The sequence below is a fragment of the Phyllobates terribilis genome, unplaced genomic scaffold, assembly GCF_046119375.1.
Source record: "Phyllobates terribilis strain yellow unplaced genomic scaffold, ASM4611937v1 Scaffold_9__5_contigs__length_417890890, whole genome shotgun sequence".
In the NCBI taxonomy this organism is placed as follows: domain Eukaryota; kingdom Metazoa; phylum Chordata; class Amphibia; order Anura; family Dendrobatidae; genus Phyllobates; species Phyllobates terribilis.
In genome coordinates this window covers 122,235,156-122,307,244 of record NW_027362769.1, presented here as the reverse complement: position 1 = coordinate 122,307,244, position 72,089 = coordinate 122,235,156, and positions in this window count along the sequence as shown.

The window sequence follows — 72,089 nt, the reverse complement described above, 5'->3', positions numbered from 1 at the left end:
TATCATGAATCCCCCCAGTGCATGCACTGTGCACTGCGGGGATTCGCCGGTTTCTGAGCTGGGACAGGAGGGTATGGATGCGTTATGCACACTCCCAGCCAGAGCCCGACTAGTGGACAACCACGTCACTAGACAGGGAGCAGCCTCGCTCCATACAAGTGTATACATAACCATACGTACCCGCCTGTCTCGGCAAAGAAATTGGCGAATCCTCACTATGCACAGTGATTGCACTGGGGGGATTCATAAGTCTGCAGTCACACAGAATGACTGCAGACTTATCGATTTAGGCCGGACAATGCCATCAGTGGGCTTAATTTAAGAAGAATGCATAAAAAGAAGGAGAAAATTGGTTGTTCTGCGCTACAATGAAAGAGTGGAGGATGCCAATCCAGTAGTAAGAGGTTTATTAGTCTAAGGATTAATTAGGACCCATAAACCACTTACTACTGGATTGGCATCCTCCATTCTTCACGGCATCGCATACAAACACGGTGACTGATGGCTGCCAACATATATATTTTTCATGTCAAAGAGCAGAGTAATAACACACTGCAGAAGCAAGGAGACGCAAGTACTAATGACATACACGGTGGCCACCATTTCAAAAGACTGGGGGCCTTTGACCCGTTAAAAGGAGTTTGTCACCCCAAAAATCAAAATTAAACAATTAAGTAGGAGACTTAGCCATTATAAAAATCATATGAGGAGTGTATATTTCATTGCTGTAATTACTTTTAAAACTCGTTTTACACCATAAGCAAATGAGGGGGATTGACTGGACCCTTTCAGTGGCCAAGAGCTCACTTTTACACCCCTCAATTTCCATTTTGAGCAGTTCCCCTGACTCTGATTGGCATCACTCGCCTGCCCATAGAGAACGCTGCCTGAACCCCCACATCAGTGCTGTGTGTGCACACAGACTATGCAGGAGTCAGCGGAGGGCACACAGCAGCTACCACTCCATACACTGATGCACCCAGAAGTGTAGACAGCGGCTTCAGAGAGGAGGAGAGGGTCAGTTACGTGCTCCTCCTCCTGTCTTCAGTGCATCACACAATAGGTCAATGTCAGCGGTGATCCTGACCTATTCTGTGATGCACTGAAGACAGGATCCTCTCCTCCGCTCTGAAGCCGCTCGCTACATTTCTAGGAGTATCAGTGTAATGAGCGGAGGCCGCTATCAGGAGGCAATAATGAAAGGGGGGACCTGAACCTGTACTGGGTGAGTGCCGCTGACTCTTTCATGGGAGCCTCTTTAACTGTTTCTTTTGTGTACCATGATAACCAATGAGTTAATATAACTCTGCAGTCCTATGTAAAAATACCAAGGGACACATTCTTATACTTTAACAAAACAGCTTGTTTTCTGGCACAGCTTATGGCAATACATTTGCATCAGACTAAAAAAAAGAGACTCTCAACCACTTTTTATTGGAGTTATGTTTTACTTAAAAAAAAAATGAATAAAATAAATTAGAATAAAAGTGTCTCTCTATGATGAGTCTATGGGGTGGAAATAACTTCAGGGGAGGCCTTTAAATAATTGCGCTCCATGTTGCCAAGATAATCAAATTACCAGCCAATGAGCTACCAGCATTTAGTGGAAGATACCATATTTTACATCATAGGGGGAGGAGAATGTCTTCTATTTATTTAATTATGTAATATTTTGATGAAGAAACATGTGAAAGTCAATACATTCTTCATCAAATTATACAATATATCATTATTATATGTGACTGCATGCAAAAACAGTATTTAGAAGACAGGGGCACTTTAAATAAGAGGTGAATACGACCCTGCAGCAAGTAGTGGTGACCAGTGAGCGATGGCATCACAAACTGCCTCATGATGCAACAATCCAAACATTCCATCTCTATGGCAACCGGACATTCCGCCAGTAACCGCTTTACTGACACAGTGAAAACGCGACATTTCATATTCGCTTTCTGTGAAGTGAGAACAAAATCGAGATTGTTATCTCCAATTATGACTGAAAGAAGGTCTACCAGAGCAAATAAAGGGGCCAGATACAAGGAATTTGTAGCTGATGGCCTGCTCAACTTTTTCTGGGAAAAGGAAAAACCATGTAAGTGTAAAATGAAGACCTAAAATAGCTGTACAATAAAGTTCCTTTAACAGGAATCCCGGTCATTAGATAAATACTTCCCGAACTATGGGCAGCATGAGTCTGAGCTTGGTGCACGACTGCAGCCAGGTATGTTTTTTTCTGAAATGCTCCAGTGGCTTTTCCCCGCACCACTCTAGTTGATTGATAGGTCTCTCAAGTGTGAATATAGGGAGCGATCGGTCAATCAACAGCAGGGATAACCCAGGATGGTCACTGGACGGTGGCAGGGAGACGGACGACTCCTTAAATTATGTTTTCTCTGAAACACAACAGCATTTTTAGAGAAAAACATACCTGGCTGAAATCGTGTAACCAGGCTCTGATTTATGCTGTCCGTGGATTGGGCAGGATGAATTGAGTCACAGGTCCCCTTTAATATGGTATTAGAGCAGTCTGACAAGTGCTGGATTAACAGATATTTGCTGATATTTATTATCACCAATATCCATAGTAAAATAGATCTAAATTATTGATAAGGGGAGAAAACCTTCAGGAAGGAAGTTCAACGTAAAATTTAACCCCCAAATCGGCTGCTATCATTTCCTAAGGAGATAATTCTCCTAATAATCCCCATTTTCTCCAATAGTAGTTGTTCGTCGTCTTGAAACAGTATACCCAAGAAAGGGAAGAACACTAAAATACATCTTGGAACAGACCGCCGTACTCCCTGAGATCGGAGATCCCGATACAGAAGCAGACGGCAGACTGTACACAACGTAAGTCACCATTTGTATAGTACTGTACCTGCCGTGTCAGAGGGTCATTAACTTTTATGTCCATGTATCAGGGGTAGAAGGGGTCTTGTTTCTTTATACATTAAGTGCAAAATCTCACAGTTCTAAATGCATTCATTGTCTTCTCTAAATAGAGAGGAGATTGACGCATCGCTCGCTCTTGTGGAAATGTCAAGACAATTTGAGGAGAAGAGAATCCCTAACCAGTGAGTTACACTCAGCGATGGCCCCGGCCTCACTCTATAACGTCATCTGAACTTCTTATTTCTTGTCCGTTACACAGACTCACTGAGAAAGGGATAAAATGTAACTTATAATCATCATAGCATTAAACAACCCCAATAAATAACTACAATTAGAGCAGTAAAATATAACTCCTGATTCCCCCATATGTCACTCAGGAGATGACTGAGACATAAATATACAAAATACATACAAATACCCGACGTCTCTTAAGCCTCATAGCTGGTGTACGTCAAAGCAGCAACTCTCTCCCATCAGACCCATGACTGAATGCGACTGGCTGCATCTGAGCCAAATGCACGGCTAACCCTAATGTATTCATTGTCTAATCTAAACAGAGAAGAGATTGTTGCAGCGGTCGCTCTTATGGATTTATCAAGGAATTGGGAGGAGCGCAGAGCAACTGAGCAGTGAGTTACAGCGATGGCCCCGGCCTCACTCTATAACCTCATCTCAAGAGCTTATTTCTTCTCCGTTACACATGTAGAACGTCAGGACCTTATATTCATTTTCAGAGCTAAAAATACAAAAGAGGAAAAGAGCTCAAGGAAAACTCAAGGAAAAGAGCAAAAAACTCAAAACTCAAGGAAAAGAGCTAATAAGACCAGCAAGCCGCCCCCCAAGAAAAGAGCAAAAAAGAATAGTGATGAGGTAAGGCAGAGCGCCGCTGCCTTCATTTCTCTGTGGGGGAAGGGAGAGGAGGACCGAGCGATTGGGAAACACATAAGATAATGACATGCAACATATTGTAACAAAGTCCGACACATCACAGTGGCCAGGAATGGTGAAAAGAACCATAATTATATGTTTGCTGCGAATGAAGATTTCACTAAACTTTGGTTTTCTTTTTGTTTCTTGTTCTAGGTGGTGACTGCATCACCAGCTATGACCACCAGCCACTCCAACCATACAAGAAAAGCTGCCACTAAATGCCAAGATCAACCGCCAGCTGCCACCATCATTTAGGATATTTCTATTATCTATTTTATTTATAGGACTAGTTTTTTCTTATTCATCCATTGATATTTTTAGATTTAATTAATGTTTGAGCATTTATTTTAATAATGATTTTTATATTTTTTATTCTATTTCTATTTTTGTATATTATATTTATTATAAATAAGAGATCTATATTTTTTATACCAAAGTGGCTAACATCCATCTGCCACCAACAACTATGCCTAATTACCACCAGCCAGTACCATCAATGCCGAACTACCACCAGTCAGTACCATCAATGCCTAATTACCACCTGCCAGTACCATCAATGCCTAACTACCACCTGCCAGTATCATCAACGCCTAACTACCACCTGCAAGTACCATCAATGTCTAACTACCACCTGCCAGTACCATCGGCTAACTACCACCTGCCAGTATCATCAACGCCTAACTACCACCTGCAAGTACCATCAATGTCTAACTACCACCTGCCAGTACCATCGGCTAACTACCACCTGCCAGTACCATCAACGCCTAACTACCACCTGCAAGTACCATCAATGTCTAACTACCACCTGCCAGTACCATCGGCTAACTACCACCTGCCAGTACCATCAATGTCTAACTACCACCAGCCTGTACCATTTAAGCCTATCTTGCGCCTGCCAGTACCATCTATGCATCATTTTCACCACCTATTGTTATTTTTACTGAGTTTTATATTTACTTTTATATTTTTACTCTATTGATATATTTTTTTATATTTTGTACATAGTGTAAATATTGTAAATAAGAGATATATATTTTTATACCAAAGCCCTGGTGTCAATTGTGTTCTTTATTCGTCTACAAAAATTCTATGTCCTAAGAGATGATGAATTGATGATCCTTTACTTGCCTAAAACGTGTTCCCATTGTTAACACGACGGCTGACAGGTTAGGCTATTAATGTCGTGTGCCACGATGCATTCCACAATTTGTGCAGTGTGGCCCCATACACCGATAGTGGTTTTCCACAGAAATTAATAATCCTGCCGATCCCTACTGATTCTGATCTCTATTGTTGCTTCCCTGCGCTGCTCTCAACACAACATAACAAAGCTCTTACACTAACTCCGGCAGGAGGAGAGAGCAAGAGAAAAAGGTATCAGAGGGTAAGATGGGGTTGTAGGAAATAACCAGAGGTGACAGGGGGCGATGGGGAATAACAGGGGGGTAATGAGAGATAAGAGATGGGAGTCACATACGGTGGCAAAGAAAAAAAATACGGAGCAGAACCAACGGCTAAGGACCACAGACCCTGGACTATGAATAAAGTGCGACCCTGACCCCCGACAGCCCAGAACATAAATAGTTTTTTTATAATTTTTTTTTGCAAATTACTTTCTACATTTAAAAAAAAAATAAATAGAAATCTTGTAATTTTCACACTGGCAACGAGGCTTAATATTAGACTCATATTTCCTTTCTTTTCAGCAGGAATAGACTGACTGACCCTATTGACCTGTATAGGAAAGCTTTCTATGCATGCTCTGACCTAGGCAAAGGTCATTGCGGAGGGAGGAGGAGTAGGTGAGCTGTAATATCACCTATTTAAATGGTGGGTTCTGAGTTATTTATCTTGCATCAAGGTGACATTTGTCATGTAACCCTGTCTGTGATGATAATGAGACTGCTGTGAAGTATTACAGAACAGAAAGGATGAGTCTGCTTTTAGGTTTAGCGGCCAATGTGAAAATTGAAAGAAGTTTTTTTAAACGTAGAAATTAGCAACATAGAAAATTTGATGGAGGGAAAAAAAATTGCTTTTTTAACACAGAAATAACACAAAATCAGGTTTTTCAGTTTATTGTGGCTCTTGAAAATGACTCTAGCAAAAATAAAAAAAATATATAAGTTGAATTTAAAGGAAAGAGCAGCCAGTATACAGCCGGCCGGTCTGAGCACCGACACCAGAAACAGTGCAGAGCGGTTTCTTCTCTTACCTCGGGAATATTTCCTTCTCTGCACAAGTAATGAATCCCCAACATCCTGATGGCTTCCAGGTTATGGCTGTCCTTGTGTAGTAACCTATGGGAGAAAAAAGACAATGTCAGATTTTTATTCACTATCTGTCTGGGAATAGTTTATATTTTTTTACCATCCATGTACAGAGACAGATATATTAGAAGAACTGTGCATGTGATCAGATGAAAGCAGCGGAGAACAGTAAACAGATCTGTCACCAGATTTCACAATATAAACTGCACACATTATTTAATCTTCGCCTTGATGAGGCTGATGTACTTACTTTGAAAAGCCACATCAGAATGGCTGTATAGTCCTGAGTACAAAATCAGTAGTTTATGAGTCCAGCCACAAAAAGAACTCATGAGTCCAAGTGTTTTCTGTCTCTGCCCACCCACTCAGTCAGCCTGAGAACTGCAGATTGTACTGAGCAGTGTAAGAATTCAGCAGCAGCATGCAGGAGGGACACTGAGGAGCTGTCAATCAGACCAGTTGGGCAGAGATTGAGTTTAGACTTTCAAAAAGTATTGTATACCATTCTGACGATGATTCTCAAAGTAAGTACACCAGCCTCATCGGGTTTAAGATCTATTGAAAAAATGTGTGCAACTTGTACTGTTAAAGCCGGTGACTGATTACATTTTATGTAAAAAAACAAACAAATAAGCAATGTCCTGTCAGCCAATGCTTCACAAATATCTCAGATAACGTGTGATGTAGCTACAGGACAGCTACATCCAACTTACTGTTCGGTGAGGGTCCGACAACTTATACCATCACTGATCAGCAAAACAGGGAATTTTATCCCTAATGGGGCATTTTACCCCCTTTACAAAATGGAGCAGCAGGTCGGACACCCAACTGACGATCAATTTACTCTCTATGGGGTTGGCGGAAAAAGCCGAGCAAAGCGCTTGTCAGCCCCAGAGAGGAGTTAACGGTCCCAGCGGTAGGACCCCATTGATCAATAAGTTATCACCTTACCTATGGATTGATGATCAGGGGTTTCTTGGATGAACATAAGTTAAGATATACAGTGCATTGTGAAAGTATTTGGTCCCCTTGAACTTTTCTACCTTTTGCCACATTTCTGGGTTCAGACATAAAGATATAAAATTCTATTTTTTTGGGGGAAGAATCAACAACAAGTGGGACATAATCGTGAAGTGGAGCGAAATTTATTGGATATTTTAAACTTTTTTAACAAATTAAAAACTGAAAAGTGGGGCGTGCTCTGTGATAGTCTCAGGGGTCTGTTTCAAGTGCAGAGAGCATCATGAAGACCAAGGAACACACCAGGCAGCGCCGAGATGCTGTTGTGGCAAAGTTTAAAGCCGGATTTGGATAGAAAAAGATTTCCCAAGTTTTAAACATCTCAAGGAGCAGTGTGCAAGCGATCATATTGAAATGGAAGGAGTATCAGACCACTGCAAATCTACCAAGACCCGGCCGTCCCTCTAAACTTTCATCTCGAACAAGGAGAAGACTGATCAGAGATGCAGCCAAAAGGCCCATGATCACTCTGGATGAGCTGCAGAGATCTACAGCTGAGGTGGGAGAGTCGGTCCATAGGACAACAATCAGTCATACACTGCACAAATCTGTCCTTTATGGAAGAATGGCATGAAGAAAGCCATTTCTCAAAGATATCCATAAAAAGTCTCATTAGAAGTTTGCCACAAGCCACCTGGGAGACACCAAACATGTGGAATAAGGAGCTCTGGTCAGATGAAACCCAAATCGAACTTTTTGGCCACAATGCAAAACTATATGTTTGGTGTAAAAGCAACACAGCTCATCACCCTCAAAACACCATCCCCACAGTCAAACATGGTGGTGGCAGCATCATGGTTTGGGCCTGCTTTTCTTCAGCAGGGACAGGGAAGATGGTTAAAATTGATGGGAAGATGGACGGAGCCAAATACAGGAGCATTCTGGAAGAAATACTGTTGGAGTCTGCAAAAGACCTGAGACTGGGACGGAGATTTATCTTCCAACAAGACAATGATCTGAAACATAAAGCAAAATCTACAATGGAATGGCTCAAAAATAAATGTATCCAGGTGTTAGAATGGCCAAGTCAAAGTCCAGACCTGAATCCAATCGAGAATCTGTGGAAAGAGCTGAAAACTGCTGTTCACAAACGTCCTCCATCCAACCTCAATGAGCTCGAGCTGTTTTGCAAGGAAGAATTTGCAAGAATTTCAGCCTCTCGATGTGCAAAACTGATAGAGATATACCCCAAGCGACTTGCAGCTGTAATCGCAGCAAAAGGTGGCGCTACAAAGTATTAACTCAAGGGGGCCGAATAATATTGCACGCCCCACTTTTCAGTTTTTAATTTGTTAAAAATATCCAATAAATTTCGCTCCACTTCACGATTGTGTCCCACTTGTTGTCGATTCTTCCCCAAAAAATTAGAATTTTATATCTTTATGTTTGAAGCCAGAAATGTGGCAAAAGGTAGAAAAGTTCAAGGGGGCAAATACTTTCACAATGCACTGTAACTAAAAAAAAATTTCAATAGAATAAAAATTCTGAAAATGTATAATATTACTGTTGGGTGGAAAATGCTTTACGTTACTCCATCTTCCCATGACACATTGCATGAGCATCATAAGAATAAGATGGTCTGGGTCACCCCAACACTGCAACTGTGACCTTCTTCACAGCATAACTGTCCAAATAAAGGAAAGAATGAACCTGATTCCTCCCACAGAGGAATAAAAAATAGCACAGGGTAATTAGATTCACATTGACTCTCAATACTGCCACATCTGTCACAGTGACAGGTAGATCCTATCATTTAATATGGGGTTGTTCTATAGATATTAGCAGGCGGGAGATGAATAGTGACGTTTGCATGTTATCATCCAGGAAGGTATAGAGTGTGCTGCCCATCTCATCCTGTGCACTGTATATACTATGACGCTGGATCTATATATCGCAGTGTCTGCATTGTAGATACGGATGGAGAGGAGACTTAATAGCTGTCTACAAATATGTCAAGGGCTGTCACATTGTAGAAGGATCATCTTTATTCTCATTTGCACAAGGAAAGACTAGAAGCAATGGGATGAAACTAAATGGGAGGAGACACAGATTAGATATTAGAAAAAACTTTTTGACAGTTAGGGTGATTAATGAGTGGAACAGGCTGCCACGAGAGGTGGTGAGTTCCCCTTCAATGGACGCCTTCAAACAGAGGCTGGACAGACATCTGTCTGAGATGATTTAGTGAATCCTGCTTTGAGCAGGGGGTTGGACCAGATGACCCAGGAGGTCCCTTCCAACTCTACCATTCTATGATTCTATGATTCTATGAGTCAACAGAACATAAAGGAGCGGATTTCACCTACAACACTGCCACCCAGTGGACAAGCATTGCCATGCAGCTATCAAAGTAGATCAGATTTCGATATTTTTTCTCTCTGCCGATTGTTTGTGTTGAATTGGGGACGGGATGGTATAAATGTTATGTTTTTCAAATAAATTTTTAATTAATTTTTCCTAGAAAACTTGAATCCGTGAGGAACTACTACAATAATCGACATCATAGGCGCACCAAGATGGAGGCGATAGGTTCCTTGTTAGCCCAGTGGCTACACTGACTACCCAACTGATCATTCAGCTACTAGAGATGAACAGTTGCATCCAAATAGTGAAACAGCAGCGACTGCAGCGTTCTCTGGTCGTTGCTTTAAAAGCAAGTATTTGGCTGAAAAAAACAGTATATGGAGCAGGATCAGCTCCGGAGACCACCCATACAACCTCACCCGCCATAGGACGCCCATACAACCTCACCTGCCATAGGACGCCCATACAACCTCACCCGCCATAGGACGCCCATACAACCTCACCCGCCATAGGACGCCCATACACCCTCACCCGCCATAGGACACCCATACAACCTCACCCGCCATAGGACGCCCATACAACCTCACCTGCCATAGGACGCCCATACAACCTCACCTGCCATAGGACGCCCATACAACCTCACCTGCCATAGGACGCCCATACAACCTCACCTGCCATAGGACGCCCATACAACCTCACCCGCCATAGGACGCCCATACAACCTCACCTGCCATAGGACGCCCATACAACCTCACCTGCCATAGGACGCCCATACAACCTCACCTGCCATAGGACGCCCATACAACCTCACCCGCCATAGGACGCCCATACACCCTCACCCGCCATAGGACGCCCATACAACCTCACCCGCCATAGGACGCCCATACAACCTCACCCGCCATAGGACGCCCATACAACCTCACCCGCCATAGGACGCCCATACAACCTCACCCGCCATAGGACGCCCATACAACCTCACCCGCCATAGGACGCCCATACAACCTCACCCGCCATAGGACGCCCATACAACCTCACCCGCCATAGGACGCCCATACAACCTCACCCGCCATAGGACGCCCATACAACCTCACCTGCCATAGGACGCCCATACAACCTCACCCGCCATAGGACACCCATACAACCTCACCCGCCATAGGACGCCCATACAACCTCACCTGCCATAGGACGCCCATACAACCTCACCTGCCATAGGACGCCCATACAACCTCACCTGCCATAGGACGCCCATACAACCTCACCTGCCATAGGACGCCCATACAACCTCACCCGCCATAGGACGCCCATACAACCTCACCTGCCATAGGACGCCCATACAACCTCACCTGCCATAGGACGCCCATACAACCTCACCTGCCATAGGACGCCCATACAACCTCACCTGCCATAGGACGCCCATACAACCTCACCCGCCATAGGACGCCCATACACCCTCACCCGCCATAGGACGCCCATACAACCTCACCCGCCATAGGACGCCCATACAACCTCACCTGCCATAGGACTCCGATACAACCTCAACTGCCATAGGACGCCGATACAACCTCACCTGATATAGGACGCCCATACAACCTCACCTGCCATAGGACTCCGATACAACCTCAACTGCCATAGGACGCCGATACAAACTCACCTGCTATAGGACGCAGATACAACCTCACCTGATATAGGACGCCCATACAACCTGACCTGACATAGGACGCCCATACAACCTCACCTGCCATAGGACGCCCATACAACCTCACCCGCCATAGGACGCCGATACAACCTCACCCGCCATAGGACGCCCATACAACCTCACCTGCCATAGGACGCCCATACAACCTCACCTGCTATAGGACGCAGATACAACCTCACCTGCTATAGGACGCAGATACAACCTCACCTGCCATAGGACGCCCATACAACCTCACCTGCCATAGGACGCCGATACAACCTCACCTGACACAGGACACCCATACAACCTCACCTGCCATAGGACGCCGATACAACCTCACCTGCCATAGGACGCAGATACAACCTCACCTGCCATAGGATGCCGATACAACCTCACCTGCTATAGGACGCAGATACAACCTCACCTGACATAGGATGCCGATACAACCTCACCTGACATAGGACGCAGAGACAACCTCACCTGACATAGGACGCAGAGACAACCTCACCTGACATAGGACGCAGATACAACCTCACCTGACATAGGATGCCGATACAACCTCACCTGCTATAGGACGCAGATACAACCTCACCTGACATAGGACGCCGATACAACCTCACCTGACATAGGATGCCGATACAACCTCACCTGACATAGGATGCCGATGCAACCTCACCTGACATAGGACGCAGATACAACCTCACCTGCCATAGGACGCTCATACAACCTCACCTGCTATAGGATGCCGATACAACCTCACCTGACACAGGACGCCCATACAACCTCACCTGACACAGGACGCCCATACAACCTCACCTGCCATAGGACGCCCATACAACCTCACCTGCTATAGGATGCCGATACAACCTCACCTGACAAAGGACGCCGATACAACCTTACCTGCCATAGGACGCCCATACAACCTCACCTGCCATAGGACGCCGATACAACCTCACCTGCCATACGACGCCCATACAACCTCACCTGCCATAAGACGCCCATACATCCTCACCTGACACAGGACGCCCATGCAACCTCACCTGCCATAGGACGCCCATACAACCTCACCTGCCACAGGACGCCCATACAACCTCCCCTGCCATAGGACGCCCATACAACCTCACCTGCTATTGGATGCCGATACAACCTCACCTGACATAGGACGCCGATACAACCTTACCTGCCATAGGACACCCATACAACCTCACCTGCCATACGACGCCCATACAACCTCACCTGCCATAAGACGCCCATACATCCCCACCTGACACAGGACGCCCATACAACCTCACCTGCCATAGGACGCCCATACAACCTCACCTGACACAGGACGCCCATACAACCTCACCTGCCATAGGACGCCCATACAACCTCACCTGCTATAAGATGCCGATACAACCTCACCTGACATAGGACGCCGATACAACTTTACCTGCCATAGGACACCCATACAACCTCACCTGCCATAGGACGCCCATACAACCTCACCTGCCATAGGACGCCGATACAACCTCAGCTGCCATAGGACGCCGATACAACCTCACCTGCTATAGGACGCAGATACAACCTCACCTGCCATAGGATGCCGATACAACCTCACCTGCTATAGGACGCAGATACAACCTCACCTGACATAGGATGCCGATGCAACCTCACCTGACATAGGACGCCGATGCAACCTCACCTGCCATAGGACGCAGATACAACCTCACCTGCCATAGGACGCCCATACAACCTCACCTGCTATAGGATGCCGATACAACCTCACCTGACACAGGACGCCCATACAACCTCACCTGACACAGGACGCCCATACAACCTCACCTGACACAGGACGCCCATACAACCTCACCTGCCATAGGACGCCCATACAACCTCACCTGACAGAGGACGCCGATACAACCTTACCTGCCATAGGACGCCCATACAACCTCACCTGACACAGGACGCCCATACATCCTCACCTGCCATAGGACGCCCATACAACCTCACCTGCTATAGGATGCCCATACAACCTCACCTGCCATAGGACGCCGATACAACCTCACCTGCCTCACGACGCCCATACAACCTCACCTGCCATAGGACGCCAATACATCCTCACCTGACACAGGACGCCCATACAACCTCACCTGCCATAGGACGCCCATACAACCTCACCTGCTATAGGATGCCGATACAACCTCACCTGACATAGGACGCCGATACAACCTTACCTGCCATAGGACACCCATACAACCTCACCTGCCATAGGACGCCCATACAACCTCACCTGACATAGGACGCCCATACATCCTCACCTGACACAGGACGCCCATACAACCTCACCTGCCATAGGTCGCCCATACATCCTCACCTGACACAGGACGCCCATACAACCTCACCTGCCATAGGACGCCCATACATCCTCACCTGACACAGGACGCCCATACAACCTCACGTGCCATAGGACGCCGATACAACCTCACCTGCTATAGGACGCAGATACAACCTCACCTGATATAGGACGCCCATACAACCTGACCTGACATAGGACGCCCGTACAACCTCACCTGCCATAGGACGCCCATACAACCTCACCTGACATAGGACGCATATAAAACCTCACCTGCCATAGGATGCCGATACAACCTCACCCGCCATAGGACGCCCATACAACCTCACCTGCCATAGGACGCCCATACAACCTCACCTGCTATAGGACGCAGATACAACCTCACCTGCTATAGGACGCAGATACAACCTCACCTGCCATAGGACGCCCATACAACCTCACCTGCCATAGGACGCCGATACAACCTCACCTGACACAGGACGCCCATACAACCTCACCTGCCATAGGACGCCGATACAACCTCAGCTGCCATAGGACGCCGATACAACCTCACCTGCTATAGGACGCAGATACAACCTCACCTGCCATAGGATGCCGATACAACCTCACCTGCTATAGGACGCAGATACAACCTCACCTGACATAGGATGCCGATGCAACCTCACCTGACATAGGACGCCGATGCAACCTCACCTGCCATAGGACGCCGATGCAACCTCACCTGCCATAGGACGCAGATACAACCTCACCTGCCATAGGACGCCCATACAACCTCACCTGCTATAGGATGCCGATACAACCTCACCTGACACAGGACGCCCATACAACCTCACCTGACACAGGACGCCCATACAACCTCACCTGACACAGGACGCCCATACAACCTCACCTGCCATAGGACGCCCATACAACCTCACCTGACATAGGACGCCGATACAACCTTACCTGCCATAGGACGCCCATACAACCTCACCTGACACAGGACGCCCATACATCCTCACCTGCCATAGGACGCCCATACAACCTCACCTGCTATAGGATGCCCATACAACCTCACCTGCCATAGGACGCCGATACAACCTCACCTGCCATACGACGCCCATACAACCTCACCTGCCATAGGACGCCAATACATCCTCACCTGACACAGGACGCCAATACAACCTCACCTGCCATAGGACGCCCATACAACCTCACCTGCCATAGGACGCCCATACAACCTCACCTGACACAGGACGCCCATACAACCTCACCTGACACAGGACGCCCATACAACCTCACCTGCCATAGGACGCCGATACAACCTCACCTGCTATAGGACGCCGATACAACCTCACCTGACATAGGACGCCGATACAACCTTACCTGCCATAGGACGCCCATACAACCTCACCTGCCATAGGACGCCCATACAACCTCACCTGCCATAGGACGCCCATACAACCTCACCTGCCATAGGACGCCCATACAACCTCACCTGCCATAGGACGCCCATACAACCTCACCTGCCATAGGACGCCCATACAACCTCACCTGACATAGGACGCCCATACATCCTCACCTGACACAGGACGCCCATACAACCTCACCTGCCATAGGTCGCCCATACATCCTCACCTGACACAGGACGCCCATACAACCTCACCTGCCATAGGACGCCCATACATCCTCACCTGACACAGGACGCCCATACAACCTCACGTGCCATAGGACGCCGATACAACCTCACCTGCTATAGGACGCAGATACAACCTCACCTGACATAGGAAGCCCATACAACCTCACATGCCATAGGAAGCCCATACAACCTCACCTGCCATAGGAAGCCCATACAACCTCACCTGCCATAGGACGCCCATACAACCTCACCTGCTATAGGACGCCCATACAACCTCACCTGCCATAGAACGCCCATACAACCTCACCTGCCATAGAACGCCCATACAACCTCACCTGCCATAGAACGCCCATACAACCTCACCTGCCATAGGACGCCCATACAACCTCACCTGCCATAGGACGCCCATACAACCTCACCCGCCATGGGACGCCCATACAACCTCACCCGCCATAGGACGCCCATACACCCTCACCTGCCATAGGACGCCCATACAACCTCACCTGCCACAGGACGCCCATACAACCTCACCCGCCATAGGACGCCGATACAACCTCACCTGACATAGGACGCCGATACAACCTCACCTGCCATAGGACGCCGATACAACCTCACCTGACACAGGACGCCCATACAACCTCACCTGCCATAGGACGCCGATACAACCTCACCTGCTATAGGACGCAGATACAACCTCACCTGACATAGGAAGCCCATACAACCTCACATGCCATAGGAAGCCCATACAACCTCACCTACCATAGGAAGCCCATACAACCTCACCTGCCATAGGACGCCCATACAACCTCACCTGCTATAGGACGCCCATACAACCTCACCTGCCATAGGACGCCCATACAACCTGACCTGACATAGGACGCCCATACAACCTCACCTGCCATAGGACGCCCATACAACCTCACATGCCATAGGACGCCCATACAACCTCACCTGCCATAGAACGCCCATACAACCTCACCTGCCATAGAACGCCCATACAACCTCACCTGCCATAGAACGCCCATACAACCTCACCTGCCATAGAACGCCCATACAACCTCACCTGCCATAGGACGCCCATACAACCTCACCTGCCATAGGACGCCCATACAACCTCACCCGCCATAGGACGCCCATACAACCTCACCCGCCATAGGACGCCCATACACCCTCACCTGCCATAGGACGCCCATACAACCTCACCTGCCATAGGACGCCCATACAACCTCACCTGCCATAGGACGCCCATACAACCTCACCTGCCATAGGACGCCCATACATCCTCACCTGATACAGGACGCCCATACAACCTCACGTGCCATAGGACGCCGATACAACCTCACCTGCCATAGGACGCCGATAAAACATCACCTGCCATAGGACGCAGATACAACCTCACCTGACATAGGACACCGATACAACCTCACCTGCCATAGGACGCCCATACAACCTCACCTGCTATAGGACGCAGATACAACCTCACCTGACATAGGAAGCCCATACAACCTCACATGCCATAGGAAGCCCATACAACCTCACCTGCCATAGGAAGCCCATACAACCTCACCTGCCATAGGACGCCCATACAACCTCACCTGCTATAGGACGCCCATACAACCTCACCTGACACAGGACGCCCATACAACCTCACCTACCATAGGACGCCCATACATCCTCACCTGACAGAGGACGCCCATACAACCTCACCTGCCATAGGACTCCGATACAACCTCACCTGCTATAGGATGCCGATACAACCTCACCTGACACAGGATGCCCATACAACCTCACCCGCCATATGACTCCGATACAACCTCACCTGCTATAGGACGCCGATACAACCTCACCTGCCATAGGACGCCCATACAACCTCACCCGCCATAGGACGCCTATACAACCTCACCCACCATAGGACGCCCATACAACCTCACCCACCATAGGACGCCCATACACCCTCACCTGCCATAGTACGCCCATACAACCTCACCCGCCATAGGACGCCCATACAACCTCACCCGCCATAGGACGCCGATACAACCTCACCTGATATAGGACGCCCATACAACCTCACCTGCCATAGGACTCCGATACAACCTCAACTGCCATAGGACGCCGATACAACCTCACCTGCTATAGGACGCAGATACAACCTCACCTGATATAGGACGCCCATACAACCTGACCTGACATAGGACGCCCGTACAACCTCACCTGCCATAGGACGCCCATACAACCTCACCTGACATAGGACGCATATAAAACCTCACCTGCCATAGGATGCCGATACAACCTCACCCGCCATAGGACGCCCATACAACCTCACCTGCCATAGGACGCCCATACAACCTCACCTGCTATAGGACGCAGATACAACCTCACCTGCTATAGGACGCAGATACAACCTCACCTGCCATAGGACGCCCATACAACCTCACCTGCCATAGGACGCCGATACAACCTCACCTGACACAGGACGCCCATACAACCTCACCTGCCATAGGACGCCGATACAACCTCAGCTGCCATAGGACGCCGATACAACCTCACCTGCTATAGGACGCAGATACAACCTCACCTGCCATAGGATGCCGATACAACCTCACCTGCTATAGGACGCAGATACAACCTCACCTGACATAGGATGCCGATGCAACCTCACCTGACATAGGACGCCGATGCAACCTCACCTGACATAGGACGCCGATGCAACCTCACCTGCCATAGGACGCAGATACAACCTCACCTGCCATAGGACGCCCATACAACCTCACCTGCTATAGGATGCCGATACAACCTCACCTGACACAGGACGCCCATACAACCTCACCTGACACAGGACGCCCATACAACCTCACCTGACACAGGACGCCCATACAACCTCACCTGCCATAGGACGCCCATACAACCTCACCTGACATAGGACGCCGATACAACCTTACCTGCCATAGGACGCCCATACAACCTCACCTGACACAGGACGCCCATACATCCTCACCTGCCATAGGACGCCCATACAACCTCACCTGCTATAGGATGCCCATACAACCTCACCTGCCATAGGACGCCGATACAACCTCACCTGCCATACGACGCCCATACAACCTCACTTGCCATAGGACGCCAATACATCCTCACCTGACACAGGACGCCCATACAACCTCACCTGCCATAGGACGCCCATACAACCTCACCTGCCATAGGACGCCCATACAACCTCACCTGACACAGGACGCCCATACAACCTCACCTGACACAGGACGCCCATACAACCTCACCTGCCATAGGACGCCGATACAACCTCACCTGCTATAGGACGCCGATACAACCTCACCTGACATAGGACGCCGATACAACCTTACCTGCCATAGGACGCCCATACAACCTCACCTGCCATAGGACGCCCATACAACCTCACCTGCCATAGGACGCCCATACAACCTCACCTGCCATAGGACGCCCATACAACCTCACCTGCCATAGGACGCCCATACAACCTCACCTGACATAGGACGCCCATACATCCTCACCTGACACAGGACGCCCATACAACCTCACCTGCCATAGGTCGCCCATACATCCTCACCTGACACAGGACGCCCATACAACCTCACCTGCCATAGGACGCCCATACATCCTCACCTGACACAGGACGCCCATACAACCTCACGTGCCATAGGACGCCGATACAACCTCACCTGCTATAGGACGCAGATACAACCTCACCTGACATAGGAAGCCCATACAACCTCACCTGCCATAGGAAGCCCATACAACCTCACCTGCCATAGGAAGCCCATACAACCTCACCTGCCATAGGACGCCCATACAACCTCACCTGCTATAGGACGCCCATACAACCTCACCTGCCATAGGACGCCCATACAACCTGACCTGACATAGGACGCCCATACAACCTCACCTGCCATAGGACGCCCATACAACCTCACATGCCATAGGACGCCCATACAACCTCACCTGCCATAGAACGCCCATACAACCTCACCTGCCATAGAACGCCCATACAACCTCACCTGCCATAGAACGCCCATACAACCTCACCTGCCATAGAACGCCCATACAACCTCACCTGCCATAGGACGCCCATACAACCTCACCTGCCATGGGACGCCCATACAACCTCACCCGCCATAGGACGCCCATACACCCTCACCTGCCATAGGACGCCCATACAACCTCACCCGCCATAGGACGCCCATACAACCTCACCCGCCATAGGACGCCCATACAACCTCACCCGCCATAGGACGCCCATGCACCCTCACCTGCCATAGTAAGCCCATACAACCTCACCTGCCATAGGACGCCCATAAAACCTCACCTGCCATAGGACGCCCATACAACCTCACCTGCCATAGAACGCCCATACAACCTCACCTGCCATAGGACGCCCATACAACCTCACCTGCCATAGGACGCCCATACAACCTCACCTGCCATAGGACGCCCATACAACCTCACCTGCCATAGGACGCCCATACAACCTGACCTGACATAGGACGCCCATACAACCTCACCTGACATAGGACGCCCATACAACCTCACCTGCCATAGGACGCCCATACAACCTCACCCGCCATAGGACGCCCATACAACCTCACCCGCCATAGGACGCCCATACACCCTCACCCGCCATAGGACGCCCATACAACCTCACCCGCCATAGGACGCCCATACAACCTCACCCGCCATAGGACGCCCATACAACCTCACCTGCCATAGGACGCCCATACAACCTCACCTGCCATAGGACGCCCATACAACCTCACCTGCCATAGGACTCCGATACAACCTCACCTGCTATAGGATGCCGATACATCCTCACCTGACACAGGACGCCCATACAACCTCACGTGCCATAGGACGCCGATACAACCTCACCTGCCATAGGACTCCGATACAACCTCACCTGCCATAGAACGCCCATACAACCTCACCTGCCATAGGACGCCCATACAACCTCACCTGCCATAGGACGCCCATACAACCTCACCTGCCATAGGACGCCCATACAACCTGACCTGACATAGGACGCCCATACAACCTCACCTGCCATAGGACGCCCATACAACCTCACCTGCCATAGGACGCCCATACAACCTCACCTGCCATAGGACGCCCATACAACTTCACCTGCCATAGAACGCCCATACAACCTCACCTGCCATAGAACGCCCATACAACCTCACCAGCCATAGGACGCCCATACAACCTCACCTGCCATAGGACGCCCATACAACCTCAAATGCCATAGGACGCCAATACAACCTCACCTGACACAGGATGTCCATACAACCTCACCTGCCATAGGACTCCGATACAACCTCACCTGCTATAGGATGCCGATACAACCTCACCTGACACAGGATGCCCATACAACCTCACCCGCCATATGACTCCGATACAACCTCACCTGCTATAGGACGCCGATACAACCTCACCTGCCATAGGACGCCCATACAACCTCACCCGCCATAGGACGCCTATACAACCTCACCCACCATAGGACGCCCATACAACCTCACCCGCCATAGGACGCCCATACACCCTCACCTGCTATAGTACGCCCATACAACCTCACCCGCCATAGGACGCCCATACAACCTCACCCGCCATAGGACGCCGATACAACCTCACCAGCCATAGGACGCCGATACAACCTCACCCGCCATAGGACGCCTATACAACCTCACCCACCATAGGACGCCCATACAACCTCACCCGCCATTGGACGCCCATACACCCTCACCTGCCATAGTACGCCCATACAACCTCACCCGCCATAGGACGCCCATACAACCTCACCTGCCATAGAACGCCCATACAACCTCACATGCCATAGGACGCCCATACAACCTCACCTGCCATAGGACGCCCATACAACCTCACCTGCCATAGGACGCCCATACAACCTGACCTGACATAGGACGCCCATACAACATCACCTGCCATAGGACGCCCATACAACCTCACCTGTCATAGGACGCCCATACAACCTCACCTGTCATAGAACGCCCATACAACCTCACCTGCCATAGAACGCCCATACAACCTCACCAGCCATAGGACGCCCATACAACCTCACCAGCCATAGGACGCCCATACAACCTCACCTGCCATAGGACGCCCATACAACCTCACCTGCCATAGGACGCCAATACAACCTCACCTGACACAGGATGCCCATACAACCTCACCTGCCATAGGACTCCGATACAACCTCACCTGCTATAGGATGCCGATACAACCTCACCTGACACAGGATGCCCATACAACCTCACTTGCCATATGACTCCGATACAACCTCACCTGCTATAGGACGCCCATACAACCTCACCTGCTATAGGACGCCCATATAACCTCACCTGCTATAGGACGCCCATACAACCTCACCTGCCATAGGACGCCCATACAACCTGACCTGACATAGGACGCCCATACAACCTCACCTGCCATAGGACGCCCATACAACCTCACATGCCATAGGACGCCCATACAACCTCACCTGCCATAGAACGCCCATACAACCTCACCTGCCATAGAACGCCCATACAACCTCACCTGCCATAGAACGCCCATACAACCTCACCTGCCATAGGACGCCCATACAACCTCACCTGCCATAGGACGCCCATACAACCTCACCCGCCATAGGACGCCCATACAACCTCACCCGCCATAGGACGCCCATACACCCTCACCTGCCATAGGACGCCCATACAACCTCACCCGCCATAGGACGCCCATACAACCTCACCCGCCATAGGACGCCCATACACCCTCACCTGCCATAGTACGCCCATACAACCTCACCTGCCATAGGACGCCCATACAACCTCACCTGCCATAGGACGCCCATACAACCTCACCTGCCATAGAACGCCCATACAACCTCACCTGCCATAGGACGCCCATACAACCTCACCTGCCATAGGACGCCCATACAACCTCACCTGCCATAGGAGGCCCATACAACCTCACCTGACACAGGATGCCCATACAACCTCACCTGCCATAGGACTCCGATACAACCTCACCTGCTATAGGATGCCGATACAACCTCACCTGACACAGGATGCCCATACAACCTCACCCGCCATATGACTCCGATACAACCTCACCTGCTATAGGACGCCCATACAACCTCACCTGCTATAGGACGCCCATACAACCTCACCTGCTATAGGACGCCCATACAACCTCACCTGCCATAGGACGCCCATACAACCTCACCTGCCATAGGACGCCGATACAACCTCACCTGCCATAGGACGCCAATACAACCTCACCTGACACAGGATGCCCATACAACCTCACCTGCCATAGGACTCCGATACAACCTCACCTGCTATAGGATGCCGATACAACCTCACCTGACACAGGATGCCCATACAACCTCACCCGCCATATGACTCCGATACAACCTCACCTGCTATAGGACGCCCATACAACCTCAGCTGCTATAGGACGCCCATACAACCTCACCTGCTATAGGACGCCCATACAACCTCACCTGCCATAGGATGCCCATACAACCTCACCTGCCATAGGACACCGATACAACCTCACCTGCTATAGGACGCCCATACAACCTCACCTGCCATAGGACTCCGTTACAACCTCACCTGCTATAGGATGCCCATACAACCTCACCTGCCATAGGACGCCGATACAACCTCACCTGATATAGGACGCCCATACAACCTCACCTGCCATAGGACTCCGATACAACCTCAACTGCCATAGGACGCCGATACAACCTCACCTGCTATAGGACGCAGATACAACCTCACCTGATATAGGACGCCCATACAACCTCACCTGACATAGGACGCCCATACAACCTCACCTGCTATAGGACGCCCATACAACCTCACCTGCTATAGGACGCCCATAGAACCTCACCTGACACAGGATGCCCATACAACCTCACCCGCCATATGACTCCGATACAACCTCACCTGCTATAGGATGCCCATACAACCTCACCTGCTATAGGACGCCCATACAACCTCACCTGCTATAGGACGCCCATAGAACCTCACCTGCCATAGGACGCCCATACAACCTCACCTGCCATAGGACGCCGATACAACCTCACCTGCTATAGGACGCCCATACAACCTCACCTGCCATAGGACTCCGATACAACCTCACCTGCTATAGGACGCCCACACAACCTCACCTGCCATAGGACGCCGATACAACCTCACCTGATATAGGACGCCCATACAACCTCACCTGCCATAGGACGACGATACAACCTCACCTGCCATACGACGCCCATACAACCTCACCTGCCATAAGACGCCCATACATCCTCACCTGACACAGGACGCCCATACAACCTCACCTGCCATAGGACGCCCATACAACCTCACCTGCCATAGGACGCCCATACAACCTCACCTGACACAGGACGCCCATACAACCTCACCTGCCATAGGACGCCCATATAACCTCACCTGCCATAGGACGCCCATACACCCTCACCTGCCATAGTACGCCCATACAACCTCACCTGCCATAGGACGCCCATACAACCTCACCTGACACAGGACGCCCATACAACCTCACCTGCCATAGGACGCCCATACAACCTCACCTGACACAGGACGCCCATACAACCTCACCTGCCATAGGACGCCCATACAACCTCACCTGACACAGGACGCCCATACAACCTCACCTGCCATAGGACGCCCATATAACCTCACCTGACACAGGACGCCCATACAACCTCACCTGCCATAGGACGCCCATATAACCTCACCTGACACAGGACGCCCATACAACCTCACCTGCCATAGGACGCCCATACAACCTCACCTGCTATAGGACGCCGATACAACCTTACCTGCCATAGGACACCCATACAACCTGTAGCGCCGGCGTCCCTGCCCTCTGCTAGGCAGGGACGCTGCTCCCCTCACCGCTCTGCTCCGTGCCCGGCGTCCTCTCCCCGCTCTGCTGTCAGCGCGCGCTCCTTCCCGGCGTCCTCCTCCCGCTCTGCTCTCAGCGCGCGCTCCTTCCCGGCCCCTGTGCTTAGGGCGCGCGCGCGCGCGCTCCCCTCCTCTTAAAGGGGCCGCGCGCGCCGCCCTAAAGAGTCCCCGGCCAATGGCCGGAGGACTTCATCATATATAAGGCACCTCCTCCAAAATGGAGGTGCCCGAGCAATGTTGTTTGCACCTGTGTCTCACCTGTGCTTCAGCCCTCAGGTCCCGTTGCCAGTTACCTGCCAGTTTCCTGCCAGTTACCTGCCAGTTACCTGCCTGATTCCTGCCTGAATACTTGTTACCTGTCTGCCAGTCTGAGGTCCGACGGTCTGCCTTACTACTCCTGTCAGTCTGTCTAAAGGACCAGCCTGCCCGCTCACCTGGGAGCGCATATCAGCTACCTGCCTGCTTGCCTGAGGTCCGACGGTCTGCCTTACTACTCCGGTCAGTCTGTCTATGGACCAGCTTGCCCGCTCACCTGGGAGCGCTTCTCCGTTATCTGCCTGCTTGCCAGCCCGGAGGCTCCGTTGTCACGTGCTGTGACCACCAGCTATCTCAGAGACTCTTGCCCGCTCACCTGGGAGCGCATCTCCGTTACCTGCCTGCTTGCCAGCCCGGAGGTCCCGTTGTCACGTGCGGTGACCATCAGCTATTCCAGAGACTCTTGCCCGCTCACCTGGGAGCGCTTCTCCGTTACCTACCTGCTTGCCAGCCCGGAGGTTCCGCCGTCACGTGCCGTGACCACCTGTTATTCCAGAGACTCTCGCTTGCTCACCTGGGAGCACACATCTACCATCTGCCTGCTAGCCTACCCGGAGGCTCTGCCATCACAGGTCGTACCTACCCTTTACCCAGAGACTGCCCTGATCACTTGCCGTATCTCCCTGTCCGTTCATCCAGAGACTGCCACCCGCTCCCTTACAAGGGCCGCCCCCTTGTATAGTAGCTCAGAGGTTCCGCCTCCCAGACCCGTTACAGTTTGCTCGGGCCATGGAACCCGGTGGCACCCAAGCTCCCTCGCTCACGGACCTGTGTCATGAACTGTCCCGTCAAAGGTCCCAACAGGAGTCCATCCTGGGTCACCTGCGGAATGTCAATACTCGCCTGGACACTCTGACTGCACCACCTGCAGCCACTGCCAGTACCATGACTCGCAACCCGGCAGCTCCGCTACCCACTAATACCATGGTAACCTATCCCGGTCCCCGGCTGTCTGCACCTCCTCGCTTCGGAGGCGACTCCGTCCAGGCTCGGGGCTTCATAAATCAGTGCACCCTGCACTTTGAACTTTTGTCCCATCAGTTTAATTCCGACCGGGCCAAAATTGCCTTTATCATGTCCCATCTCACCGGGGAGGCCCTGGCCTGGCTAAATCCTCTATGGGAGAGAGGAGACCCCCTGGTGTCCAACTTGCCTGCTTTTCTCTCGGCTTTCCGGAAAGTCTTCGACGAACCCGGACGGAAGACCTCATCCGCATCCTCTCTGCTACGCCTCCGTCAGGAGGGTCTCACCGTGGGCCAATATGCCATACGGTTCCGCACCCTTGCCTCGGAGCTGGCTTGGGATAACGACGCTCTGGTATCCGTCTTCTGGGAGGGTCTGTCCGGTCGTATTAAAGATGAACTTGCTGGTCGGGACATTCCTACCTCTCTCGATGATCTAATAACCCTTGCCACCCGGATTGACCTACGGTTCCAGGAGCGTGCCAAAGAGGTCACCCGTGAGAGAAGGATTCCACGTTTAGCTCCTACTTTCCAGAAACCCGTCATTCCCTCCATCTCTTCCCAGGTACACTCTCCTGAGCCTATGCAGGTCGACCAGACCAAGATGGTCAAAACCCGTCAGGACTCACGCCGTGCCGAGGGGAGCTGCTTCTACTGTGGCAGTAAGGAGCACCGGATCCGTGCCTGCCCGGAGAGGTCGGGAAACGCCTGTGTCTAGGTTCGCTCAGAGAGGTCCACCTAGACAAGAATAAATCCTCTCCATCCCTGCTGTTGTCAGTTTCGATCATCTACGGGGAGAACCGTTATTTCGAACTAGCCCAACTTGACTCTGGAGCAGCCGGGAACCTTATTTCACAGTCCCTGGTTGAGAAATACCGCATCCCCACCAAACCTCTGGCTGTACCCTTGTCTGTCGCTGCCGTGGATGGGGGCCTCTTACCTCGCCCCATTCAACTCATCACCGAATCCATTACCCTGCAGGTGGGAATGCTGCATTCTGAAAGTATCTCCTTTCATGTTCTGCCTGGACTCTCTCACGCCCTCTTGCTAGGTCTGCCCTGGCTCCAGAGACATGCACCCGTGCTAGACTGGCAAACCGGAGAGGTCCTTCGCTGGGGACAAGACTGTCATAAAACCTGCCTGGTTCCCGTCCATCCCGTCCGTCCCTCTCCTACCCCAGCTAATCTACCTGGACTTCCGATTCCTTATTGGTCTTATGCAGATGTCTTTAATAAAAAGGAGGCAGAGACATTACCACCACATAGACCATACGACTGTCCCATCGATCTACTACCCGGTACTACTCCTCCCCGTGGGCGTATCTATCCTTTATCCGCTGCTGAGACCCGGTCAATGTCCGAATATATTGAGGAGAATCTGGCCAGAGGATTCATCCGGAAATCTACCTCCCCGGCGGGAGCAGGCTTCTTTTTCGTCAAAAAGAAGGACGGCTCTCTCCGTCCCTGTATAGACTATAGAGGCCTAAACCTGATCACGGTGAAGAATAAGTACCCCCTTCCGCTCATTCCAGAATTATTTGATCGTCTGAGAGGGGCTAGGATCTTCACCAAACTGGACCTTCGTGGGGCGTACAACCTGGTTCGTATTCGTCAGGGGGATGAATGGAAGACGGCATTCAACACCCGGGACGGCCACTATGAATACCTGGTAATGCCCTTTGGTCTCTGTAACGCTCCTGCCGTCTTTCAAGAGTTGGTCAATGACATCTTCCGGGACCTTCTCTACTCCTGCGTAGTGGTGTACCTGGACGACATCTTGGTCTTCTCTCCGGATCTCCAGACTCACCGGAGGGACGTTCGTCAGGTCCTGCTCAGGCTAAGGCAGAACCATCTCTACGCTAAATTTGAGAAGTGCCTCTTTGAGCAGACCTCGCTTCCGTTTCTGGGCTACATTATCTCTCAGACCGGCCTACAAATGGATCCTGAGAAACTGTCTGCCATCGAGAAATGGCCCCGACCAGAGGGGTTGAAGGCCATTCAGTGATTCCTGGGCTTCGCCAACTACTACCGCCTCTTCATACCACACTTCTCTTCCCGGACGGCCCCAATTTCTGCGCTCACCCGTAAAGGTACTAATCCCAAAGAGTGGCCACCCGAAGCAGAGGAGGCCTTTCTTTCCCTTAAACAGGCCTTCTCTTCCGCCCCGGTGCTGCATCGCCCAGATGGCAACAAGCAGTTCTTCCTGGAAGTTGACGCCTCCTCCTCTGGAGCCGGAGCGGTACTTACTCAAAAATCATCTTCCGGGAGGATGGTAACTTGTGGCTTCTTCTCTAAACTCTTCTCCTCCTCTGAGCGCAACTATTCCATAGGAGACCGAGAGTTATTGGCCATCAAACTGGCATTGGAGGAGTGGCGTTACCTGCTCGAGGGGGCTCTTCACCCGGTAATAATTTACACTGACCACAAGAACTTGGCTTACCTCCAGCATGCCCAGAGACTTAACCCGCGCCAAGCCCGGTGGTCCTTGTTTTTTGCTCGTTTTGATTTTGTCCTTCATTTTCGCCCGGCTGACAAAAACGTCAAGGCGGACGCCTTGTCTCGGTCCTTTCTGGTGTCTGATCTCGAGGAGGATCCGAAACATATCATCGATCCCGCCAGAGTAATGCAGGTGGCTCCCGTGAGTCTAAATCGTCTTCCTCCTGGTAAGACGTTCGTACCAGTACCTGATCGGGAGAAGATCCTACACTGGGGTCATTCGTCTAAACTAGCTGGCCACGCCGGTCAGAAAAAGACCCTCCAGCTTATTACCCGGCACTACTGGTGGCCTAACCTGCACAAGGATGTAATAGACTTTGTTTCTGCCTGTGTGTCCTGCGCCCGCAACAAAGTTCCGAGACACCTGCCGGCCGGCCGCCTCCTACCTCTGCCAGTACCTGCTGCCCCCTGGCAGCATATAGCGATGGACTTCATTACTGATCTGCCCGTCTCTGCCGGTTGTACGGTCATTTGGGTGGTCGCTGACCGCTTCTCCAAGATGGCTCACTTCATTCCACTGCCAGGTCTTCCGTCTGCACCCGAGCTGGCTAAAGACTTTATCCGCCACATCTTCCGTCTTCATGGCCTGCCCCGTCACATCGTGTCGGATCGTGGGGTACAGTTCACTTCCCGTTTCTGGAGAGCCACTTGTAAATTGCTGGACGTCACCCTGGACTTCTCCTCCGCTTACCACCCACAGTCTAATGGTCAAGTGGAGCGGATCAATCAGAACCTGACCAGTTACCTTCGGCACTTCGTTAATGCCCACCATTCTGACTGGGTGGATCTCCTGCCATGGGCCGAATTCTCGTACAACAATCACGAGAGCGAGTCTTCCTCCAAATCCCCGTTTTTTGTAGTCTACGGTCAGCATCCTCGGATCCCGTTTCCCGTCTCCACCTCGGCGGACAATCCGGCTGCGGAATCTCTTGTTAACAAATTTTCCTCCATATGGGAGAGTACCCGGTCCGCACTCCTTCTGTCATCCGAGCGTATGAAAAGACACGCTGACAAAAAACGTCTGGACCCTCCTCAATTCCGCCCTGGGGATAAAGTCTGGCTCTCGTCCAAATATGTCCGGCTCAAGATCCCTTCCTATAAGTTAGGGCCTCGGTTCATCGGCCCACTGGAGGTCATCAGTCAGATCAACCCGGTGGCCTATAAATTGAAACTCTCGGCCAACTTACGGATCCCTAACTCCTTCCATGTGTCTCTCCTCAAACCTGTGGTGCTTAACTCTTTTTCCAAGTCTACAGGTACGCCTCCTGCTCCGGTTTCTGCTGAGGACGAGTTTGAGGTAGAGAACATTCTTGCCACCAAAAGGGTAAGAGGAAAGACCTTTTTCCTGGTAGATTGGAAGGGGTTTGGTCCTGAGGAGAGAACGTGGGAGCCCCGGGAGAACATCCATGCCCCTCTCATCCTAGCTAAATTTCTGTCTGGCCTAAAAAAGGGGGGGCCTAAAGGGGGGGGTACTGTAGCGCCAGCGTCCCTGCCCTCTGCTAGGCAGGGACGCTGCTCCCCTCACCGCTCTGCTCCGTGCCCGGCGTCCTCTCCCCGCTCTGCTGTCAGCGCGCGCTCCTTCCCGGCGTCCTCCTCCCGCTCTGCTCTCAGCGCGCGCTCCTTCCCGGCCCCTGTGCTTAGGGCGCGCGCGCGCTCCCCTCCTCTTAAAGGGGCCGCGCGCGCCGCCCTAAAGAGTCCCCGGCCAATGGCCGGAGGACTTCATCATATATAAGGCACCTCCTCCAAAATGGAGGTGCCCGAGCAATGTTGTTTGCACCTGTGTCTCACCTGTGCTTCAGCCCTCAGGTCCCGTTGCCAGTTACCTGCCAGTTTCCTGCCAGTTACCTGCCAGTTACCTGCCTGATTCCTGCCTGAATACTTGTTACCTGTCTGCCAGTCTGAGGTCCGACGGTCTGCCTTACTACTCCTGTCAGTCTGTCTAAAGGACCAGCCTGCCCGCTCACCTGGGAGCGCATATCAGCTACCTGCCTGCTTGCCTGAGGTCCGACGGTCTGCCTTACTACTCCGGTCAGTCTGTCTATGGACCAGCTTGCCCGCTCACCTGGGAGCGCTTCTCCGTTATCTGCCTGCTTGCCAGCCCGGAGGCTCCGTTGTCACGTGCTGTGACCACCAGCTATCTCAGAGACTCTTGCCCGCTCACCTGGGAGCGCATCTCCGTTACCTGCCTGCTTGCCAGCCCGGAGGTCCCGTTGTCACGTGCGGTGACCATCAGCTATTCCAGAGACTTTTGCCCGCTCACCTGGGAGCGCTTCTCCGTTACCTACCTGCTTGCCAGCCCGGAGGTTCCGCCGTCACGTGCCGTGACCACCTGTTATTCCAGAGACTCTCGCTTGCTCACCTGGGAGCACACATCTACCATCTGCCTGCTAGCCTACCCGGAGGCTCTGCCATCACAGGTCGTACCTACCCTTTACCCAGAGACTGCCCTGATCACTTGCCGTATCTCCCTGTCCGTTCATCCAGAGACTGCCACCCGCTCCCTTACAAGGGCCGCCCCCTTGTATAGTAGCTCAGAGGTTCCGCCTCCCAGACCCGTTACACAACCTCACCTGCCATAGGACGCCCATACAACCTCACCTGCCATAGGACGCCCATACAACCTCACCTGCCATAGGACGCCCATACAACCTCACCTGCCATAGGACGCCCATACATCCTCACCTGATACAGGACGCCCATACAACCTCACGTGCCATAGGACGCCGATACAACCTCACCTGCCATAGGACGCCGATAAAACATCACCTGCCATAGGACGCAGATACAACCTCACCTGACATAGGACACCGATACAACCTCACCTGCCATAGGACGCCCATACAACCTCACCTGCTATAGGACGCAGATACAACCTCACCTGACATAGGAAGCCCATACAACCTCACATGCCATAGGAAGCCCATACAACCTCACCTGCCATAGGAAGCCCATACAACCTCACCTGCCATAGGACGCCCATACAACCTCACCTGCTATAGGACGCCCATACAACCTCACCTGACACAGGACGCCCATACAACCTCACCTACCATAGGACGCCCATACATCCTCACCTGACAGAGGACGCCCATACAACCTCACCTGCCATAGGACGCCCATACATCCTCACCTGACACAGGACGCCCATACAACCTCACCTGCCATAGGACGCCGATACAACCTCACCTGCTATAGGACGCAGATACAACCTCACCTGACATAGGACACCGATACAACCTCACCTGACACAGGATGCCCATACAACCTCACCTGCCATAGGACTCCGATACAACCTCACCTGCTATAGGATGCCGATACAACCTCACCTGACACAGGATGCCCATACAACCTCACCCGCCATATGACTCCGATACAACCTCACCTGCTATAGGACGCCCATACAACCTCACCTGCTATAGGACGCCCATACAACCTCACATGCTATAGGACGCCCATACAACCTCACCTGCCATAGGACGCCCATACAACCTCACCTGCCATAGGACGCCGATACAACCTCACCTGCTATAGGACGCCCATACAACCTCACCTGCCATAGGACTCCGATACAACCTCACCTGCTATAGGACGCCCATACAACCTCACCTGCCATAGGACGCCGATACAACCTCACCTGATATAGGACGCCCATACAACCTCACCTGCCATAGGACTCCTATACAACCTCAACTGCCATAGGACGCCGATACAACCTCACCTGCTATAGGACGCCGATACAACCTCACCTGCTATAGGACGCCCATACAACCTCACCTGCCATAGGACGCCCATACAACCTCACCTGACATAGGACGCCCATACAACCTCACCTGCCATAGGATGCCGATACAACCTCACCCGCCATAGGACGCCCATACAACCTCACCTGCCATAGGACGCCCATACAACCTCACCTGCTTTAGGACGCAGAAACAACCTCACCTGCTATAGGACGCAGATACAACCTCACCTGCCATAGGACGCCCATACAACCTCACCTGCCATAGGACGCCCATACAACCTCACCTGCCATAGGACGCCGATACAACCTCACCTGACACAGGACACCCATACAACCTCACCTGCCATAGGACGCCGATACAAACTCAGCTGCCATAGGACGCCGATACAACCTCACCTGCTATAGGACGCAGATACAACCTCACCTGCCATAGGACGCCCATACAACCTCACCTGCCATAAGACGCCCATACAACCTCACCTGCCATAGGACGCCAATACAACCTCACCTGACATAGGACGTCCTGGTTCTGATATTGAGATGAAAAGTTTATTGTTCCAGATATAATGTGAAACCTCATGGATCCAAGTAAATTCAGTCACTACCCACCCAACTTGACTAACAGCTGCAACTTGTTCTGAGCAGGGTGAGATCTCAGCAGGGGAGAGGGACAGTGAGGAGTTGTCAATCAGGCACATTGAGATAAAATTTCATGAAAGATTATACTGCTATTCAGCTATAGATATACAAAAGAAGCACACCAGCCACATCAGTCTCAGGGCCAATAATAATGTATGCAGTTTGCATTGTGAATTCTGGTGACAGATCTGCTTTAAATGTAGTACACTGACAGGAGCAAGTGCTCTTAAGGAGACGGTGACAATAGATAGCGATGTTTTTATATGCAACTCGCACACAATCTACAAGGTTTCCGGTAAAAAAAATGTTTAAACTACTGATGACTGTCAGATTCAGCCATTTACTTCCATAATTGCTTCTTCTCTGTTTTCCTAGCAGCTGAAATGCCGGCAGCCCACACAATTCCCAATATCTGTAACGCTCTGCTGGCGGTGCGAGCGCTGCGTACTGAACCTTAGTGCCGTCTCCACTGTCTGGTCCCAGTCCTGCAGAGCGAGCTGGAGACTCATTTCGTTAATGAGAGCCGGGGTGAAGCCTGGATGGCTGGCCAGGATTTTGTTCACGACTTCCAAGGCTCCGGAATAATTCTGTCGTAACTCGTAATAGTGAGCCTAAAATAAAGCCAAGTGCATGCATTAAATGCTCTATGTAGCAAAAGCCGTATACTGCTTCTGAATAGTAATTGTGAGAAAAGCATACATTGGACGAGCACTTATGGTCTCTTACAGGGGCAGGAAATTAGATATTGATCGCCTATCCTAAGGAAAGGCCGTGAATATGTAATCAGTGGGGTCTGACACCCGGCATCCCACCGATCAGCTGCATGCGGCTCCCATGGAGGTCAGATTTGCAGTGTGATCAGTGCAGCGCCGTACATGTGTAGTGGCCGTACTTGGTACTGCACCTCGGGCACTATTGAAGTGAGCTGCTTCACCCAAGAACAGCCACTCCACAGAGCCACTGTGGGATCCACGGGTGACAGACCACCTCCGGTATGATACGTCATCAATATACAAGTCCTGGACAACTGCTCCCATTTACCTGGTCATAAAGGTTCTCAAGTATTAGATAGACTGAACAGTCAGTGCTAATAGCGGCATTTTCCATGTTATGAACGATTCTTCTCATGGACAATAATGAGTCTTTTTACATTGCTATCTGTGTATATTTTTCAAGGGAGGTTTTCCAGCTGACAACAAGATCTAGATCTGATAACTGGACCGGTGTGATCACGTCATGAACAGAACAGATCACATTCCCTTGAAATACACCGTGACAGCAAGCAGAGATCTCAAGAAGCATGAAGAATTCCTACAGAAAGTCAATTCTAAAATGGCAAAACGTTTAACTGCACAAAGAATTAGGTTTGTGGGAATATTCCCCAGAGACGACCAGTCAACTGCAATAAATGTATATGTGATATTTTATCCTGGTGTCAATCCTGCAATGCTCCTGAATTTATTTTTTATTTATTTTACTCACTTATATGGCGCCATTAATTCCACAGCGCTTCACAGACATCATCACTGTCCCCATTGGGGCTCACAATCAGTCACTGGGCTATACCGGGGGGGAGAAGGTCACTGGGCTATACCGGTGAGGAAGTCACTGGGCTATGCCGGGGAGGAAAGTCACTGGGCTATACCGGGGGGGAGGAAGGTCACTGGGCTATACCGGGGGGGAGGAAGGTCACTGGGCTATACCGGGGGGGAGGAAGGTCACTGGGCTATACCGGGGGGGAGGAAGGTCACTGGGCTATACCGGGGGGGAGGAAGGTCACTGGGCTATACCGGGGAGGAAGGTCACTGGGCTATACCGGGGAGGAAGGTCACTGGGCTATACCGGGGGGGAGGAAGGTCACTGGGCTATACCGGGGAGGAAGGTCACTGGGCTATACCGGGGAGGAAGGTCACTGGGCTATACCGGGGAGGAAGGTCACTGGGCTATACCAGGGGGGAGGAAGTCACTGGGCTATACCGGGGAGGAAGGTCACTGGGCTATACCGGGGGGGAGAAGGTCACTGGGCTATACCGGGGAGGAAGGTCACTGGGCTATACCAGGGGGGAGGAAGTCACTGGGCTATACCAGGGAGGAAGGTCACTGGGCTATACCAGGGGGGAGAAGGTCACTGGGCTATACCGGGGAGGAAGGTCACTGGGCTATACCGGGGAGGAAGGTCACTGGGCTATACCGGGGAGGAAGGTCACTGGGCTATACCGGGGAGGAAGTCACCGGGCTATACCGGGGAGGAAGGTCACTGGGCTATACCGGGGAGGAAGGTCACTGGGCTATACCGGGGAGGAAGTCACCGGGCTATACCGGGGAGGAAGGTCACCGGGCTATACCGGGGAGGAAGGTCACTGGGCTATACCGGGGAGGAAGGTCACTGGGCTATACCGGGGAGGAAGGTCACTGGGCTATACCGGGGAGGAAGGTCACTGGGCTATACCGGGGAGGAAGGTCACTGGGCTATACCGGAGAGGAAGTCACCGGGCTATACTGGAGAGGAAGTCACCGGGCTATACCAGGAGGTGCAGGGGTCACTGGACTACACCGGGATGGGGGGGGGGGGTCACTGGGCTAAACCAAGGGGTAAGCCACTGGGCTATACAGGGGGGAGTCACTGGGTTATACCAAGGGGGGGGGGGGGGGGTCACTGGGTTATACCAGGGGAGGGGGGTCACTGGGCTATACAGGGGGTCCACTGGGCTACACCGGGGGGGAAGTCGCTGGGCTATATCATTCCCTGACTCCCGTTTACTTCTATGGGAGTTCTGGAACTACAATAGTAAAGCTCATCTCCGTTCACTCTTGCGGCAGGACGTGGCCAGGGATCATTGTTCTAGGGATAAGTGGGACCACATCTATGAGACATTTATGGGCCGTCCTATGAGCATGGGAAAGCCTCTTTAAGTAGGATTTAATGACGTTTCATAAGGATCTACTTATAACTTAGACGGTTTCACATGTCCAGCATTCACGGTCTGAGTATGGACCGCTATGTCTGGACCGGCCGCGGGTCTCCTGACTCCACTTTACAGACTCCTAGACATATATAAGGCTCTTAAGTTCATACATGGAGACTGCGTCCAGCCCGGGTACTGCGCTTGGTGCTCGGACCGTTAATGTCGGACGTGTGAAACCACCTACGTTGTAAGTAGATCCTATGTGAAGCGTCAAAGAAGCCTACATTTATAGTACTGGTACTCATTTATGTAGAAGGACTGATGGGGCCTTTCAGCATCGCCAATATGAATGCTGCTGCCCAATATTCAGTAATGCACCTACATCGGTGAGGATCGGTAGGTCAGCTGTTTGTAGCTGCAGCCAGCTGTATAGGAGCAGAGGAGCACAGCTCTATGCGCTGCTTTATGACCACTCTCGGGTGCGGAAGCTCCTATAGAAGTGAATAGGAGCGGAGCTGCAGCATCCAAAGATGGTCACTACACTGTGCACATCTGTCAGTGAAGAGGACAACAACTGATCGAAGGGTGCACTGAGGAACAGACCCCCACACATCCAATATTAATCGATAGGTCATCAATATACAAGCCCCCCTTAACTCCCCTCCTTTCTGGATGCTCCTAATAAACTTTACCTTTATGACCAGATTATCTACAAGATTATCCAGATGTAAGTTAAAGGGGTTTTTAATCAATAAATCTTGGAATAACAATAATTTCCACAATTGGATGTGTTTAAATAAAATGTTCCTGTGCTGAGATAATCTTATAAATGTGCCCCTGCTGTGTACTGTGTAATGGCTGTGTCTGACCATGCGGGAACATGGTCTGATCATACCACAGCTCCTGGGCAGGGGAGGAAGCAAAAGAGTATACAGATATTACAGCACGGGATCACACCTGATTCTTTCTGTGAGATAAAATATTTCTCTGCATCTTTTTAAAAAATGTTTTATCTCACAGAAAGAATCAGCTGTGATCCCCTGCTGTAATGTCTGTATACTCTTTTGCTTCCTCCCCTGCCCAGGAGCTGTGGTATGATCAGACCATGTTCCCGCATGGTCAGACACAGCCATTACACAGTACACAGCAGGGGCACATTTATAAGATTATCTCAGCACAGGAACATTTTATTTAAACACATCCAATTGTGGAAATTATTATTATTCCAAGATTTATTGATTAAAATCAACTTTGTTTGTGGAAAAACCCCTTTAAGTAAAACTGCATCGATAGCAAGACATTTACTAGAACAATGAACTCGGCATTCACGCCACCATTTTTGATGATCTTACCCTTCCCATCATTGCGAACACGTCCGCGTCATCGCTCTGTCCGTCCTCAAAGTACTTCAGAGCCTTTTTAGCATTGGCTTCCCTCCCGCAGGTCAGATCCAGCCACCCTTTCAAAACCAATCCCTGCAAGACCAGAGCTCGACATTTCATTTCATCTTGTCAGACAATAAAACAAGGCGTCCATGCTGTTCAGGACTAACGTGATGACGGTGCTCGGCTTCAGAGAACCATCTCTCCGTCTTTACCCACCACCCACCCTGTAAATACCTGGATAACCCAAAGCTGGGAAAATTACTTAAGGCATAAAACACAAGATTTGATTTATATAGATGCAAAACGTTTGGTTATAAATGTTGTACTCGTGCGCTCTCTGTGTACAAAGTCCATAGACAGAGAGCTGCTTATCACAGGAGGGGGCATTGCCGGACTAGTGTAGTCCCAATGTTAATCCCTTAGTGATAAATCCTTCACAGTTAGTAGACAACAGCACGCACTTTGTCAAGTGACACATCCCTGAATTCTGTGTTTCAGCCTCTATCTCTTGCATAGTAAAAACCTGCTGACAGATTCCCTTTAACACTTTCCCATTTTTTTGCTTTTAAGTTTTTCTTCCAAAAGCAAAATTATTTATTTCTCTGACCACTTGAAGGCTTGAAGTATAGGGGGACGAGCTGTAGTTTTGAATGTCGCCATTTTTCTACCATTCAATGTGCAAGAAAACAAGAAAAACAAGATTTCAAGTGTGGTGAAATTGTGCAAGTAGAAAAGAAAAAAAAAAGATGCAGGTTCAGCTCCTGAGCCAGCATACAAGAAGGTGACTTCTCAGATGTCGCACTCGTATGTCAGATGTCGCACTCAGGCTGCGTGACCTTATATCTCCACGGAGCACGCTGCTGGTTCAGTTTCTGTAAGTAACATGATATGTTGCGGAGGACTGTAGATTGTGAAAACTTGTAAACTGATGTATAAAAAAGAAAAACATAAGGGCCGATTCATCAAAGCTTTTACGGCAGAAAAGTGAAGTAAAAGCTTTAAAAAGTCATAACATTTTTGCACAATGGGGTGTTGCATAAAAACGTTGAGATTTTGGACATTTTGACGCTAGTCTGAATCAACTCTACCGGAATGGTCAAAGCTGGTGAGACGAGGTGTGCCTATACCCGCCCACCAAATTCCTCAAATGTACCGGCCTCTTAGAAGAGGTGTCAAATTCATTAAAGTGACGTAATAAATTCAGCCCCTTCTACTGCAGTAAGACTAGCATGGGCTACTCCAGTCTTGATGAACCGGACCCATTATTTTGCAGGTTGCAGTGCACCATAATGGCGCACAACCTCAGTCAAGCTATTAGGAGAATATATCAGTCTGAGTGGCAACGAGCATAACCCTGAATATAAGTTTGGATGGGGCTGGCTATAGTTCCTTGCATATCGGCGGACGGCAGGAAAAACTTAGAAGGGGACTCAGTGGTAACGTGGTCTCTTCATTCTCTGGAAATCCCACAGAGGTCGCACCTTCACTGATCATAAAGTGATACCAATCCCCACTTTATGGCACGGCATACTGCCCAGTGAGTGTATGAGGGTATTGTTGTATTATGGCGCTGTGTTACTTACATCTCGGTCTCCGTTTGATATCTTAATCATCCAGTCGACATACTCCCGCGCTTTGTCATGACGCTGTCACACTGTCACAGAATACTGGAGGTAGGGGGCCTAAGCTGACCCTAAGCTGGGGCCCTGACTAATCCCTCATCCTGGAGGTACTGTTAAAGGTACAGAGGTCCAGGCCGCCAGCGTAACCCCTACCTCCTGAGGATCCCTGCACCACAGTAATCTAGTCCTGAGAAGGACCCCGATCACAACAATTGGGAACCAGCGATAATATGCCCACACACAGTATTTAGACGAACGAGACAGTACAAGGGAAAAACCAAAACCACCTTGCATACAACTTCAACAAAACTACAACAGAGGGAACACCAACGGGAAAGGAGATAAATGATAAAGCGAGGAAAGGGAAATAACACTTTCAAATACACTTATCTCAGCAACTCCAAACACCACGATCCGCTCTGTAAGTCTGAATGAAAAGCTTTCACCGACACCTCACAAACAGACCTGCAGGAATATAAAGGAGTCTCACTAACGAAGCATTGATTGCAGCTGGGCGAGGCTGGACCTCAGCTAGCCCAGAGAGAGAGAGAATTAACTCCTTCACTGCCGAGAAAACACAAAGCACCAACAAGTCAGCTGCGAGAAGTCAGGCTGTGTACTCGTGACGATCTTCGTGGCAACACACCCGTGACAGTACCCCCCCCTTCTACGAGGGGCCTCCGGACCCTCAGGGCCAGGTTTATCCGGGTGAGTCGTGTGGAAGGCCCGAACTAATCGGTCTGCGTTAATATCCGACGCAGGAACCCACATCCTCTCCTCAGGACCATACCCCTTCCAATGAACCAAGTACTGAAGGGACCGGCGATTAAAGCGTGAATCAATGACCCTCGATACCTGGAACTCCAAGTTACCATTGACAACCACAGGAGGGGGAGGTAAAGGTGACGGTACCACCGGCGCCACATACCTCTTAAGCAATGATCTGTGAAACACGTTGTGAATTTTAAACGTAGGGGGGAGGTCAAGACGGAATGCCACCGGATTAATAACAGAACTGATTCTGTACGGCCCGATGAACCTGGGACCCAGTTTCCAGGAGGGAACCTTAAGTTTAATATTCCTGGTAGACAACCATACCTGATCGTTCACACTTAGGTCCGGACCAGACACTCTCCTCCTATCAGCCATACGTTTGTATCGGTTCCCCATAGTATTCAGATTCTTCAGCACCCCTCTCCATACTGAAGCGAGAGATGAGGAAAATCGTTCCTCCTCCGGAACCCCCGAAGAGCCCCCCCTACTGAAAGTACAAAACTGGGGGTGAAAACCATATGCCCCAAAAAACGGGGACTTACCAGTGGACTCGCTTCGCCTATTATTGAGAGCAAACTCTGCCAGAGGTAGGAAAGAAGCCCAGTCCTCCTGGTTCTCTGACACAAAACACCGAAGATATGTCTCCAAGCTCTGGTTCATACGTTCCGTCTGACCATTGGTCTGAGGATGAAAAGCCGACGAGAATGACAAATGCATCCCCCGCCGTGCACAAAACGCCTTCCAGAACTTGGACACAAACTGAGACCCCCGATCAGACACCACCTCGGAGGGTACCCCGTGAAGCCTCACAATCTCCCCAATGAACACCTGCGCAAGAGTTTTAGCATTAGGGAGAGCCGGAAGAGCGATAAAATGTGCCATCTTGCTGAACCTGTCCACTACAACGAGTATGACCGTTTTACCCGAAGACGGAGGGAGGTCCGTAATAAAGTCCATAGACAGATGAGTCCAAGGACGCTCCGGGATCTTCAAAGGTAAGAGGGCCCCAGACGGACGGGTATGTGAGGTCTTAGAGCGCGCACAAACCCCACAGGACGCGACAAAAGTTACCACCTCTTTATGTAAGTTAGGCCACCAAAACCGACGCGAGAGGAGATCCACAGTTGCTTTACTCCCCGGGTGTCCTGCAAAAACTGAGTTATGGTGTGCCTCGATCACCTTTTGTCGCAACTGATCTGGAACGAACAGTCTCCCCGGAGGTCCAACAGGGGCGTCCCCCTGAGCCTCCAATATCTCCTCCTCCAGCTCAGAGCATACTGCCGAAACCACCACCCCCTCCTGAAGAACAGGAATCGGGTCGTCCGTATTCCCGGCCCCAGGGAAACTACGAGATAAGGCATCCGCCTTTACATTTTTAGACCCAGGACGATATGTAACGACGAAATTAAACCTGGTAAAAAACAATGACCACCTAGCTTGTCTGGGATTCAGACGTTTAGCGGACTCCAGATATAGCAGGTTCTTGTGATCGGTGATGACGGTGACCGGATGAACTGCCCCCTCCAAAAAATGGCGCCACTCCTCAAAAGCTAACTTAATGGCCAGGAGTTCCCTATTGCCGACATCGTAATTCCTCTCAGCGGACGACAATTTTTTAGAGAAAAAGGCGCACGGATGCCACTTACCAGGGGACGAACCCTGTGACAATACTGCTCCCACCCCTACCTCGGAAGCGTCTACCTCTACAAAGAATGGCTGAGACGCATCAGGTTGAATGAGTATGGGTGCCGAGGCAAAACATTTTTTCAAGGAGGAGAATGCTTGACAAGCCTTGTCAGACCACCTAGAAAAATCCGTCCCCTTTTTAGTCATGTCTGTGAGAGGCTTAACCACGGACGAGAAATTACGAATGAACTTCCGGTAATAGTTAGCAAACCCCAGGAAACGTTGTAGTGCCTTAAGATTCTCCGGCCGATCCCACTCAAGAACTGCCCGCACTTTCCCAGGGTCCATACGAAAACCGGACGCAGAAACCAGGAAGCCTAAAAACTGGAGTTCCTGTACGGCGAACACACACTTTTCCCACTTGGCATACAGTTTATTATCCCGCAAGATCTGTAACACCTGTCTAACGTGCTCCTGATGAGACACCAGATCCGGCGAGTAAATTAAGATATCATCCAGATATATGACAACAAACTGTCCCACCAGGTGGCGAAAAATATCATTAACAAAGTGTTGAAACACCGCCGGGGCATTAGTCAGACCGAATGGCATGACAAGGTTCTCATAATGCCCCTCCGGAGTGTTAAAAGCCGTCTTCCACTCATCCCCCTCCTTCATCCTAATCAAATTGTACGCCCCCCTGAGATCCAACTTAGAGAACCATTTGGCGCCCACGATCTGATTAAAGAGATCGGGAATAAGTGGGAGCGGATACGGATCTCGGACCGTAATCCGATTAAGTTCACGGAAATCCAGGCAAGGGCGTAGGCCTCCATCTTTCTTCTTAACAAAGAAGAACCCCGCGGCCACCGGTGAAGATGAAGGTCTAATATGCCCCTTAGCCAGACTTTCAGAAATATAATCCTTCATGGCCTGCCTCTCAGGACCAGAAAGGTTATACAACCTAGCTTTAGGTAACTTGGCCTCAGGGAGCAGTTTTACAGAACAGTCATACTCGCGATGAGGAGGTAGTTCCTGACACCCATTCTCCGAGAATACATCCTCAAAGTCTGCCAGAAATGGAGGTAAGACCCAAGGAGTAACCGCACCGATGACCGTGTTCATGCAGTTTTTATTACAGAATTTACTCCATTGGCTTATCTCTCTGGTTTGCCAATTAATAACAGGGTTATGCTTAGCTAACCAAGGAAGGCCCAACACTATAGGAGTGGGAAGACCCTCCAACACGTAGCAAGACAACAGTTCTTTATGTATTGCCCCCACTTGAAGTTTTACGCCATGCACAGCTTGCAAAAAACTTCCCTGACCGAGAGGCCTGGCATCGATCGAGAATATGGGGATGGGTTTAGCCAACTCACTCAATCGCATACCTTGAACCCGGGCAAACCGAGCATCAACCAGATTAGCCCCGGCCCCACTATCCAGAAGAACAGATATCCTCTCAGTTCTCGTACCCACCACCACCTCCGCCGGTACGAGAAACTGAGACGAACCTAGGGACGAAATACCTACTCCCAGATTGCCGTCCACCACACAACCTGGGATCAACAGTTTTTTCGACGACTCTTTACTCAGCAAGGGGCGGGATGGACACCCCCCAATAAAATGTCCCTTTTTCCCGCAGAGGAAACACCTTCCTGTCTTATGGCGCACCACCGGTCCCCTTCCCCGAAATGATGTCCCTCCTAATTGCATATGCTCCTCCGGACTGACCAGGGGAACCACCATATGAGGGGACCTTGTAAGAGGTGGAGACATTACAGGGGGTAGAGTTATCCCGCACCTCTCCCGAAGCCGTCTGTCAACGCGAATAGCAAGGGCCATAGCGGCTTCCAGTGACGCGGGAGAGTCATACTGTGCCAACACATCCTGTAATTTGTCGGATAAACCATGACAAAACTGGCTCCTAAGAGCCGGGTCATTCCACTGGGTGTCCGTGGCCCACCTACGGAACTCCGAACAGAATTCCTCCGCCGGACGATCTCCCTGCTGAATCCTACGTAACTTAGACTCAGCAAGGGAGATCCGATCTGGGTCATCATATACGAGTCCCAAAGCAGCGAAAAACCTATCCACTGACTGGAGAACTGGGGAGCTAGGGGGAAGAGAGAACGCCCAAGATTGTGGGTCCCCTTGTAGGAGCGAGATGACAATTCCCACCCTTTGTTCTTCACTGCCCGATGACCGAGGCCGCAGCCGAAAGTACAATTTGCATGCCTCCCGGAAAACAAAAAACTTGTCCCGCCCCCCAGTGAACCTGTCAGGGAGAGCTACTTTAGGTTCTGGTCCGGCTTGCTCCAGAGGATGCAAAACCTTGGACCTAACGTCCGCCAGCCCCATGGACAAACTCTGCAACTGCTGAGCTAGACCGGCTACTGGATCCATGGTAGCTGGAGAAAAACTAAGTTGGTCGGTGAAAATGTCACACTGTCACAGAATACTGGAGGTAGGGGGCCTAAGCTGACCCTAAGCTGGGGCCCTGACTAATCCCTCATCCTGGAGGTACTGTTAAAGGTACAGAGGTCCAGGCCGCCAGCGTAACCCCTACCTCCTGAGGATCCCTGCACCACAGTAATCTAGTCCTGAGAAGGACCCCGATCACAACAATTGGGAACCAGCGATAATATGCCCACACACAGTATTTAGACGAACGAGACAGTACAAGGGAAAAACCAAAACCACCTTGCATACAACTTCAACAAAACTACAACAGAGGGAACACCAACGGGAAAGGAGATAAATGATAAAGCGAGGAAAGGGAAATAACACTTTCAAATACACTTATCTCAGCAACTCCAAACACCACGATCCGCTCTGTAAGTCTGAATGAAAAGCTTTCACCGACACCTCACAAACAGACCTGCAGGAATATAAAGGAGTCTCACTAACGAAGCATTGATTGCAGCTGGGCGAGGCTGGACCTCAGCTAGCCCAGAGAGAGAGAGAATTAACTCCTTCACTGCCGAGAAAACACAAAGCACCAACAAGTCAGCTGCGAGAAGTCAGGCTGTGTACTCGTGACGATCTTCGTGGCAACACACCCGTGACAGACGCTGCACGTGCCACAGGAACAGCCCGGCGTAGTATAAGGCTCTGGGCGCCGCAGTCTTTCGCTGCTCTTTCATCCTCGTTTCCAGATCCTGAATCGCTTCTCTGTCTGCACAAAAGTAAAAGGAACTTTATTGTCTTTAGACACAGAAATATAATTAACCGTTTAAAATAAGAAAAGAAAGAGAATATTGATATAATGTCAGGGGTCTCTATGTGTATGTTATAGATTCCCAAAATATCCATGTCCTAGTGAGGCTGTGTCCCAGAGGACCAGGCTGCTACACAAAAATAAACGTCCATCCTAATTATCTGTCATCTCAGTGGGGACGATATTGGACTGACTACATGACCTGTAGGAAAATTATACAGGTGTATTCAGTCTCTGCCCACCCAGCCTGACTGACAGCAGCAGCTTGTACTGAGCAGTGTGAGATCTCAGTAGGGAGGAGGGACAGTGAGGAGCTGTCAATCAGGCCAGGTGGGCGGAGATTGAGCTAAACTTCATAGAGGATTATACAGCCATTCTGACATGGTTTTTCAAAGTAAATACCGTACAGCAACCTTATAAGGTCACATAGTGTTGCATATATTTCTGATATTAAAGAAATCAGAACGACAATGTATAAGCCTGACGTCAGTATAACAATATTAAGGGAAAAATAAAATATTAAAATTATTAATGCATTTAATTTAAAACAAATACATTTAAAAAATATGGCAAATGTTGTGAATGGATTAAAATGTTTTTCCAGCATTTGGAGGGAGAGAGAAGACGAGAGAGAGAGAGAGGGGACGAGAGAGAGAGAAGACGAGAGAGAGAAGACGAGAGAGAGAGAGAGAAGACGAGAGAGAGAGAGAGAAGATGAGAGAGAGAGAGAGAAGACGAGAGAGAGAGAAGACGAGAGAGAGAGAGAGAAGACGAGAGAGAGAGAAGACGAGAGAGAGAGAGAGAAGACGAGAGAGAGAGAGAGAAGATGAGAGAGAGAGAGAGAAGACGAGAGAGAGAGAAGACGAGAGAGAGAGAGAGAAGACGAGAGAGAGAGAAGACGAGAGAGAGAGAGAGAAGACGAGAGAGAGAGAGAGAAGACGAGAGAGAGAGAGAAGACGAGAGAGAGAGAGAGAAGACGAGAGAGAGAGAGAGAAGACGAGAGAGAGAGAAGACGAGAGAGAGAAGACGAGAGAGAGAGAAGACGAGAGAGAGAAGACGAGAGAGAAGACGAGAGAGAGAGAGAAGACGAGAGAGAGAGAAGACAAGAGAGAGAGAGAGAAGACGAGAGAGAGAGAGAGAAGACGAGAGAGAGAAAGAAGACGAGAGAGAGAAGACGAGAGAGAGAAGACGAGAGAGCGAGAGAGAAGACGAGAGAGCGAGAGAGAAGACGAGAGAGAGAGAGAAGACGAGAGAAAGAGAGAAGACGAGAGAAAGAGAGAAGACGAGAGAGAGAGAGAAGACGAGAGAGAGAAGACGAGAGAGCGAGAGAAGACGAGAGAGCGAGAGAGAAGACGAGAGAGAGAGAGAAGACGAGAGAGAGAGAGAAGACGAGAGAAAGAGAGAAGACGAGAGAAAGAGAGAAGACGAAAGAGAGAGAGAAGACGAGAGAGAGAGAGAAGACGAGAGAGAGAGAAGACGAGAGAGAGAGAAGACGAGAGAGAGAAGACGAGAGAGAGAGAAGACGAGAGAGAGAGAAGACGAGAGAGAAGACGAGAGAGAAGACGAGAGAGAAGACGAGAGAGAGAGAGAAGACGAGAGAGAGAGAGAAGACGAGAGAGAGAAGACGAGAGAGAGAAGACGAGAGAGAGAAGACGAGAGAGAGATGACGAGAGAGAAGACGAGAGAGAGGGAAGACGAGAGAAGACGAGAGAGAGAAGACGAGAGAAGAGAAGAGAGAGAAGATGAGAGAGAGAGAAGACGAGAGAGAGAGAGAGAAGACGAGAGAGAGAGAAAGACGAGAGAGAGAGAAGACGAGAGAGAGAGAGAGAGAAGACGAGAGAGAGAAGACGAGAGAGAAGACGAGAGAGAAGACGAGAGAGTAGAGAAGAGAGAGAAGAGAGAAAAGAGAGAAGAGAAAAGAGAGAAGAGAAAAGAGAAGATCGAGAAGAGAGAGGAGAAGAGAAAGAGAAAGAAAACATCTAATTGTATCAATTAAGCCATCGACCTTGGTATTTCAGCCCAGATTAATTCACTTGGGGAAAGGGCTGTGGAGTCGGTAAGTCAAACCTTCGACTCCTCAATTTCCATGACACCGACTCCACGACTCCCTCATACATGGCTCATGTTTAAGTGATAAATTTACTGTATCACAGGTTCATCTCCGCTAAAAGTCTAGACCCTTAGATCAGGAATAGGACAGACATTTATAGGACATTACATAACTTTCTCAAATTCTTTTGAAAAAATATTCCCCACAAACTGCATTGAACTACTGTACCCAATTTATTATATGTTTTAGGAGTTGAAGTCGGTCCATTTTATAACAACTCCAACTTCACCAAAATGGACACCGACTCCACCTCCACAGCCCTGCTTGGGGATCAGCTGCAATACTGCACACATCCTATGACCAAGAGTGGTGCTGTTTTCTTTTTAAAAGTCCAAATCTTACATATTCAGTAAGTTGCTTATTCATTTTCCACAGTATGACCACTAATAAGACTATTCATTCTGGGCGAGGATTACCAGGGTGTGAGCTCTTCTTGTGCGCATAGATCAAGGCCATTACAGCACACAGAGACACATCCGCCTTGTCTTTCAGCGTTTCCAGTTCCTGGATGGACTCGGACACTTGATCTGCGGATAAAGAGAATAAAGCAAACATGGGTTAAAAGGAGTGTTCAAATGGAAAGGGTTAACCGGGAGTTTCAGCTAAAATCCATTACCTTCCATTAACATCCCAAAGGCCCGGAAAAAGAAGAACACCGGATCATTCCCATACTCCTTCAGCCCCTCATTAGCGGCTGCCTGCACGTGATGAAAGTACTTTTCCTGGCAGTAGTAATTGATTAATGCCGGAAAAGAGGAAAGAATTACAATTGTAGGCGCTTTCTAGAAATCCCCAAAGAACATTTCCATGAACGGTCATGAAAAACACAATGTTGACTCTTAGGATTCTGGAGAAACACAGGCTAAAAGGAAAGGTGTGAGAAGATCTGTAGGCTGCATCCTGCACAAGATCGATGGCCATTACTGCTCTTCTGGTGATCTGCACTCTCTCTCTCCGACAGGTGATGGCGTCCTATGGCTACACCTCTGTAGGGACCACCCTGGCACAGCAGAAGTGCCGCCTAGGCTTCTGCAGTAGTGATGAGCGAGTATGTTTTGTTAACCCTTTCGGCGAGTATGCTCGGGCCGAGCACCGAGTATTTATAGCGTGCTCGGTGATATGTTTGTGTGCATGATTTGTGACTTTTTGACAGCTTTGATACATGTGAGGAATGTCTGCTTCTTACACATTCCTCACATGTATTAAAGCTGTCAAACAGTCGCAAATCATGCACACGGGAGTGATTCAAACATATCACCGAGCACGCTATAAATACTCAGTGCTCGGCCGAGCATACTCGGTGAAAGGGTTAAGAAAACATACTCGCTCATCACTACTGCAGAATTCTACAAATTTCTGCTAGAAGCCACAGGAACATGCGCAGAGGCAAATCCAGACAAAATCATATGGATTTTGGAATAGATTTAGAATAAGCAATATAAAAAGAAAAGTAATCACTGGTAACAGCCTGTAGAGTTGGCGCGTATTGATTGGCAGGAACCTGTTCATTGGCCAGTGATCTGTGGCTGCTAGACGGTAGCCCTGAGAACAGCCTCTTACATAGCGGCATCGGCGGCTCTTCTTTTGGCGTGATGTCATATGTGTTTCACACCGCGATGATAATGTCACGCCAGGTCGGCTAATCAGATGAAGAGCGGCAGATGCTGTCAGGTAAGAGGCAGGTCCCAGGGTTCCTGTCGTGGCCATCAGACTGCGTCCTGTGGGGCGATTTGCACCACCTCTACTAGCCTGGTCTCTTGAGTTGTCATCGCAGCAGACTGCGCTATATTGACCGGCAGGGAACCAGGGGAGTTTAACCAGGGGAGTTGAGTACAGAATATTTGTTTTTATCTTCGACTTACTGAAAAGTGTTTTTACTTTTTATTTTGTACATTTTTTATTTTTAAGAAGTTGTGGATTTTCAGTAATCAACAAAAAATGGGATCTGTTGATATATTTTTATTTCAATGGGAAAAAAATCAGCAAGTGAGACAGGCAGCAGCTCCATGAGTCATTACTGACCCTAATGGGTTTTGTTTTACTCCCATATCATCCACTATGCTTCTTAGACCACATTCACAAATTCAGTATTTGATCAGTATTTTACACCAGTATTTGGAAGCCAAAGCCAGAAGCCGACGTTCGCCGTCAGCCCCCTCCCCGACGTTCGCCGTCAGCCCACCCCGACGTTCGCCGTCAGCCCACCCCCTCCCCCGACGTTCGCCATCAGATCCCCAGATGTTTGCCGTTAGGCCCCGCCCCCCATCGTTGGCCGTCAGCCCTCCCCCGACGTTCGCCGTCAGCCCTCCCCCGACGTTCGCCATCAGATCTCCAGATGTTTGCCGTTAGGCCCTGCCCCCCATCGTTCGCCGTCAGCCCTCCCCCGATGTTCACCGTCAGGCCCCCCATCGTTCGCTGTCAGCCCCCCCCCGACATTCGCTGTCAGTCCTCCCCGACGTTCGCCGTCAGCCAATAGTGAACTATAAAAGACGATACAATCTATTCTGAGGCATTCTCCGGTCCCTGGTACATTTTTGAGTCCTTTTGCTTTGGGAATGGGGTTTTGCTTTTTTCTGCCATTTCCACATACGTGCAAAAAAAATTATGAATAAAATGAACAAAAAAAAATACTATACTAGTGAAAACTGCAAGAAAAAAATCACAAACACCTAAGTGTGAAGGAGGGAGCAGAGCTCGACCCCCTCTGACTTATATGTGACAGACCGAGGGCTGATAATAAACGCATATTCGCTCTTATTCAGTAACCATCTACACTATAGCACAGCCAGTAAGTCGCAGCCGCTCCCACCTGAGCACTGGAGGCGGCAGCATCTGCAGCCATGTTCCCGGAATGCCCGGATGCTGCCTCTCTCCACAGCGGACACCGCTGACACTAAGGACCAGTCCTGTAACCCCGCCCACCGGAAGTACAAGGCCGGTGCGGCTCCAAGTTCTCGGAGTCCTTAGGAGACAATATTTACGTGATGACGTCACCAGCGCTTTACGTTCTGTCATAGTCAGTGTAATCATTTCTGAACACTAGAGGGAAAGCAAAGTATAAACTGCACGTTATAATATGTCGGCCTTTGTGGTGTGACGGAAGTGAGGGTTAACCAGTTATATGCCGCTGTTGATCGCTGATGACAGCGGCATTTAAATAAGAGTCGCGCATGTGATCGAGAGCACCAGCTCCCGTCTGCTCCCCCGCAAGGCGATCGTGGGGCACCGGTGGCTTACAATGACGGGGGGAGGGGCAGCTCACAAAAAGAGACAAAAAGAGCTACAACTCATTCTGCAGCAAGCAATTAGGGAAAAAAAGCAGTAATGTTGGACAACCCGTTAACCCTTTAAAGATTTAGTATTTTTTTTTATTTTTGCGTTGTTGCTTAGGCCCAACTATTTTCATTTAAAGGGAACCTGTCACCTGAAAAGGTTCACAATGCTATTAACCTGCAGATTAACCCCATGTCTGTCAGTTAATCAATTTTTTTTCAGGTGACAGTTTCCCTTTAAATAATAATAAAATGTCCCCAAAGGAGGAAAACCCCTTTAAGGGCCAATTTTTTTAACTTAAAGGTGTTGTCCTATGAAATACAGTTTTTTTGACTTATGAAAAAGGCTACATGGTACGTGTATTATTGCTGGCGGTCCAGCTGCTGAGACCCCGACCAATCCGGAGAACAGGGGGCTCCTATAGTCAGTGAGTGGAGCTACAGCCACAGAGGGAGCTAAGTGACGGAGGGGACGTTTTCATTTCTGCCTCCTCATTTTGCATCAGCTATATATTTTTTTTACTTTAAGGCTTTGTAGCTACTTAGGGACTTTATTTTTTTGGGAAAGGCTTTATATTGTAAAAGCTGCAAAAAAATATGTATTTTATGGCATCCACTAAGGGGTATTTCAGGCAAAAGTATTGGTTGCCTCCCCACTGGCAGGTGATAAATGGTGGGACCTGATCTCCGCGATCAGTGCAGTGCACTGGAGTTTACATGGCCTTATGTAGGAATCTGGCTGTCAGTCACTGGTGCCCTACTGATCGTACAGGCAGCTGATCCCGATAATGCTCATCTATAGCACGATGCAGGAATTATCTTCCGTATTGCTGATCATATTGTCAGGCTACTCTCGTGTTATTGATGAGGAACAACAGTTTTGATGCAATTGATTTTTTTTTTTCTGCAAAGACCTTTCAGTGACTGCGTCGGTCAGGGGGTTCATTGACCCTTTATTTTAACATTTGACTTGGTGCCGGGTCAGAAGTTTAAAGCGGATCTGTCACCAGACTTCACAATACAAGCAGCATACAATACTAAATAGATCTCTTACACCTGATGAGGCTGGTGTATTTACTTAGAAAAATCCAAGTCCTTTGTTTCCCTCCCTAATATTAAAGTGAGCATTTTATGAGTCCAGATCTCAGCAGGACTCATAAAATGGACATTTTACTATCCGGATTATATAGCCGTTCTGACAAGGATTTTCATTGTAAATATACCAGCCTCATCGGGTCTAACAGATTTAATTTGTATATTCAGTTTTTATTTTGCAATCTGGTGACAGATCCTCTTTAACCCCTTACCGACATGTGATGTGTCAATTGCCCCTGTCTATGGAGGGGGTTCAGGATCTGAACGTGCACCATACCTGGGAGAGTGAAAATTTGAATCACCCCCTTTTTCCATAATTAATAATATTGAAATACTGGCAGATACTTTTCCATCAGCGAGGCGTCTGATTAGCCCTTAATTTATTCTGCAGCCGGACAATGACCCCCAAACATACAGCCAATGTCATTAAGAGCTATCTTCAGCATAAAGAAGAACAAGGAATGATAATTTGGCCACACAGAGCCCTAATCCCACATCGTCCAGTCTGTCTGGGATCACATGAAGAGACAGAAGGATTTACACAATCAACATCCTCAGAAGATCTGTGGTTAGTTCTCCAAGATGTTTGGAACAACCTCCCTGCCGAGGTCCTTCAAAAACTGTGTGCAAGTACCTAGAAGAAGTGATGAAGGCAAAGGGCGGTTACACCAAATATTGATGGGATTTAGATTTCTCTTTTGTTCATTCACTTTGCATTTTGTTAATTGATCAAAATAAACTATTAACTCTGATATTTTTAAAGCATTCTTACTTTCCAGCATTTTCCCACATTTTAAGAAATATAAAAAAAGACATAGAATAAGGTGTAAATTACATGAAAGTAACATGTGAACATGTGGTCAGGTGGCCACAGTCTTGAAGAACTCAACTAGTGACCCCTATGAAGGTCTGTTACACAGTTCTTCTGCACAATGGCACTTCTGGTCACCTATTGTCACCATCAGGAAACTGAACACGGCTCCAGAGCTTATTTTAAAAGGGGACGTCACCACTTTGAGACATGTAGATCAGGAGAGCAGACTGTCAGTCATTACATGTCTCTTTCATTTATAATAAGTTCTGGAGGCAGATTCTTGGTGAGATCTGTGTCCGGCTCATAGATCTTAACAGCTCATTTACATAGTAAAAAAAAAGTGTATTTCTCTAGAATAAGATATCAGATCATCGATATCAAGGTATCATTTTATTCAGCTTCCTATGACCTACTCGAGGTGGGCACACTTGGGGAGGAGAAAGTGACATTGCTGAATGCCTGTGGTATCTTCCCCTAGCCACAGGCATTCAGCACAGTGACAGCCGTGGCGCAGGCACACAGAGGAGCAGTGTCCGTCAATGACACTTCTCGCCCCTCTCTCTGCCTGTGCACCAGCCATTTTTCCCTTCCTGCACTCACGTCTGTCAGACATGCATACAATTGATGTCGGCACTGCCCGGAACAGGAGCAGAGGAGCTGTAATCAGCCCCTTGCTCCTCCGGGACCTCCACCTGAACACAGGCCACTTCCGGCCTGCGCACTGAAGGAGATGGCGCACACAGGGGACGGCGCGATGCTGTGACGTCATCACGCCTTTCAGCGTCCACTTCTGCACGAGACAGATTAGGTGAGTATAAGCTTTTTTTTACATTTTTCTTATTAGTTTGCCAATGAATGGGGGACATAGCAAGAGAGGCTGGCTGTGGGGATCTACATGGAGCTAGCTGTGGAGCTGGCTGTGGGGACCAATGTGAGGCTTGCTGTGGGGAAATACGTGGTGCTGGCTTTTGGGACCTACGTGGTGCTGACTTTGGGAACATAACAAGAGGGGCTGTTGGGGACATCATATTATATGGGAAACAATATACGGGGAGCTGTGGGGACATTATACCTAGGCTGTGGTTACATCATACTCTGTAGGATATGTGGGGAGGCATAATACTGTATAGGGGGCCAAGGGGGACATTATACTGGGGCTGTGGAGACATCATCCTGTATCGGATTGTGGTGACCATACTGTATAGGGTGCCGTTGAGGACATTATTTTGTATATGGGGCTGTGGTGGACATCATACTGTATATTGGGGGGTTCTGGTAAACATCATGGTTTATATTGGGGGACTGTTGTGGATATATCGCATGGGCCGCTGTGGTGTCTATCATACCATGTAGGGCAGTGTTCCTCAACTCTACTATATACAGTATGATCCCCCATTTAGCCTCCTATATACAATATGAGCCCCCACATAGCCTCTTAAATACAGTATGAGGCCCCACATAGCCTCCGATGTACAGTATGACCCACACACAGCCCCTCTACATACAGTATGAGCCCCCACATAGCCTCCTATATACATGTAAAGTCCCCATACACATATGAAAAAAACCCGACATACTCGCCTCACTCCCGTTCCCCCGCTGCTCTGCTCAGGTGCACTCACTCTCGGCACAGCAGATGCGATTAAGTGACGTCATCGTGTCAGCTGTCTCACATGGTGATTGGTGAAAAAGGAGCCGGCAACCCTTCCTCCACCAATGTATTCACCGCTGTCTACCCCTACGTCCTGATGATGCGGACAGCAGTGACAGCGGGTGGCTGAGGGCATGGTGCGGCCGGTGGGCCACTGTTCCAGCCCTTTGGCTGTCTCGGTTCGTGGGCCGGACTGGGACAGCCAGAGGGCCGGATGTGGCCACAGTTTGACCAGCTCTGCTCTAGTGGCTGCAGTAATAGAATCATCTCACTTGATTCTTCATATTGGATCTCTGAAAAATAAAAATGTAGCTTTGCATACTAGAGAAATCTTATACCGAGTAATGGTGTTCACGGGTGTTTTTTGCCACCTTATATCACTAATTTCCTTGCTAAGATAGCATTCTCTGGAACGTTTTCATTATCCTGACGCCTCTGTTATCAGTGCTGGCACATTACGGGTGCTATAAGCAATAAACCCCTCACTTTTGTGGCTTAAAAGTAGTTTACTGGATGAGTGGTGAATGGAAGACCCCTGTAACAAATGCATGAGAGACACGCGGCGAACATTTCCCTGTACGTCACCTGTAGCAGCCGATATAGAGCTTCTTATCTTTCCTGTGCTGGAGATATATCTCAGCCATTTTCTCCTTGGTCTGGACAAAATATGGCTGCTCTGGAGAAACATTTCGGGGCATGGACAAAGCTTGTTCCACGTCCCCGTGAGACAGGGCCAGCTCAGCGTTGGCTATCATGAGGCGCAGCTCCTCCGCTGTCCCGGAGAATTCATTGATTGCATCTTGTAAGACTTTGGCAGCTTTGTGCTGTAGATATAAAAGGGAAAGTGGAAAAGATTTATTATAAGAGGCAGGACAGATGCAACACACTCGCTAGAAGAAAAATATTCTGGAAATTAAAGGTGGTTGTCTCCTAAGAAAAAACAGCTTTCAGAGTGCAGCTCCTGGGGGAGATCTGATAATCCGGCACCCGTGGCCACAGCCGGCCTACTGCAAGGCAATAATAATGACCACTATGAGCAAGATATGGGGGTCCGACCTCTGGCACCATCACAGAAGACTGTGAATGAGAATGAAGAGGCCATTTCCCCGTTCTCTGGATGAGTGGGGGGTACTAACGGTTGGACCCTCAGCAATCAATATGTTACTCTAAACAGTGGTGGCCAGTTTCAGCGGTGCAGAGAAAGAGTTTAGAGGGACTGCAGAGCTGAAACACTTTCTCCATTTTTATGATCTATGATTGTGGGGATCTTACATTTAAAGTGTAAAGAAACTTTTGTAAATTTTTTATACATATTTTACGCCCTTTAAATCTGAGCAGATAGGTGGGGGTCCAGGTCCTGAAACCCCCCGACAACTGCTTAAAAAACCTTTTAAAAGTGCGCAGCTCAGGTGACAGTAGAGCAAGTGCACAGCAGAGTATGGATTAATTAAAAAGTCATAGGAGCACAGAACTACTGCCAGATCGTAACCCCCCCCACCCCCCCGGCTGAGCGCACAACCCCCTGACAGAGCACACAACCCCCCTGACCGAGTGCACACAGAGCAGACATGTAGTAGGAAGCTTAACTTTCTACTGAAGCCGTACTCATCTGAGCATGCATGCCCAGACAGGAGTTGGCCGCTCCTATGACTTTCTTTTGAAGCCGTACTCCATGATATGCGAGCTCCATGAGCTGCCCACTTCTAGGAGGTCTATTGAATGATGTGTGGGGGTCTCAGGACTCAGTCCCTCACCAATCTGCTCAGAATTAAAAGGCCTAAAACATATACATTTTATTTTTTACTCTTTAAATGTGACAATAAATCCCTTTTTTACTAATACTCTGCAGGTATACAGTTCTTATTACCGGATTACAGAGAGGAGTGATGTTTTCTATGCAATTGCAAACCTGACATGTAACTGTAAAGGCGGCTTTATACGTCCGTATGTAAATGATAGCAAAGTATATTTCTTACAAACAAGATAACAAGTTCTCTAGTAGTGATGGGACCGGAGTGAGTGGACGCTTTCCCTCCGTTACCTGCTCCCCGTTCATGCTATGACAATCAACGAGCTCCAGGAAGATGGACACTCGGTCACTTGCTCCGATTTCTACTTTTCTTCCTTTTGCCTTTAGAGAAGATCCGGCCTTTTTCATTCCCGGTAAGTTCATTGCCATCTGTAGTGTTTTAATGGCCTCCTGAATTTCTCCCATTCGTTTCTGGGTCTGCGCTTTCAGGAGATTGTACAATGGATATTCACTAGTGTTGAGCGAGCATGCTCGACACTGCTGGGTACTCGCCCGAGCATCTCACTACTCGGGATGTTCGGCGAGCACCGAGCATTTCTGGGTTACTCGGGCGGGAGCTCCGGTCTCCGCTCTGCATGTTTGGCGCTCTTTACAGAGCCAATGAACATGCAGGGATTGCCAGCCAGTCACTGTAATGCCGCAGCCATGTTGTGGGCATTACAGTGATTGGCTGGACGCACAGCGTCACCTTGAGTATTTAAAACCGTGCGCCGCCATCTTGGACACAGTCGCCCGGGATCAGACAGTGTAGGATCAGTGCTGCTGAGTTAGGGAGAGATATATAGTGCAAAATAGGTAGTGTAGGGTCTATAAAGCCTGCCAAATCAAACAAACAGTCCTTCTGAGGACTAATATCCATCCCAGATATCAAGCAGGCAGGCTGTATAGGAGACGCAATGGTTATACCAACAAACACTGCATTACAGTCCTGTGTGCTGCTGCTGGTCAAATTACTAGACTTAGCTCCCGGTCTCAGGGGCCAGGAAAAATCCTTTTTTTTTTCATCTAAATCCTCTTTTTTTTTTCTCTCAGTCAGACTGTACAAATACCCGTCTCATTAACCTTTTGGTATTCTCCCCCCCCAAAAAAAAAAAAAAAAATTGAGTGTGTCTGTGAGTGTTCAGACACAAATATATCTGTTTAAACGAGTCTGGTTTCGGCTGGATAACTAGAACTGTGGTTTTGCAGTTCCACGGTTCAAATCTCTGTATTACCCACTTTTTTGCCTTTTTTACATAAAAAAACAGTTTGAGTGTCTCGCTGACTGTTCAGACACAAATATATCTGTTTAAAAGATTCCGGTGTAGGCCAGAGAACTAGAACTGTGGTTTTCCTCTTCCATGGTTCTAATCTCCTTTTTATTACCCTTTTGCCATTGATAGTGCGAGTGTAAGCTATTTTAGTTAATTTACAATGGGCAAGGCGCGTGGCAAGGGACGTGGAACTGGACGTTCTGGTGACGGTGTGTGCAGAGGACGGGGCCGTGGCCAAGGTGAAAATGTGCCGCAACCAACAGCCACATCTTCTCGCTCCCAGTTCTTGACCGAATTACTAGGGAAGCACTGTCAGGCAAAATGTATTTTTGTCCTAGTTTTAAAAATGAGAGATGTCCTAAATTTCCACCCCTCTGTCCATTTGTAAGACATAGGACTCACTGTAGCTTCCCCCAACCCTCAGGAATTTTTATGACGCCATAAAACCTCAGCCCAGAGCAAGTATACTGGTATACCCTGGATCTTTCCCTCCAAAAATCCTATTGTTTAAAAGTTTGTACAATTAATGTAGAATTTAATAAGGCACATGACTGTCATAAACCCAGGGACCACATTTTTGGAATGCTCACTTTTTTCCGGTTACAATGGTATATCTTGCATGGCTGGGAAACCGCCGGAAACGTGGGAAATGGTTTCTTAGCTTCTGAGCGTCATAGAGATATCATATTTGATAGCCATCCGCATGAATATTAGTGACGGCAAACATGATGTCTCCATCTTGGATATGGGACACCCCCACACCAAGATATGAAAGATGGAGGATTTTTATGTCTTATGCAGCTGGGTGGGTTCACAAAACCGAGTCCCCGTGTGAGGTAAGCGATATGGGTGTCTCCTGGTGTTTTGGCCCCATACTAAAAACCAGAACGGCCATAAACCAGCAGATTCTTCTCAGGGACGTCAGACGCATGCCCTACACGCTGCGTGGAAGAATCACATCTAATTTCCGGGGAGCCGTCCCCCCCACAGAATCTGAGACCATCACCTTGTGAAGCAGGTTTTGCTATTACTTATCCCTTTTATTTTAATAACTGTTTTATGCATATATGTAAATTGTCTCTTTTATAATATCTTGTATATATTTTGTAAACACTGCCCCCCTTTCGGGAGTAAATCATTATTATTTACCAGTTTCGTTCTTCTTGTCCTATGTCGAGCAAACACGTTCCTCACCCGCTAATTCACGTTACCTAACGGGTACCCGATCCACCTGTTAAGAGATCGGTGGTGGCAGTATACCAGTATTTATGTGATATTGTGGTTTGAGGGTGGCTGGTCGGAGGTATATATACGTTCCTGGAAGGAACTGGTGGTATATATATGTCCTGTCACATCACGTGACGCAATAGTCGACATAAATTAGAGCAGCTGCACCTGTGCTTATCCTCGGTCAATACCGTGTTTGACCAGCAGGATAAGGGGGCGACAGAGAGCGGCAAGGTCTGACCCAAAAGTGGGTGTTGTTTCCTGACAAGCACATAACAACACCAGTATTGCGAACTGATCAGTGTGAACAGGTTATTAATTGGATAGCAGATAATACTTCCAGTCACCTGGGCACCACCACCTCCGGTCTGTCTTCCACACGGTCAAGTGTTAGTAGCTTTGAGTTTCGACCGCATACTCCTCCTCACCCTGATGCTCCTTCCTCCCACCATGCCGAGTGTCGTCAGACAGCAACTGATCCCACACTTGGACACTCTGAAGAGCTGTTCACTGGTCCATTTCCATATTTGGGCCCCTCGCCTGCTCCGCTTGAAGTGGTGGAAGAGGAGATTCCATATAGCGATGACCAAATATTTGAACAGCCACGGCCACAGGAAGGCGACGCTGGCAATTTGTCACAAGAGGTGGACGATGACGAGACACAATTGCCACGAAGTGAGGAGGAGGACCGTGGTGCGGAAGTGGAAGAGGAGGAGGTGGTGGATGATCTAGTAACTGACCCAACGTGGCAGGAGGACACGCAGAGCGAGGCCAGCAGCACACAGGGGGAGGGAGGCAGAGTACCCCAACAGGCTGGAAGAAGCAGTGTGGTGGCCGCAGACAGAAGGCGGGCAACCGTTCCCCATAACACCAACACGAGGGACGTTGCCAGTACAACCGGTAGGTCTTCCAGAGTCTGGAATTTTTTTAAAGACTCTGCTGATAACCACAAAAAGGCCATTTGTACCACCTGCCAGGCCAGCATCAGCAGGGGTGACAAAACTACCAGCCTGACCACCACCAGCATGATCAGGCACATGTCAGCAAAGCACCCGACTTTGTGGGGCGAACCCCAGGGTCCATGACCAGTGTCAGCGGGTGTCACCACTGCTTCTTCCGCTGTTGTGCATGTAAGAGAAACCCCTGTTGTGCGTGCAAGGCAATCCCCTGTCCATACTGCATGCAAAGATGCCCCCTCCTCTCAGTCTTCACTTGTTATGGCAGTTTCTCAAGAAACAGCATCAACGTCCACGTCCACGTCCCACCGCAGCGTTCAATTGTCCATATCGCAGACCATTGAATGAAAGCGCAAATTCGCAGCCAACGCCCCACAGACCCCTAAATTCGCACATTTCACGACTGCTTGCGTTGGAAATGCTGCCTTTTAGGCAGCTCCTGTGCATCCTCCTCCTCCTCCTCATGTTCAGCCTCCATCTCAGATATCACCACATCAGTTACAAGCTGGAAGCACTGCAGTACTGCCTCAGCCAAGCGGCAACAGGCTGTGCTGAAACTCATAAGCTTAGGTGATAAGCCTCACACTGCTTGTGAGTTGTGGACAGCTATGAAAGAGCAGGCAGATCTGTGGCTGAGACCGCTGAACCTACATCCAGGCATGGTCGTGTGTGACAATGGCCGCAACCTGGTGGCGGCTCTGAGGCGAGGCGAGATCACACACGTACCATGGCTGGCTCATGTGCTTAACCTCGTGGTTCAGCGGTTTCTTAAATCGTACCCCGAGTTGCCAGATCTGCTCATCAAAGTACGCCGCCTGTCAGCTCATTTTCGGAAGTCGGCTACAGCTTCCGCCGCCCTTCCTGTGTTGCAGCAGCGTTTGCAGCTTCCGTCACACCGACTGGTGTGTGATGTCCCCACACGTTGGAACTCTACCCTCCACATGTTGCAAAGGATTTGTGAGCAGAAGAGAGCATTGTGGAGTACCAGCATCAACAATGCCATCGGTATTCAGTTCAGACTCCACACATAAGACCTCAGGAGTGGACCTGGATGTCTGACATATGTACCATCCTGACAAACTTTGAGGAGTCCACCAAGATGGTGAGTGGCGATGACGCCATCATTAGCATCAGCATTCCACTTGTCTGTCTTTTGCAACGCTCTCTGCAGAGAATTAAAGAGGAGGCATTGCAGCCAGAGTATGATGAGATGGATCAAGAAGCCGTAGCGGGCGATTACACACAGCCCAGCCTCATCTCATCCCAACGTGCATTGGGGGACAATCAGGGAGAGGAGGAGGAGGAGGAAGAACAGGAGCTTGTATCATGCACTGTAGACGGTAGTACCTGTACAACTGTCATACCGTCGGTTCAGCATGGCTGGCCTGAGGACAGGTGGGAGGAGGACGGAGGACAGCATGGTCAGTCGTTATCTTGGTGAGGACACGGAAGTCTTGCCCATTACCAGTCTGGTACGCATGGCTGACTTTATGTTACATTGCCTTAACCGTGACCCTCGCGTTGTCAAAATGTTGGGTGACAGTCATTACTGGTTGGTGACACTTTTAGACCCCCGCTCCAAGGAGAACTTTCACTCTCTTATTCCTGAGGTGGAGAGGTCTACAAAAATGGGGCAGTACCAGAAGGCCCTTGCTGTAGAACTGTTAAAAAAATTCCCATCTGAACACGCTAGCGGCAGAGGTCACAGTTCGTTGCCCAACCAAGGTGTACAGGAGAGTCGCAACTCCAATCCAGCAGAGGCAGGGGAACACTGTCAACGTTCTGGAACAGTTTTCTCAGACCCTCCCTTCGGACAGACCCTGAGGCGTGGGGTACTCTCGCAAGGAGTGGAAAGTTTCAAAAGATGGTGAGGGAGTACTTTGCCGACCGTACCAGCATCCTTCGTGATTCCTCTGTGCCTTTTAATTATTGGGTATCCAAGCTGGACACTTGGAATGAACTTGCTCTGTACACCTTGGAGGTCCTGGCCTGCCCTGCCGCTAGCGTGTTATCGGAGCATGTTTTTAGTGCCGCTGGGGGAATTATAACTGATAAGCGAACTCGCCTGTCAACTGACAATGCTGACAAGCTGACCCTTATCAAAATGAACAAGGGCTGGATTGGGCCAGACTTCTCATCACCACCAAATGACAGCAGAGTAACATAAAGTCAAATCCACTGTGTTATTTCGGGAGGTGTATTCACATGCACCGCTTCACACCCACACATGGGTATACGCTTCCTCATTTTGGCTGTTTTATGTTCTTCTCCTTATCCTCAGCCTCCACCACCACTATACCACCAGGGTGACCGTGGTACGTGTTGCCATTATTGAAAGTTCCTCCGTCCTTATTTTTGTCAGCTTTTGCTTGGAAGGCATAAGCAAAGACAGTGGGAGACCCACTCCCCAATAATGGGAATAATATTTTTAAGATGCGTCTTGTTAAGCTACTGCGACCTCCACGTCTCTTCCGAGGGGCAATAAAACTGTCTTGTTAAGCTACTGCGACCTCCACGTCTCTTCCGAGGGGCATTAAAACCATCTTGTTAAGCTACTGTGACCTCCACCACTTTTCCAAGGGGCATTAAAACTGTCTTGCTAAGCAACTGCGACCTCCACCACTTTTCCAAAGGGCATTAAAACCGTCTTGTTAAGTTACTGCGACCTCCACGTCTCTTCCGAGGGGCATTAAAACTGTCTTGTTAAGCTACTGCGACCTCCACGTCTCTTCCGAGGGGCATTAAAACCGTCTTGTTAAGCTACTGTGACCTCCACCACTTTTCCAAGGGGCATTAAAACCGTCTTGTTAAGCTACTGCGACCTCCACGTCTCTTCCCAGGGGCACTAAAACCGTCTTGTTGTAACATCCCTGGTGGCATGCTTGCATGGTGCACCACCTCCCACCGTGCAAGACCGCAATCTTACCCATCAGTCCAGCCTGCAAGCCGTGCTCCAGTTCTTGCCGTGTGCATGCCTCTTGACTGTCTGCTTAGGGCGGCGGCCCAGTTACTTCCTGGTTCTTATAGCTGCTGTGGGCACACCCCTAATGTGTCTCCAGCCTATTGCTATGAGTCACTGGATATTTAAACCCTCTCCACCCAGTAGGAGGTGCCTGAACAACACTTACATTCAGTGTGCTCCTTTACTCTGAAGTTGCCAGGTCCAGTCTGCTTCTTGCCTGTTTCCACCATCTCTGGGGGCTGTATACCCAGACCTGTTTTCTGTGACTTCTAGTCCGTCTCCGCCACTCTGGGGAATGCCTTCCCAGACCTGTTATCTGTGACTTCTAGTCCTTTCCGCCATCCCTGGGGGCCGTATACCCAGGCCTGTTCTTGTATCTCTTGCAGTAGCAGTTCCTATCTGAACTGTATCCTAGCCTGTTATCTGTTTGTCTCTATGTTCGTACCTTCCCTTTTCCTGCAGTGTCTGAACCAGCAACTAACTCCTACTCGTTGTCTCTGTACTTCTGTTTGTGAGTTTTGTGTCCACTCGCTACTTCAGTGTAAGTACCTTGTGTGTATCTGGTTCTGCTTGTCCCTTTTCCCTTCTTCCGTATCTACCTCCTGTGTCCTAGCCATCTTTCTGTATCCTTCAGTCTGTTCCATGTGAACAGAGCCCTGTCCTCTCTGCCTGCACCGTCAGCCCTGTTCTGCTCTGCCTTGCTCACCGCTCCGGCGGTTCCTCTCTGCTCTGCCTTGTTCACCGCACCTGCGGTTTATTTCTGCTCTGCCTTGTTCCCCGCACCTGCGGTCCCTCTCTGCTCTGCCTCACTCACCGCTCCGGCGGTTCTTCTCTGCTCTGCCTTGCTCACCGCTCCGGCGGTTCCTCTCTGCTCTGCCTTGTTCACCGCACCTACGGTTTAGTTCCGCTCTGCTTGCTCACCGCTCCAGCTTTTCCTCTCTGCTCTGCCTTGCTCACCGCTCCAGCGGTTCCTCTCTGCTCTGCCTTGTTCTCCGCACCTGCTGTTTAGTTCTGCTCTGCTGGCTCACTACTCCGGCGGTTTCCCTCTGCTCTGCCTTGCTCACCGCTCCGGCGGTTCCTCTCTGTTCTGCCTTGTCCACCGCTCCAGCGGTTTCGCTTTACTCCGCTTGTCTACCGCATCTGTGGCTCTGTTCCTGTCTCCAAGTCTGTACTGGACTCTATCCAGCAAGCGCTCCAACTTGCCAGTATTTCCCTGTCTGCACTCCAGCCGTGCTTGTCAGCACCCACCAGTCTGTACACCAGCCGTGCTTACCAGTACCCCCCTGTCTGCATACAAACCGTGCCTGCCAATACCCACCTGTCTGTGTGCCAGCCTAACCTGCCTGTTCCTGCATTCCCCGGTGTGGGTCAACAGCTGTGACCGGGGTCTGACCTGGTGTAGCACCTGGTCCCTCTGCTCGGTTCCTCCTTGGTTCACGGAGTCGTTAGCTGCCATGCGACTTAGTTACACCTCTCCAGGCACTCCTCGGTTCATGGTACAGTGGGATCACTAATCACGCTCACGCCAGTCAGTCCGGGCGCGAGCGTAACACTTGTTAAGCTACTGTGACCTCCACCACTTTTCCAAGGGGCATTAAAACCGTCTTGTTAAGCTACTGCGACCTCCACGTCTCTTCCGAGGGGCATTAAAACCGTCTTGTTAAGCTACTGTGACCTCCACCACTTTTCCAAGGGGCATTAAAACCAACTTGTTAAGCTACTGCGACCTCCACCACTTTTCCAAGGGGCATTAAAACCGTCTTGTTAAGCTACTGCGACCTCCACGTCTCTTCCGAGGGGCATTAAAAGCGTCTTGTTAAACCACTCTGAACTCCACAGGTCTTCCAAGGGGCATTGAAATGTTGTTTTTAATTAACTGTAACCTCCACGACTCTTCGAACGGGCATTGCATTTCCTCCTAGTTTTTGGCAGCTTTTGCTTGGAAGGCATAAGCAAAAACTATGGGAGACCCACTCCCCGATAATGGTAATAATGTTTGTAATATGCTGTACTGCATGGCTCTTGTAAGGGGCATTGCAAGTTCCTCCATCCTAAATTTTGGCAGCTTTTGTTTGGAAGGCATAAGCAAAGACTATGGGAGACCCACTCCCCAATAATGGGAATAATGTTTGTAATATGCTGTACTGCATGGCTCTTGTAAGGGGCATTGCAAGTTCCTCCGTCCTAATTTTTGGCAGCTTTTGCTTGGAAGGCATAAGCAAAGTCTATGGGAGACCCACTCCCCAATAATGGGAATAATGTTTTTAAGATGCTGTACTGTATGGCTCTTGTAAGGGGCATTAAAACCGTCTTGCTAAGCTACTGCGACCTCCACCACTTTTCCAAGGGGCATTCAAACCGTCTTGTTAAGCTACTGTGACCTCCACCACTTTTCCAAGGGGCATTAAAACCGTCTTGTTAAGCTACTGTGACCTCCACCACTTTTCCAAGGGGCATTAAAACCGTCTTGTTAAGCTACTGTGACCTCCACGTCTCTTCAAAGGGGCATTAAAAGTGTCTTCTTAAACCACTCTGAACTCCACAGCTCTTCCAAGTGGCATTGAAATGTTGTTTTTAATTACCTCTAACCTCCACGACTCTTCCAACGGTCATTGCATTTCCTTCTAATTTTAGTCAGCTTTTGCTTTTCAATGCAAAGGCGAAAACTAAGGGAGACCCACTCCCCAATAATGGGTAGAAGGTTTTTAGTATGCTGTAATCTACGTCTGTTTCAAGGGGCATTGCAGTTCCTCATAATTTTTGGAAAGCCTTCCATTCACTGCTTAAGCCAACAGTGTACAGGAGACCCAGTTGCTATAAATGGAAAAAACGGTTTAGTTAAGGCCCTCTGACCTCCATGTCATTTCCAAGGGGCATTGGAGTGCCTCAAAATTTTTGGTAGGCATTGCATTCACTGAATGCTCTATAACTGTGTAGCCGAACCGCTCCTTTTGTTACAGAAAGATATCCTACAAGACATATGTGGTTGACTGGCCTGATATTGATGTGAATGGTCCCTGTTCCTCCTGCTCTTTCTCCTTTGCCACCACCTCATCCATCATTTATCACCTGAAGCTTTGTTTTAACGGGAGTCATAGAACTGGGATAGTAGCAGGAAAACATCCAGCAATCCTCGGAGGAGGTAGGATATGCGCCAAAACGCTGACCACCTCAGGCCTAGCCACTACTACATACAGTTAGGTCCATATATATTTGGACAGAGACAACATTTTTCTAATTTTGGTTCTAGACATTACCACAATGAATTTTAAACAAAAGAATTCAGATGCAGTTGAAGTTCAGACTTTCAGCTTTCATTTGAGGGTATCCACATTAAAATTGGATGAAGGGTTTAGGAGTTTCAGCTCCTTAACATATGCCACCCTGTTTTTAAAGGGACCAAAAGTAATTGGACAGATTAAATAATTGTAAACAAAATGTTCATTTCTAGTACTTGGTTGAAAACCCTTTGTTGGCAATGACTGCCTGAAGTCTTGAACTCATGGACATCACCAGACGCTGTGTTTCCTCCTTTTTGATGCTCTGCCAGGCCTTCACTGCGGTGGTTTTCAGTTGCTGTTTGTTTGTGGGCCTTTCTGTCTGAAGTTTAGTCTTTAACAAGTGAAACGCATGCTCAATTGGGTTGAGATCAGGTGACTGACTTGGCCATTCAAGAATATTCCACTTCTTTGCTTGAATATTCCAGGGTTGCTTTGGCTTCATATTTTGGGTCATTGTCCATCTGTAGTATGAAACGACGACCAATCAGTTTGGCTGCATTTGGCTGGATCTGAGCACACAGTATGGCTCTGAATACATCAGAATTCATTCGGCTGCTTCTGTCCTGTGCCACATCATCAATAAACACTAGTGACCCAGTGCTACTGGCAGCCATGCATGCCCAAGCCATCACACTGCCTCAGCAGTGTTTTACAGATGATGTGGTATGCTTTGGATCATGAGCTGTACCACGCCTTTGCCATACTTTTCTCTTTCCATCATTCTTGTAGAGGTTGATCTTGGGTTCATCTGTCCAAAGAATGTTCTTCCAGAACTGTGCTGGCTTTTTTAGATGTTTTTTAGCAAAGTCCAGTTTAGCCTTTTTATTCTTGATGCTTATGAGTGGCTTGCACCATGCAGTGAACCCTCTGTATTTACTTTCATGCAGTCTTCTCTTTATGGTAGATTTGGATATTGATACGCCTACCTCCTGGAGAGTGTTGTTCACTTGGTTGGCTGTTGTGAAGGGGTTTCTCTTCATCATGGAGATTATTCTGCAATCATCCACCACTGATGTCTTCCGTGGGTGTCCAGGTCATTTTGCATTGATGAGTTCACCAGTGCTTTCTTTCTTTCTCAGGATGTACCAAACTTAAGATTTTTCCACTCCTAATATTGTAGAAATTTCTCTGATGTTTTTTTTCTGTTTTTGCAGCTTAAGGATGGCTTGTTTCACCTGCATGGAGAGCTCCTTTGACCGCATGTTTACTTCATAGCAAAACCTTCCAAATGCAAGCACCACACCTCAAATCAACTCCAGGCCTTTTATCTGTTTAATTGAGAATGACATAACGAAGGGATTGCCCACATCTGTCCATGAAATAGCCTTGGAGTCAATTGTCCCATTAATTTTGGTCCCTTTAAAAACAGGGTGACACATGTTAAGAAGCTGAAACTCCTAAACCCTTCATCCAATTTTAATGTGGATACCCTTAAATGAAAGCTGAAAGTCTGAACTTCAACTGTATCTGAATTGTTTCATTTAAAATTCATTGTGGCAATGTCTAGAACCAAAATTAGAAAAATGTTGTCTCTGTCCAAATATATACTGTATATACACTGCTCAAAAAAATAAAGGGAACACTTAAACAACACAATGTAACTCCAAGTCAATAACACTTCTGTGAAATCTACCTGTCCAGTTATGAAGCAACACTGATTGTGAATCAATTTCTCCTGCTGTTGTGCAAATGGAACAGACAACTGGTAGAAATGATAGGCAAATATCAAGATACCACCTATAAAGGAGTGGTTCTGCAGGTGGTGACCACAGACCATTTCTCTGTTCTCATCCTTTTTGGCTGATGTTTTGGTCACTTTTTCATTTTGCCATTGCTCTCACCCCTAGACGTACAGTAGCATGAGGCGGTGTCTACAGTACAACCCACAGAAGTTGCTCAGGTAGTGCAGTTCATCCAGGATGGCACATCAGTGCGAGCTGTGGCAAGAAGGGTAGCTGTGTCTGTCAGCACAGTGTCCAGAGCATGGAGCAGATACCAGGAGATGTGGAGGGAGCCATAGGAGGACAACAACCCAGCAGCAGGACCGTTACCTCCTCCTTTGTGCAAGGAGGAACAGGAGGAGCACTGCCAGAGCCCTGCAAAATGACCTCTAGCAGGCCACAAATGTGCATGTGTCTGCACAAACGGTTAGAAACCAACTCCATGAGGTTGGTATGAGGGCCCGACGTCCACAGATGGGGGTTGTGCTCACAGCCCAACACCGTGCAGGACGCTTGGCATTTGCCACAGAACACCAGGATTGGCAAAGTTGCCACTAGCGCCCTGTGCTCTTCACAGATGAAAGCAGGTTCACACTGAGCACATGTGACAGACGTGACAGAGTCTGGAGATGCCATGGAGAGCGATCTGCTGCCTGCAACATTCTTCAGTATGATCGATTTGGCAGTGGGTCAGTAATGGTGTCGGGTGGCATTTCTTTGGAGGGCCGCACAGCCCTCCATGTGCTCGCCAGAGGTAGCCTGACTGCCATTAGGTACCAAGATGAGATCCTCAGACCCCTTGTGAGACCACATGCTGGTGCAGTTGGCCCTGGGTTCCTCCTAATGCAGGACAATGCCAGACCTCATGTGGCTGGAGTGTGTCAGCAGCTCCTGCAAGATGAAGGCATTGAAGCTATGCACTGGCCCGCCCATTCCCCAGACCTGAGTCCAATTGAGCACATCTGGGACATCATGTCTCGCTCCATCCACCAACGTCATGTTGCACCACAGACTGTCCAGGAGTTGGCGGATGCTTTAGTCCAGGTCTGGGAGGAGATCCCACAGGAGACCATCCGCAACCTCATCAGGAGCATGCCCAGGCGTTGTAGGGAGGTCATACAGGCACGTGGTGGCCACACACGGTACTGAGCCTCAATTGTTTTAAGGACATTACATCAAAGTTGGATCAGCCTGTAGTGTGTTTTTCCACTTTAATTTTGGGGGTGACTTCAAATCCAGGCCTCCATTGGTTAATGAATTTGATTTCCATTGATGATTTTTGTGTGATTTTGTTGTCAGCACATTCAACTCTGTACATAACAAAATATTCAATGAGAATATTTCATTCATTCAGATCTAGGATGTGTTATTTGAGTGTTCCCTTTATTTTTTTGAGCAGTGTATATCTCCGTTAGGATTCGGTTCTGCTGGTTCCAGCACAATCATACTTGCAGTCAAGTGACAGCTAGTGTCAGTGACTAGAACACTGTAGGACGTGGCTGACTCTCTAGTTGGCACATGACATCAAGTGTGCAAAGTGCATCCTCGTGGTTACGTGATTAATGATGGAACTGGCAGAGCCCAACCAAGTATATATTATATTATATTACATTATATGTCTGGTATCGATACCATCTTGTATCTGGTCGAATTCTACAAATTAAAGTATGGAATATTGTAGTACGCTGCATTATTCCATACAATGGTATCCTGTAAAACTCGTACTTAAAAGATTGACATTTTTTTTAACAGTGGATGTTGAAACCACTGTATGGCAGGTGGGAGTGGATGGGTGTCACGGGTGTGTCAGATGCAGCAGACAGTCGTTCCGCAGCTGGTTGCAGAAGGTTACATTGTTTGACATTACAGACGACTTCTTAAATCTCTCTGAAGTCGGCTCAAGCTAAGTTGCTTCCACCTGTGTTTGTTTTCCTTGTTGTCTTTAGTTGTTTAGTGGGGACTGACCAGTGCTCATCCCCACCCTTACCTATCTAGGGCCAAGTTCTAGGGAAAGACAGGACTTAGGATTCCTGTTCGGAGATTGGTGAGGAACCAATATAGGGATGGTAGGGGAGACAGGGTGATATCTCCCCTTTCCTTAGTGTCTGGGCTCCCTTCCCCTCATCCCTTCGTGTTGCACTTTGTCTTTCCTACACTATGCGTGACATTGGGTCAATCAAAATCGGGCCCCTTGACTGAGAGGCCCCATAGCGGTTGCATGGTCTTCTGTCATGAGCAGTATGCCCCTACATCCATGGGCCCCCCTTGCCTCTGGGCCCCGGTGCAGCTGCACCGACTGCACCAGCAGTGTGTCCGCCTCTGGTTGTTGCCTTCTCACCAAGCTGCTTGCCTATTGCCCTGTAGCCCATCCCAGCTTTGTGCAGGTCTACAATTTTGTCCCTGGTGTCCTTAGACATCTCTTTGGTCTTGGCCATGGTGGAGAGGTTGGAGTGTGATTGATTGAGTGTGTGAACAGGTGTCTTTTATTCAGGTAATAAGTTCAAACAGGTGCAATTAATTCAGGTAATGAGTGCAGAGTAGGAGGGCTTCTTAAAGAAAAACTAACAGGTATGGGAGAGCGAGAATTCTTGCTGGTTGGAAGGTGATCAAATACTTATCTCATGCAATAAAATTCAATTTAATTATTTAAAAATCATGCAATGTGATTTTATGTTTTTTATTTTTAGATTCTGTCTCTCACATTTGAAGAGTACCTATGATAAAAATTACAGACCTCTCCATTCTTTGTAGGTAGGAAAACTTGTAAAATAGGCAGTGAATCAAATACTTATTCTCCCCACTGTAGGTACTAACCACGCAGGGTGCCCAAACTTTTGCATTGGACCATTTTCATTTTTGTAATTTTTAAATGTAAAAGTTGAATGAATAAATAAATAAATATATATATATATATATATATATATATATATATATATATATATATATATATATATTTTTTTTTTTTTGCCTAAAATACAAAGGAAATGTGTCATCTTTAACTTTATGCCTTTTAGAGATCATTTCATCTTCAGCTTGCTTAACTGTTCACAGTAACAGTAATTTTGACCAGGGGTGCTCAAACTTTTACATGTCACTATAGATATGTACATCTGAGGAATCATTGTTTGTTGGCTCATTTTCATGAAATGTGTATGGGGGCATGTAGTTTCAGATTTTTCTCTTGTATTAATGACTCTCCTAGTAATACATGTTGGATGTGATCTCAGTGTATCTAGGTTTCTGCGACCTTCACTAATATATCAGCACAGCTTCTATCCTGAACTTATTGCTTATACAAGTGTTTTCCTCTTTGTCCACAGCCTGTTTCTCTGCCCTCCTTAAGACGGTAGATGATTTGCCACTTCCCCAAAATGTGTGGAGATATGTGTACGAACCATTCTAAGCTGCTATCCCCACCAGGGAGAGAACGGAAGACGACAGCAGAGACAGCCGTCAGGAATGAGCAGTCTCTGATGGATTTGTATCATTTTTGTAGATCACTCAGCCAGGTAACAGATTTACAAACAGTCTGCAGAAGCAAAACAGTAGAATGTTTTATTATGAAAACTGTCTTAAAAAATGCTTTATATTGCATTTAGCAAGAAAATAAACAATAAAAATGAATCCTGCAAAGTTGTATAAAGATTTTAAGTTCCATATCCACTAATTGTAAGAGTGTGACTGATTACACCTCCACTAGGGCTTACTGTCAAGTGTCTTTGGAAGGTTTGTCGGGCACCAATTGCACCTAACGTCTCCCCAATCTGTACAATTGTTGTAAATATGACCCATGATGCTAAAATGCCATTGACGTAGACTCACAAAATGTCTTTCAAATTGTGAGATTCTTATCTGTTACATAAAGCAGTAAGATTTCTATCCCTTATAATACACCGATGCTGGTGCCAGACCCTTTCTTAATGGGAACCTGTCTTCTGATTCTGCCCAGTCCGCAGGCAGCATGGATCAGAGCCTGGCTGCATAATTCAACATGTCTGCTATTCTCTGAAATTCTCCAGCATTTCAGGGCAAATATGGTCTGGAGGTTCGGCCGGGGAACATAGCCACAGATGAGACTCTTCCCAGCACTGCTAGAGATAAGGGACAGGTCTCTCCCTATGTACACAAGAGGGAAAGACCTGTCAATCACCTGCAGAAGCGCTGGAGAAAACTGGACCTAGGTGGCACTAGTCTGGTCTCTGGCTATGGTCCCCGGCCGCATCTATAAACACTGGAGAATTTCAGAGAAAAATATACCTGGCAGCAATTTTGAAGCTGGACTCTGATTCATGCTGCCCGCGGTTTGGGAGAGGGATCTTTTATTTATTGCAATTTCTCCCAATCCGTCCTTCCTGCTTTTCATCTTTACAAGGGTCATGATAAATCATTTATGCTACATTTTATCTTTATATGGATGTGTTATACATATTCAAGGCCAGATCAGCTAAATGGCTATAAATGAGAACGTGCAGAAGATTTGTCATTTACTTATGATATCATTGCATTACATATATAGGACTGATATAGGTTGATATATGGTGGGGTATGAACCAGCAATTTGTGCTGGAAGGGACTTTCATTTTTCAAACTTGCTTTTTCTTTCTTTCTCTTTCATTTATTTCATAATAAAGACATAAGAGTGGGACATTTCACTACTATAATACTCGTTTCTTATTGCTGAATTCCCCAGTAACTAGGGCTGGATATTAGCATTTTCAGGCTTCTGCCTCCTCTGCAGAGCTGATCTGTGCCATGGGTTTAGTATATTATAATAAATATATCACTTTGTGTCATGCATTTTTCGTCTTTTTCTGATTTGATTGTCAGTCCTCTGTAATAAACCATCTTTATAGGGAGTCTGGCCGGCTCTGACAGCGGCTCTCCGCTCCGGCAGCTGCACGATCACCACCTAAACCCCACATGGTAAAGGATGGAACTTTCCAGAGACACAACGATTAATATTAATGATGTAAATGATTTATCACTTAGGTCACATATCATTAATTCTTCTATAGTTTTTAATAGTAAACTCTGCAACCAGTGAGTTAAATGTTCTATGGTGAAAAAGAAATACATGAGATACTCAATATATACAATATTCCCCATAATATGACAGAGTATATCATTAGTGTATGTTCAACATTGTCGCTTTTTCAGCATTAAGATTCTATCACAAGATTCCGTGATGACATCACTGATGATGGTCACCCATTATGACATCACGGCTCACAGTCCCTACTTATACAATGTACGCTGGGTCACGGGTGCCTTTGTTGGCTTCATAGTGATTGAGCGCACTTGCAGTTTCTCGCTATTCCATAGTGACTGATCGCACTTGCAATTTCTAGCTATGGCTGAATTACTTCTGGACAATCTTCAGGTACAAGCCCTATGGGGGATTGTTATCAATAATCGCCCTGACATTGAGCTTCTACCACCCGATGGCGTCCTTAGCTTCACTCACCAGCTGATGGTGGAGCTAGTAAGGGACTGCCTGTCCAAACACCGACAACGTCGTCTTACCTCAGACTATCTGACGGATTTACATTACAACATCAGGACATTACTACACCAGGTAAATGGCGGACACTCCGCACAAAACTTCTCTATAATAATAGATAATAATGGTGGGAGAGAAGCTTTTTCTTTCCTCCAGTGTAAATTATGATGAATCCCCAGATATGTAGACATTGTATCTGCAGACACAGGAGCAGATGTCACATACAATGGCCGCCTCCATTGTGCCCTTTCTCATAAACTCAGGATTTTACTTTTTCTTTTTTTCTTTATAGGCTGAAGAAAAATCTCAAAATGGAGATTTGGCTTTTATAAAAGAGCTGGCCCAAGAAGTCCTGTCTGTACTGGAATGTACGGCCCCCTCATTGGAATGCCCGGTAAGTACCCATCCAGGGGCATGCATAGCAATCATGGGGCCCCATAGCAGAAATCCCAATTGGCCTCCCAAAAATTAAAAAAACTGAATAATCCGAAGGGTCACAGAAGAGCACAACCCACAACGGTGTAGCCCTTACATAATGATTTTCCTCCAGTTGAAGCCCCTTAGTGTTCCTATGCATTAAGATACCACTTTCATGGCCCCCATAAAGTATGATGCCAACAAAAGTGCCCTTCAAACACAGTGTTCTACTCCGCACAGTGAGATATTTCACAGCAGCCTCTAGACGCATAGTTTGATGACCCTACATTACCCCGAATCCCGCAAAGTATAATACCCCCACAGTGACCC